Here is a 59,543-nt window from a genome sequence, read left to right as displayed (position 1 = left end):
TAAATTCGAGAAAAATTTACATTAACCGATACTTTTTTTTTTTTTTTAAATGCGTAGAGTTTTTAAGTCCTACACCCATGACCCACCCAGTCAACTACTGGAAGTCCTAATTCATTAGGATTTCTTTTTTTTTTTTTTTTCTTTCATTCTTTTTTTCACCTCCACCCATCTTGCTTAGTTGTAGCCCATTAGTCTTTCATTATAAGTTTTTTTTTTTTTTTTTCATTCTTTTTTCACCTCCACACGTTTTGCTTTGAAGTCTTGTCACTTGCTTCTTGATTGACTACTTAGTTTCTACCATTTTTTTTTTTTCTTTTTTCTTTTTCTTTTACGAATATTTAGGGAGTGTTTGATAAAGTAGTTTGAGTAATGTTATTTGTAATTTTTTGAAATGCGTATGAGTGAAAAAGTGTGTAATGTTGTTTAAAACGTAAAAATATGAGTTTGAAATAGTAAAATAAAGCCGTTAGTTTTTACTTTTAAGTGAGTGTACCAAAACTAAAAAGAGAGACAAACACACGTTGAGAAATAAATGAAGAACACGAAGGGGATGTAGAAACAGAGGCCAGCGAAACAAAGGAAAAGAAGAAGAAATGCATAGCAGAGAAAAATACTATGAGGAGGTGGATCTTGAAATTTGGGGGTTTTCTAAGTTTTTTTGTTTCACCCGGTATCTATTTTCCGGCCGAAACCTGGTATTTATTCCGGTATGTCCGAAACGGCTCCGGTACAACCGGTATTTAAACCGAAATGAAACAAGAGCATTTCTGTACCGGCCTAAGCACTGGTACAGCAAATTTCGACGATACCGACTAGTACAATACGAAATTAACTTCCTTGGATTAAACAGATCGAATGTCCCTATCCCATTTTTTTTTCCTTTTTGAGAAGAAGAGAAGGTCCAATCCCATCTCCTATACAACAAAATACATACATATTATATATATATATATATAACTGTAATATTTGTTTCCTTTTTTTAAAATAAATAAAGTAAAAATAATTATAATTACTAGCCTTATATGAGGGTTTTTTTTAGTAAGCAAAAAAAAAAAAAAAAAAAACTCTGTGTTTTTTTATATATATATATATATATAATTTTTATTTTGTGAATCTAATTTATAAGTGGATAAAGTAATTTGAAAATTAATAGGAGAGTGCTTTTTTTAGCAACAAAAAAAAAAAAAAAAAACTCTATGTTTTTATTTTATATATATAATTTTTATTTTGTGAATCTAATTTATAAATGGATAAAGTAATTTGAAAATTAACAAGAGAGTAGTCCTATTTTTTAGGTAATATTTTAGTGGAAGTTAGAGTTGCATTTTTACCAGATTATCCTTTAGTTTTATCTCTACTTAAATATAGATATATAGGAGCATTTTTGAATTAAAAAATGAGGAATCCAAATAGGGGAAACCTATTAAATAATAGTATAGATAATACTAACACCCTTTCTGCACATGCTCAAAACAAAGTTTTAAAAATTGTAAAATATTACTAGCTACATCACATGCGCTTTGCACATGCGATGAGGCTTTTTTTTTTTAGTGGTCCTATTTTGAAAAAAAAAAACTATATTTAATTATTTATATATATAATTTTTATTTTAAAATCTAATTTATAAGTGAATAAATCAATTTGAAAATTAATAGGAGAGTGGTCATAATTTTTTAGTCAATGTTTTAGTGAGAGTTAGAGCTGTATTTTTACCGGATTATTCTTTAATTTTGTCTCTGCTTAAACATAAGATTGTAAAGGCAATTTTGAATTGAAAAATGAAGAATCCAAAAAAATAAACCTCCTTAATAATAGTATAGATACATCATACATGAAGGAAAATGAGTAAACTGAACTCGTGAATATAGTCATCATATCTCTAGAGATCTTAGCACTACTAGGTTTTGAAAATAAATGTAAAGACTCACGAGTGTACGTGCGCAACTCTCACGGACTTTAATTAAGACTTGTCAATACAATAGTCCATCGACCAAGTCTCAGTGTTGGAACCCTCAAAAAAAGGAGGGCATCAAGGAGAAAAGAAAGGTTTCTAGTATTTCTATTCTGTGGGTGGTTGGCTATGAGAGAGGCCGCATTTTCTCACCACTTTTATTTTTTGGTAAATAATTTTCTCACCACCTTTTTTGTCTAGAAAAAATGTGTTAAATAGCTCAATACTGTAAACCCTAAAACTAGGGTTTTTTCTATGACATTAGGTCCAAGCATGTGGCCGGCCCACTGCCAATACCAGGAACAAAACTAGTATGGTTGAACCCTTGAAACATATTGATTTAAATTCGGTTGTGCTTTTTATTGTTTTTGGCGGTATCGTGGTTTAATCTGAATAAAGTTTGTCTAAAACTTGATGACAGTTAATGATTACAACTCTACTTAATATATTTTTATAGAATGTAAATTTTGACAAATTTAACATTAAATTACATTTTCTTTTTATATCATTTATACTTGTAAAAATTTTAATAGATCAAAGATCAATAGATATTTCATTTATCAAAAGTTTAAATTTCTAATTTTTATAATTTAAATTTAAGCGTGCATGAAAAATAAGTTTATGAATTGATCACATCTGATTAATAAGAAATTTGACATGTGTATTAATGGTATAAAGAACATACAATCTGACAGTTAAATTTTTAAAATATGTAATTATATTAATTTTTATTATAAGAGTTGTAATTTTAAACTATAACCAAGTTTGTAGCTGCCAAACTCATTCCTTGTCATTTTAAGCAGGTAAAATTCCTTGTCTTTTTTTTTTTTTAATAAATAAATTTCTCAAACTAGGGAGGGTATTTTGATAAATTACTACCCTATTAAGTCTCGTGGAGTACTTTGGTCTCTCTCTTTTTAGGCTGTTTGTCCTCTTTCAGCCCGTGGTATTGTTGACACTTTCTTTCAGCAGTACAACCACGCAAAACAAGTCACCAAATCAAATTGTAAACTGGCACATGTGCATCTATTTCTCACTACTGGTACTAACTTAAATACTATCACTTATTCCGCAAGACCTGAACGTCAGGCTATCGCTGGCATACACAAACAGTATATTGTAATAAAATGATAGGTGGCAACAAAGGACAAGACACGTGTCGAATTATGGAGGGCTGCAAAATAGAATGATCTACATCTAAGGGATGAGGTGGCAATACTTCGTTTAAAGCACAAGGGGGAGACATGCTGGTTACTGTATTTATAAGCTTTTAAAAAGAGAAGTCAACATCTAATGATTACACATTGGACAAGTGTCCTAAAAGATCAAGAACATGATACTCAATATTAGCGAAAATTATATGTTGTATCTGGCATATATGCCAAGTCTCTCACACATAGGCAGGCCTCATAGTATGTGAGACCCATTATTGTGTGAGTGACCCGGCATATATGTTAGGTACACCATATACCAATTCCAATATTAGAGCATTCACATTTGTAATTTCCAAACTATTGTATTTTACCTAGGGGTGTCCAACAACAATCGATACCCGATCCACCCGGCCAACCCGTCTGACCCGACCCGAGAACCAGCCGACCTGACACACGTGACAGTCGGCTACGGGTCTTCGCCTCCAGAATCCAAAAACCGCAGGTCAGTTGGCAGGTTTTCTCCCCAAAACCCGAAGAAACTTGATCGAATCGGTCAAAAGAGCAATTTCCAACAAATTTTTTTAGATCTGGCGAGATCTCAGCTAGATCCATGGAATCTCCACTAGATTTGGTAAGATCTCACTAGATTTGGCAAGATCTCGCCGAATTTGGTGAGATTTCGCCAAATTCGGCGATAACCCAACGAAAATCTGGTGAAAATATCACCATTTTTTGCCCATTTCGACATTAACTGGCCAGATTTTGGTCGATTTTGAGATCTCCAACTCCGACTGAACCGACTACCATATGTTGAACGTTAGATCCGCCCGATCCAATCAGCCCCCCGGTCAACAGCGGGTTGAAATTCTGGCCATCTGATCTGGTCGGGTCAGTTCCGAGTTGGGCACAAACCCAACTCAGACCGACCCATGGACATGCCTAATTTTACCATCTCAAAAAATTACTTTATCAACTATACCATACCATTTTATAACACCAACATCTCAACTTTTATTTTCCTATTCAACTCATTAAAATAATATATACTACCCAATAAAATAATATAATCCAATCTCTCTCTCTCTCTCATCACTCTTTTTATCTTTTCCTCACAGGCTCTCTCTTTCTACCACCCATCACCACCACCTCTGCCACAATAAACCCACCACCACCACAACCACACAAAAAAAAAAAAAAAAAAAAAAAAAAAAAAAAAAATCACCACCACCTCTGCCACAATAAACCCACCACCACCACAACCACAAAAAAAAAAAATAAAAATAAAAAAAAACCCATTACTACCACATCTGCCATAAAAAACCCACCACTACCACCGTAAAAAAAACCCATCACCACCACATGTGCCACAAGAAACCCACCACCACCTCCACCCACAAAACCACCACGAAAAAACCAACCAAACACCACAGCCACAACCACAAGAAACTGACCACCATGCCACCACCAAACCTAGAAACCAAACAACAACAAACCTAGACACAGGCCATAACAACCACAAAAAAACTCAATCGGAACCCACCCAAACCCACCTCGCCGATCTCCACCTTGCCATGCCACAACGCTGATCTCCACCTCGCCATGCCACCATGCCTATCAGCAAACCCATTACGATGATCAGACCCACGACACCAACTAAAGAGAGAAAGATAACACAACAGCAAGCAAATAGAGAAGAGGGAGAAGAGGGAGAAATGAAAAGCACAGATAAAGGGAAGTGCCTCTACGCCAATCTCCACCTCGCCATGCCACCACGCCGATCAGCAAACCCACTATGCCGATCAAACCCACGATAGCAACCAAAGAGAGAAATCGACCACGACGGCAAGCAAATTGCATAGATAGAGAAGAGGGAGAAAAAGGACTGTCTATGAGTGTGAAAGACAGAGGAGAGAGAGTGAGTAATAAAAAAATGAAATTTAAGTTTACAATGGGTGAACAGTGACTTGTATAAGTAGAATTGCACTGTAGTATTATTGTAAAACTTTTTAGAATTGGAAGACCGGATAATAGGGTTGTTTTATGCTTTTAAGCTAAAATTTCCCTACATATGCCATTTACCATGCTCAATGTAAATGCTCTAATGCTAGTGACACATAAAGTCCTATAACTTTTGCCATAACTCGTATGACGAGCTATGAACAGTGGAAGTCAAATGGTGGTGGGTCCTCTACCCCTCACAATTCGTCACTTGGCGAGTTGCGACAAAAGTCGTGAAACTTTATGTGTCCTTAGCACTACTCTACTCCATATTGCACATATAATCATCCATAATTAGCAAAACATCTAAAAAAGAAAAAAAAAAGTTAATTAACGCTCTAAGTGGTTTATAAAATATTTTTATAATCTTTTATGGCAAAAAAAAGTAACTATTTTTTTTTTCCATTAAAGTAGTATATGTCAAAACAAATTATTTTAAGAGCATCTATTAACTAAAACCCTAAAATATATACAAGGGCATTCTAAGCAAGGACACCTTCTTAGACTGATAACTCTTTTGTTTTGCTTAGTAATTTCTAGTTTAAGTGGTGTAATCCTTTTAAGGCATTAATGCAAGTAAGCAACAAATTAAATTTAAACTTTGGCCTTTACCCCCTATACTTTACAAGCATTTATTTTTATGAAGTGATTATCGCACTACAAAAAAATCGTTATGTCCCAATGTTTTTACAAAACGCTGTAATAGATAAGCTTGTACTAGTTCTTTTTGAAAACACTGGTATAGGAATTCCTATTACAGCGATTCTGCCACGGCGCTTTACAAAGCACTGCAATAGGAGGCCTATAGTAGTGTTTTTCAAAAACATTGGTATAGGAAGCCCAAAAGCACTGGGATAGGGTTACTGATTTTCCTTATGGGGAAAGACCTATCCCGGCGCTTTTATAAGTGCTGGAATAAGGTCCACTTATTCCAGCGCTTCAAAAAGTGCTAGGACAGGCCTTTCTCCATAAAGGAATGGAAGGACCTGTCCCAACGCTTTCAAAAGCAATGGGATAGGCCTCTCTCCATAAGGGAATGGAGGGACCTCTCCCAGCACTTTCAAAAGTGTTGGAACAGGCCTTTCTCCACAAGGGAATGGAGGGACTTGTCAACCTATTCCAGCACTTCCAAAAGCGCTAGTATAGGTCTCATAAAGTGTTGGGATAGGTCACTTATAGTATACTTTTGGTTATTTAATTATTTGAGACTTAATGGAAAAACCCACTAATACCCACTAAAACCAAAATACCCATGAAACCCATAAAATGAACAAAATACCCCAAAAACCTAAAAAATACAAAAATACCCCCAAAGCCCAAAAAATGAGCAAAATACCCCAGAAACCTAAAAAAAATCACCAAAATACCCTAGAAACCTAAAAAAATCACCAAAATACTCTCGAAACTTAAAAATGACTAAAATACTCCCAAAAGCTAAAAATTACAAACATACTCTAAAACCCCAAAACATGACTAAAATACCCCCAAAGTCCAAAAAATGACCAAAATACCCTCGAAACCTAAAAATTACCAGAATACCCCTGACATCCAGAAAATGACTAAAACACCCTTGAAACATAAAAAATGACCAAAATAACCCCAAAGTCTAAAAATTGATCAGAATAACCCCAAAGCCTAAAAATTGATCAAAATAACCTTGAAACCTTGGACAATTCTTTTTTTTTTTTTTTGAGTTTTGGGGGTATTTTGGTCTTTTTTGGGTTTCATGGGCATTTTCGTCATTTTTATGTTTCGGGGGTATTTTGGTCATTTTCTGGTTTTCAGGAGTATTTTGGTCATTTTTTGGTTTTTGGGGTATTTTGGTAATTTTTAGGTTTCAGGGGTATTTTGGCAATTTTTTTGGGTTCCAGGGTATTTTGGTCATTTTGTAGGTTTCGTGATTATTTTGGTAATTTTTTCAGTTTTAGGGCTATCTTGGTCATTTTTTAGGTTTCAATGGTATTTTGGTCTTTTTTTGGGTTTCGGGGGTATTTTGGTCATTTTGTAGGTTTCGTAATTATTTTGGTAATTTTGAAGTTTTTGGGTATTTTGGCCATTTTTTAAGATTTTAGAGTACTTTGGTCATTTACACTTTAGGGGAATTTTGGTAATTTTGATAATTGGGTAATTGGGTGGATTGGAATTTACCCATAATAATTGGGTCGGGTTGGGTTTGGGTTATAAGCAATTAGTTAAATGAGTTTTATATACCTAACTCAATTAAAATATTAAATTATATTTTAATATTGTTGGTCCTCGAGTCATTTTACTAATTTTTAGTGAGGGATTATATTTTATTAATTTGAAGTATTAAATTAAAATATATTAAATTAGTTTGAAATATTAAATTAAATTAAATTTTGTTAAATTGAATTATTAAAAAATATTTTTATTAATTAATATAATTTATTTATCCTGATTTGATTGTTGGAGGATCCTTGAGCTGGTTGAAACTCTATATATATATATATATATATAATTAAAAATTAAAACTAAAGAAAAAAGCTCATCCTGATTTGATCGTAAAAGGATCCTTAAGCTGGCACTGCACTGGTGTCAACGAGTCCTTTTGATCTTTCTTTGTTTTGCAGCACCCCACCGAGTTGAGTTCGTTCAGATTTTCTCAACCTTGCAACAACTAATCTTTCGAATTGCATTACTAAAAAACATTCATATTTTGTCCAAAGCAATATATGAAATGGCCACTAATACATTCTTTATAACTTTGGCTCAAAGGCTCTATTTTTTATCAATAAATCTATTTCAACTAATTATTATAATAGTTTTTAACTCTCTCTCTCTCTCCATAGTCACTACTATGTGATTTTTTTTTTTCTATAAATAATTCAATAGTTGAAGGAGATGCAATTTGAACATTATCTTTAAAAAATCAAAAAATGTTAATTAAGCCATAAGACTCTTGGCCTAGCTTTTTATGTGCTCATTATTAACTATAGGTTTTTCTTAATCAGAAATGAAAGATAAGATTTAAGCATATCTATTGGAAAAGCAAACACATTCTATAAATATAAGAATCACTGTTTTAATAGAGATTAAATTCTATAAGGATGGGGTGTAAAACCTATGTTTTACACCATCCAATAAGTGATTGCCACATCAGCATTTTACTTAAAATTTATTAAAATTCAATACATCTTACCACACCTAATAACATCTCGATAGATTCCTAATTTGGTTGGATTTATATATGGGTATTAGAATTGATTGAGTGTAATTGTGTTTATTCTAAAATATGTGATATGATGATGTGGTATGTTGGGATTGGAGGGGTAAAACATGGGTTTTACACCACGTCCTTATAGAATTTAATCTCGTTTTAATAACCCCAAAAAAATTAATAAAAGGGTCTCTTTGCTCTCTTTATGAATATAAAACTTAATTTGATCTTGGCCACCAACAACAACTAAAAAAATTTGCTTTTTTTTTTTTTTTGGGGGGGGATNATTTTTATTAATTAATATAATTTATTTCATTAATTTGTACTATTAAATTATATTTTATTAATTTGAATTATTATATTCAATCTTATTAATCAAGAAAATATTAAATATTACTATTTATAAAATATTTATGTATTAAAGATTAAATATTACTATTTATGAAATATTTATTATAAAATATGTTCATAAACCTAATTATATGTTCATAAACCGATCGGTGGTGGGTAAAGTAGTTCACATAACCAAAGCATATAATATCTCAGGTTAGATAATAAATTCTTATTCGTTTGAGCAAGAAAGAACTGTAACTTTTAGAGACTAAATCAAAAAAACAAATTGAGATCTATAAAGATTAATTGCAGCATTTTGCATCAAACTGACGTATGAATTAAAAAAAAAAAAAAGTACAAATACAAATCCCCCACCAACCCCCCCCCCCCCCCAAAATGTGTTAAAATTAAAATAACCATATTCTATTATGTATTTTTTTTATATGATATATTTTATTATGTATTAAAGTCATTTAATATACTTTTTGGTCCAAAACAAACGTAAATAAATAAATAAAAAGATATATTGTGATGGTGCATGAAATCAGTCCCATCTTTTTTAGCACGATATATAATAAATTTTATTTATTTAAAATTACATTGTACAATAAGAAAGTGGAAGACCTTTATTATAATTACCATACAAAGAAACAACATATCCTCATGAACAAATTAATTAATAAAGTTTTTGATAGTTAAATATGAGATCATCCTGATTTGATTGTTGGAGGATCCTTGAGCTGGTTGAAACTCTATATATATATATATATATATATTAAAAATTAAAACTCAAAGAAAAAAGCTCATCCTGATTTGATCGTAAAAGGATCCTTAAGCTGGCACTGCACTGGTGTCAACGAGTCCTTTTGATCTTTCTTTGTTTTGCAGCACCCCACCGAGTTGAGTTCGTTCAGATTTTCTCAACCTTGCAACAACTAATCTTTCGAATTGCATTACTAAAAAACATTCATATTTTGTCCAAAGCAATATATGAAATGGCCACTAATACATTCTTTATAACTTTGGCTCAAAGGCTCTATTTTTTATCAATAAATCTATTTCAACTAATTATTATAATAGTTTTTAACTCTCTCTCTCTCTCCATAGTCACTACTATGTGATTTTTTTTTTTCTATAAATAATTCAATAGTTGAAGGAGATGCAATTTGAACATTATCTTTAAAAAATCAAAAAATGTTAATTAAGCCATAAGACTCTTGGCCTAGCTTTTTATGTGCTCATTATTAACTATAGGTTTTTCTTAATCAGAAATGAAAGATAAGATTTAAGCATATCTATTGGAAAAGCAAACACATTCTATAAATATAAAGAAAAATTTAGAATTTCTTGCGTGTACTTCTTGGCATTTATCTACTAAATAATTAAAGCTCGTGAATGAAGCATGCATTATAGGCACCTGGCAGTGATTAAGAACAGAAGGCAATATAATAAAAGGGATCTGGTTGAGTGTATTGGGCACAGAGAGGAAAACGATGAAGCTCGTTAATAGCTGAATGGCAAAAGAAACAAACAAAAGGGTTTGTATTTCAGGGAAACAACGTGGCTCGTATTTTCTGCTGAAATTTGGGCCGAGACTTGTTGGGTTTGTTGGCAGTGATTGGTGGCGGAGCTGCGGAGGTGTCTCTTTTTCTGTGCCCCGCATTGCATGCCACCAGCTTCCGGTTCAGTTACACCAAAAAGTAATAATGATACAGTCACTTCCTCTACTGGCTACTAGTAATAATGGATATTAAACAACCATTGTCTTTATATACGTATTGACCTAAACCGCCAGCGGGAATCCCATGCATGTTCCACTAGCTTTTATCCATATCTCAACCATTAATTTTCTTTCATATTATCTGCAAAAAAAAATTTTAGAGAGAGAGAGAGAAAGAGACAGAGATTATCTGCAAATTTGTTCACCATATTTTCTAGACTTCTCTCTGTTTTTTACTTATTATTTTTTAAAGGGCTTGTTCAAAGAAAGAAATTATTTAGTGTACCCCAGATTGCGTTAACAATGTCTAATGTTTCACATATCCATTCAAAAATTGATAAAGTTTGACTAAAGACTTGATATAAGCTCATAGTTATAATTACTTTCAATTAAAAAAATTAATATTGCTACATATTTTAAAAATCTAACGGTTGAATTGCATATTCTTAACACATATGTCAATTTTTGTGTTAATCAGATATTATTTATTATTTGATGCATAAACTTATTTTTTATGCATAATTTTATACTACAAAACTTGAAATTTAAACATTTAATTAATTATATAAATATTAATCTTTGATTTTCTGTAAATGTAGCAAATATATGGAGGATATAAATAGAAAATTTAATTTTATGGTAGTTTTGTCAAAATTCACATCCAATAAAAAATATATTGAGTGGAGTTGTAGTCATTTACTACTTTAAGGGTCTATTTGGTTGGAGAGTTGGAAAAGTGGGAGGATAAAAAATGATGGGAGGATGGAAAAGTGTGAGGATAGAAAAGATTATAATTGCTCTCTTTTTTGTTTGGTTGGAAGAGGAAAAGTGGAGAGATGAAAAAAGTAAGTTTATATAAATTTACTCATACATCCTTATTAAAAAATGATGTCCAATTAAAACAAAAAAAAATGGCAAGCAAAAAAAAAAAAAAAAAAAAAAATGAGGCAACGTGCCACCCCTTGCCCAAAAAAAAAAAAAAAAAGATAGGGACTAGACATGGGCATTTTTGTCTATTAAGCAGCTCTATTTTCTTCCTTTAGTTCTCTCCATTTTGAAGAAAAAAATTTTTGGTGGGCTCGGAGAGAAAACACCTAGGCCCCACCATTTATTTTCCTTCTATCCCACCCAAACAAACACGCTAAAAAAAAAAAATTTCTTCCCATTTTCTCTTCAAGGTTTTTCATCCACCATATTTCACTTCTAAACAAAAACGTCCTAAAAAATGACATGTTTTAATTTGATGACTCATATAATCAGTTTAAGGAAAATTATTGTATACTCCTGAAGTACCATAAGTGCGTACTCCCTCCTCTCACATTAATGGTGAATCCCACTAATTAAATTCATAATAGAACCCGCTATTCATGTGAGAGGAAGAGGTACACATTTATAGTACTTTAGGAGTATCTAATAATTTTCCTCAGTTTAAACTGTTGAAAAGAAAAAGATCAAAATACTATATATATATATATATATATGGGAAGCTATGCCGTTTTGGCGAGTCCACCAAATCTATCAATAAGATTGATTGCTAAGGTTTTAAGTGTTCATCAAGAACTGTTTTTCCCATATCTTTTTTATCATAATGAATTATAGTGAAACTTATTTAATTGAAGCCGCGAATTCTTTTTTTCAGTGAGTTCATTGTAGATCAAATCTTCAAGGAGGTTTCTTGGAGAGTGCTCGTAGTATATATATAGATGGGAAGCTATGCCGTTTTGGCAAGTCCCCAAATCTATCAACAAAGATCGATTGTCGACGTTTTAAGTGTTCGCCAAGAACTCTTTTTCCCATATCTTTTTCATCATAATGAATCATGAGTGAAACTTATTTAATTGAAACCACGAATCCTTTCTTTCAGTGAGTTCATTGTAGATCAAATCTTCAAGGAGATTTCTTGGAGAGTGCTCGTAGTATGTATATATATATATATATATGGGAAGCTATGCCGTTTTAATAAGTCCACCAAATCTATCAACAAATATCGATTGCCAAGGTTTTAAGTGTTCGCCAAGAACTCTTTTGCCCATATCTTTTTCATATAATGAATTATGAGTGAAACTTATTTAATTGAAACCACGATTACTTTTTTTTTTCTATGAATTCATTGTAATCAAATCTTTAAGGAGGTTTCCTGAAGAGTGTTACTTGTAGTTCCATTTATTGACACACGATCATTCGTGAAGGGATCTAGATGTAGAAGAAATTTAGAGTTATGAAGCTATCATGGTCGCTTAGTGACTTATCTACTGGGACTATAGAATTTAGGTACAAATGTTTTGTTCTAGTTGTTAAGTAATTTTATAGTAGATTGTCTCAGTTGGATTGGAATAGGTTAACCTCATGTGGTCTTTCCTTTGGAGAGTTCCCCATCGATTTCTACTTCGTCAGGTATATGTCTCATGCTTTTATTGCTTTAATCATTTTGCTATATGATTTGGTGACCTACCGAATTGAGTTTGTAGTATTAATATTTTGGATTACTTTATTAAGTTAAATTGGTAATTTACTGATAATATCTTGCATATTTAACGAAGAGGCTAAACAAGACTTGACAATCTTCTTTCTTTTTCTTTTTTTCCCTTGCCGAAGGAATATTTTCCTTTGACTGAATAGTTTAAGCCACTTTTAAAGATTTATCACACTTGTGGAAGAGAGGTGGTGTTTACCAAAAAAAAGAAAAGAAAAGAAGAGAGTGGTAAGTGAATTAACAGTTTATTATTAGTATTATGCCTATGCAGTACACAGCTTACTAAGAATCATATATAAATTGAAAAATTATTTCAATAGTATAATTAAAATTGATTAATAAAATAGATAGTAAAGTAAAACAACAAAAAAATACTATAAACTACTTGATAAAACCAACTTTATTTACGTATAACACAAACTAGAATAGATTATAAATTAATTTAAATAAATAATAAAACCTCTTTTACATTTCTTAACCTTTTTTATATTTGAGTTTTAATTAGAGTAATACTTTAATGTACTTACAGTAATTAGAGTATACTTTTATAAATTATAGTACTTATATTGAGCTAGCTAGTGTAATTATGACATATACAACCCAACTATTATTATTAAAACAAACAAAAAATTGTGATATATTATTGTGGTAAATCAAGTCATGTTTGTGCTCAACCTGCACCCAATTTGATCTTATTGGATGGAGGAAAACTCAACCCACCATCAANAGCATAGTTGTTCCCATCAAAATGAGGTGGAACAAACAAAGAGTGTCCATGCTCCATGACAACTGGGGTCAAGGATCAGCTCAGAGATAGAAATCTCAAGCAAAAAGAGCTACCACGCTCTGATACCACTTGTTGGAAATTTAGACCCCTTAAACACACAGATTGCGTAGCCTAGATTAATTAGCCAAGTTGTTACTTAGTCAAATTATGCAATTCTAGGTTAAAGCAATCAAATAATCATATCAAGATATAAAGCAGCGGAATAAAAAATAACACAAGATATGATCACCTAGGAAACCACTCGGTAAAAACCTGGGGAGGATTTGACCCACCGATCCTCAAGGCATAACAGAATTCACTATGAAAGAATTGAAGTTCTTACAGAAGGACTACAAGCTCCCCGCTCGACTTCCTAATGCTACCCACCAGTAAAACTTCCTGACACGACCACGCGCAGGCTCCGAATCCACGGACTCTTCTTTCTTGAATTCTTCAATCAGCTACAAGCTCCCCGCTTGCTTTTCTTTTTAAGTTCCAATGGTTGCAACTATAATGATCTTCAAGATGTTGAAATCATCTCTACCTTGAAAACCCTAAGTTTTGTGTAAAGGAAGTCTCCTCAAAGATCTCACACGAGATTCACACAAAACAGCAATGTATGAGCAACAAAGCAATATGGACAACCCACAAAAACGTGGCTAGGGTTTAGTTTATATACCTAGGGTAAAAACACAAAACCCTAAACGTTTAATGAAGTAGGGCTGAGTTGGAAAATCTGCAGAAAATTCAACCTGTGCGATTTTCGATCGATCGAGTCTATTCTTCGATCGATCGAGCCAGGCCGAAAGTCCCAAGTACTTCTGCAGCCACTCGATTCCAACTATACAATATTAAACCAACTTTGAGCAATTCTAAACAAGACTAAATACACTGTTTTGATCATGGTTTGCCAACATTACAAATTAGAGTTCTAAATACAAAAACTCCTAAGACCTTAGAACCTAACATATATATATATATGGGAAGCTATGCCGTTTTGGCGAGTCCACCAAATCTATCAATGAAGATTGATTGCTAAGGTTTTAAGTGTTCATCAAGAACTGTTTTTCCCATATCTTTTTCATCATAATGAATTATAAGTGAAACTTATTTAATTGAAGCCGCGAATTCTTTTTTTCAGTGAGTTCATTGTAGATCAAATCTTCAAGGAGGTTTCTTGGAGAGTGCTCGTAGTATATATATAGATGGGAAGCTATGCTGTTTTGGCAAGTCCACCAAATCTATCAACAAAGATCGATTGTCGACGTTTTAAGTGTTCGCCAAGAACTCTTTTTCCCATATCTTTTTCATCATAATGAATCATGAGTGAAACTTATTTAATTGAAACCACGAATCCTTTCTTTCAGTGAGTTCATTGTAGATCAAATCTTCAAGGAGATTTCTTGGAGAGTGCTCGTAGTATGTATATATATATATATATATATATGGGAAGCTATGCCGTTTTAGTAAGTCCACCAAATCTATCAACAAATATCGATTGCCAAGGTTTTAAGTGTTCGCCAAGAACTCTTTTGCCCATATCTTTTTCATCATAATGAATTATGAGTGAAACTTATTTAATTGAAACCACGATTACTTTTTTTTTTTCTATGAATTCATTGTAAATCAAATCTTTAAGGAGGTTTCCTGAAGAGTGATTAACTTGTAGTTCCGATTTATTGACACACGATCATTCGTGAAGGGATCTAGATGTAGAAGAAGTTTAGAGTTATGAAGCTATCATGGTCGCCTTAGTGACTTATCTACTGGGACTATAGAATTTAGGTACAAATGTTTTGTTCTAGTTGTTAAGCTAATTTTATAGTAGATTGTCTCAGTTGGAGTTGGAGTAGGTTAACCTCATGGTGGTCTTTCCTTTGGAGAGTTCCCCATCGATTTTCTACTTCGTCAGGTATATGTCTCATGCTTTTATGGCTTTAATCATTTTGCTATATGATTTGGTGACCTACCGAATTGAGTTTGTAGTATTAATATTTTGGATTACTTTATTAAGTTAAATTGGTAATTTACTGATAATATCTTGCATATTTAACGAAGAGGCTAAACAAGACTTGACAATCTTCTTTCTTTTTCTTTTTTTCCCCTTGCCGAAGGAATATTTTCCTTTGACTGAATAGTTTAAGCCACTTTTAAAGATTTATCACGACTTGTGGAAGAGAGGTGGTGTTTACCAAAAGAAAAGAAAAGAAGAGAGGTGGTAAGTGAATTAACAGTTTTATTATTATTAGTATTATGCCTATGCAGTACACAGCTTAACTAAGAATCATATATAAATTGAAAAATTATTTCAATAGTATAATTAAAATTGATTAATAAAATAGATAGTAAAGTAAAACAACAAAAAAATACTATAAACTACTTGATAAAACCAACTTTATTTACGTATAACACAAACTAGAATAGATTATAAATTAATTTCAAATAAATAATAAAACCTCTTTTACATTTCTTAAACCTTTTTTATATTTGAGTTTTAATTAGAGTAATACTTTAATGTACTTACAGTAATTAGAGTAATACTTTTTATAAGTTATAGTACTTATATTGAGCTAGCTAGTGTAATTATGACATATACAACCCAACTATTATTATTAAAACAAACAAAAAATTGTGATATATTATTGTGGTTAAATCAAGTCATGTTTGTGCTCAACCTGCACCCAATTTGATCTTATTGGATGAAGGAAAACTCAACCCACCATCAATCAAAGAGGCGCAATGGACTACTCAACACTAGAGAGGCGAAAAACGACGAAGATCCAATTAGATAACGGTAGGGAGGAGTGTAAAGTGAGGAAGATCTAGTGAGATCTCACCAAATCAGGTGAAGATCTCGTCAGATCTGGCAGAAATCTCGTTAGATTTGGTGATGGATATCCGCTAGATTTATCCTTTATTGTTGTTCAGATTATGTATGTTAGATTCTAGTGAGAGAACTCACCACTCGACCTTTCGTTGCCAGGTTTTGAAGGCAACACCAGTTATTGACCGCCGCAGTCATCAGATTGAACGCAGATCGAGTTAGCTCCAGTAAGGTGGAGTAGGTCTTTGAACACCCTTAAGTTTTGAAATTAAAAAAAAAAAAACAAAACAAAAAAAAAACAAAAACAAAAAAAAAAACAAAATACACTTTATTAAGAAAGTTTTCACACCATTTAATTAAAATATAAAAGCCATCAATTTCTTTTCTTTTTTCTTTTTTTTCCATAAAAGTTTCTAAAAATATTTTTTAATATCAATGCCCTTAAGACATTCGTTAACATTTTTCAAATATATATATATATATATATATTAAATTCAATAATATGTGTGAATTTAATTGAACCAAATATACTGTTTTTGCTTGTCCATCTCCTCCGCAATCATTTTAGAGGCCACTCCCCATGAGATAAGCTACATATACTCTTATTGATCCATACAGAGTCATAAAAGGCCAAAAATCTTCTAAGACTGAGCCAAGAAGCCCTTGAAAACTTTATAGCCGATAGATTCTGTCAAGCGGCTTTTGAATTTTGATTCTAATATGATGCCATTAAAATGTCAAATAATTAGTTTACATATGCAATTCCCATCATCAACAATTATTACTGCTGCACAGAATATATAGAATTGTTATTTTTGCATAGACAAGGAAAGAAGAAACAGAACCACGAAATTTCAATTATTATCAAATGCTATTCTGTACATATAGAACTAACAAAAACTATGGCCAGATGTACCTTCCATCTCTACAACAATTAAATTGCCCCTGAACAACTCATTTATCACCCTAAATTTTCACATTCAAAAAAGTGATGACTTATCACTCATCAACTACTAAGTAACTCGCATGAGATCCCCCTTGCCACAATTGCCAGAGATCTCTCCTTGCCACAAACTACTTGTGCACCCTACATCGAAAAATGAAGCAGACTTACCAATTACATAAACACAAGGCCTTTTTTTTTTTTGTGAAGCTTTGAAATGCCATGAAATTATAAACTTCGAATCGTATCCACTCGGTCAATGACATCCAAAGCTTTGAGCCGGTCAATATCAAAGTCAAAGACAGGAACAGAAAATGGCCTCCTAATGGGAAATGGGTCCTTTTTAGTTTCACTTGTTGGTGAATGGCTGCTACTTTTACTCAGCCTGTGGTGCTTTCTTAACCTGCTCTTTGCAGTGTCAAATTCCTGACTCTTACTTATTCCAGGTGTCAACTTCCGCTTGCTAACATCCCGAAGCATCTCTTGGTCTTCAACTGTCAATGTGGGGGATGGAGAGCTGGGTATGTGTGTAGATAACTGCATTGACGTCTGGTTTGGGGAGCAGATTGGAGATTTGACCGGAGACCTGATTCCACCATTGCCAGCCCTAGCTTGACTGACCAGATGATGAAGCCACACTACCAGTTCGAGAATGTAAGCTTCAGTTTTCTCCTTATCTGCATGGTGGAGTGTTTCAATCCTGAGTAAGTCAGTCTGACCAGCAGGTTTTCGGTTCACCTCAGACCTAAAAACATTTAATCTGGAAGGTTAAGCAAATCATTAAGGGGACAAAAGATAAATGAAGACAAAGCACTCGTGCTAAGAACTCACCCTGTATTTGCCCATTCTCCAACCCACCCAAAGCCGTGATGAGCTCTAAATGGATCAACATGCAAAAATAAACCTTTATGGATTAGTAGTTACATTGAATGAAGACCATTAGGAAGAAAAAAAAAAGGTAGAAATCCGTGAATGAAGAAATTATCAAAAAATGACAAAATGGGCAAAAATAGCCTCTTGTCACCCATTTTTAATTCACACAATTCCCACCCACAGTGGCCACATCACAATTTGGAAGGGTATCTCAGTAATTCTACTTAAGAAGAAACAGGATAACTGCTATAGTGCCCTTCATGCATTAGTGATATGCATTCCCCACTGCAAGAAAGTGAATTGAGCAAATCATAAAATGGGGTAACAGATGCACTCATAGCCCAAAAGTGTTGATCTATTAAGGGCTGTTAGGTTTACTTTGTTGTGTTTGCGGCAATTGGAACAAGCCACTGTAGAGTTTTCTCCATTTCAGCTTTAATTTGTGGGATGGTAAGCTGCAACGACACCATTTGACAAAGGTTATGAATAAGTACATATAAAAGTAAAACTAATAAACCAGTAGTCCAATTTTTCTTTTCCCTTTTTTGGGCCAGAATCAGGAGCTTAGTTTGAAAAGATTTTTTAACTGGGAGCCAAATTAAGAATATAACAAAAAAGAAAAGAAGTAATCCAATTAGATAATTATCATTTGCGATAAAGATATATATACATACCTCTTCCTTGACCTGAAATGACTGCAATTTTGAGCGCAAGGCAGTCTTTATGGTAGGTGGTAGTCCTTGATATAAAGCATCCCTCGTATTTGGAGGTACAGAACTTGACCGAGAGACCTGATTATAGTCGGATGTTAAAAAAGAAAAACCCAAATTGAAAATAAAACTAACAAAACTTAATATATGGCACCAGCTCTCACTTGATTAGCCAACAAACACAACCTCCAGATTGAAAAAGAGAGATTCTTGTGCTATTAAAATCAGTTTTCTGCTTATAACAAGGACAATTACCCTAAAGTAATCTAGTACAGTTACCTTTAGACATGTTAAAACAAACCAAAAATAAATGAAATAATAATATAACATAATCTTTATTTTTATTGGCCCAATCAGATCTCAATTGTATAGCATCTCTGAAACATATGTCTAGTATAAAAATTCCCTCCAAACAAGGGCTACTTTTCCATCCTTACATGCTTCTCATCAGTGATACATACTTTAACTAACCAGGAGTACCTATGAGTTAATACTAGTTCCATGGAATTCACAACCAAAAATTTAACCATCACAGCTGAAGTAAAACTTCCCCAAGGAAAGCCGTAATCATTGGAAATGATTACATGCTAGTAACATACAAATATATAAAACTAAGCACTACAAGAAATATATATGGACAATATGATCAAACGTTTCCAACTGCTTCATTGTTACATGAGCTTGTTTGTGATGTTTCAGTCACATGTCCAGGTGTTACATTCATCTCAAGCCCAGAAAGCAAGCTTGTGAAAAGGTCTTAAATCATAAAAGCATGTTTCAAAATAACTAAAGAATTGCACTTTTCAGAACCTTGTATTAATGGATTATAGAGTCAGCATTATTTTCTTTTTCAAACTTATTAGATTTCATTGACCATTGCAACTTTAGAGTTTAATTAGTGTGCACCTTGATAAAGTACTGATTTTTTTTTCCAAAAGCTCAAGATGTTAATGGTGAATTTAATAATTTAATCTAACACTCCACATTCACATGTGAGCCTAAACTGCCCTGATTAAGTGAGGCCCAACATGTGGGAATTTTTCAAATGGGAGGTAAGGTGGAGACAAGGTTTGAAATCAAGACCTCCTGCTCTGATACTACTATAAATTACTAATTATTCCAAAAGCTTAAGTTGTTATGAAAATGATGAATTTAATCATTTAATCTAACACACCTACAGTATATTTTTGTGTACTTGGGTAGAACTTATTATTTATCAAAACCATACACAAATTATTTAATCCATATGCTGTATATCCATATCATGTATGGTGACAGTAACAGTGAACAGATTAACCGTAGTTTCAACAAAAGAGCAGATAATCCAATACCAATTGCTTATACCTTTCTACCCCTAAGCCATTTATTTAAAGACCATTATAATGTTAAGCAAAAGAGACTAACCAGCTATTAATTTGTGTAATTTTAGGAAAAATGTTAACAAAATGCATAGTTTAGGTGGAAGATGCTTTGGGAAACAAGTATACCCCCAAACAACAGGGTTGTTTTTCCTGATGACCACAATAGCATCAGTAAATGGTTTGGCTTATAAAAAATTTAAATATTTGTACCTTGTACCAAAAGGCTTTATATGTGTGTGTGTGGGGTTGAAATAACTAGGTATTTAGGTTTATGCTCCAGACTTGGATTATCAAAATCTAAAGATAGAGATCAAAATCTAAAGATAGAGAGACCTAAAGAAAAGAAAAACTAGAATAGGAAAAGAAAAAAAAAATTGGTATAGAACAATAGAGATGTTGAGAGGTGACACAAGAGGATGAGCACTCCTATATGTTGACAAGAACAGAGTTTAACATACCCCGAGGCCCTCCTATATAGATGCTTCCTCTGAATAGATTTACAATACAAGAACATTTTAGTCTATACATTTTAGGTGTGTCAACAAAACATCATCTTACAAGCTAGTAGTGGATATGCATTTTTTTCCCTCTACTCCACACCACCCTTTTGCAGAGTAACATTAAAATATGTTCTGGAGGAACAACATAGGTGCTCATAATTACAGTGAACATAACAAAACCACTGTAGTAAAGCTAAAGAAATGTCAAGACTGGATGAATAATAAACTCACAATGGTATCAATTTGGGTAATAATATTTGCATAATGCAATGCAAGACCAGCAGACCCCAATTTTTTATGGTTGTTCTGAGAACCTTTCACTGGCTTGTCATCATCTGCAAGGTCAAAGTGGGAAAAACAGAACAAGTTCATTGAATTAATAAAACCCAAACTTCGATTTCAAGCGCTGTTTAAAGCAAGACAGGCCATGTCAAGAAATAAATAATTTAAAATATAGCATCTTTATAGATGGAATGTTAGTTAATAACCTCTTCAAAAGGAACAACAAAAAATAAATAAATAAAGGACATTATCATTCTATCAGATAGATCTGCAACCCAATTTAGCAACAATTTTGGACTATCTTACAAGGCTCAGAAATGATCAATTTTTGTTCTTTAAAAGGTTACAATAAGGACAACAACAATCCAGCAAAGATTCAATATTTTGAGTGACACTTTTTCTACACACTATTTTTGGTGATACTTTGTTTGCTTACTTTTTGTGAAACACAAACTGCATTACTGCAACCACCCAAAGAAGTATCTGTTCTTTCCCAATGAATATACTTCCTTCCTATTCATTAAAATAAACCTGATTTTGTGTTCATTGATCCCAGTTGAACACAAATACAGTTTTTGGAGGTTTGCATATTAAAACAGGATCTTTGTTTGCTTACTTTTTGTGAAACACAAACTGCATTACTGCAACCACCCAAAGAAGTATCTGTTCTTTCCCAATGAATATACTTCCTTCCTATTCATTAAAATAAACCTGATTTTGTGTTCATTGATCCCAGTTGAACACAAATACAGTTTTTGGAGGTTTGCATATTAAAACAGGAACAAAAAATGCGAGACTTTTCATCAACCGTTCCCAGGAGGAGGCAAGAGAGAAGAGCAAGAAATTCCTTTAGATGGCTATAATCAGAAATTTCATCAATGTTTGGAATGCATACCAGCACTACCAAAGGCTTCGTGAATCTCCAAATGCAAGAAGTGGACAATGTCAACGAGTTTCTCCATCACCTGCAAATGATAACAGATTGGTCTTTTAGAAAGGAACAATAACAAATAGTTCATTAGAAACAACTTCAAAAGTAAGCGACAAACGGTATCATTATGAGGCTATCACTAAAGAAGAATGGAAAAAGAACAGTCCACTGCTACTGTGTATACAGCTTCTGAATGCATAATGGCGATAGCATCATAAAACAAATAAACCAGCGAAGTTGAATCATTAATATGTAGAAACACAAAGTTGCCAAACATTCTCTCCATATGCACCTAGAAAGAGCTACATAAAGCAGTACTGAATTGCTACCTCTTCCAAAATCTTGGACCAGAGCGATTTTTTCTTCAAACTTTTTACATGCTTCCTTTGACTCTTTAACTCTGCTCTTAAAATTGCAAGGCTGTCTCCTACTTGTCAAAAATAAATAAGTTATGAAAATGATATTTAGTATGTTAACAAAGAAACAAGATTTAAAACAAAAGGTATCCCCCTTAATTTATCAGGATTTAATACAGCACATTATGAATTTAGAACTAGGGGACTTTGTATATTTTAGCTCAAGAAGAGCCATAGACTAAACCCAAGCCAGACCAAGTTCTGAGATATAAGGTAAAATGTTGCCATTGGACTAGCCACAGAAATACATCATGCCTAGGCCTGGCAGGCTCGCACTACAAAGATACAAACATATTACAAATTAAGAATTAGAGAATGCAACTTGCACATTATGTACATTTTTTTCAATATCAATGAAACATTATTAAATTTTTTTTGGGGTTCAAAAATTACACTTACACACGCATCCCATGTTTAGATATACAACTATCACAAAACCAGTAATGGTGAAAAATTCTTACGCTGGATATAGCCAAACCTGAGAACGGCCATGACCCATATTAAAGAATCAACAGAACTAGACATTCAGGTTCCTACAGTCAACTTGAAAAAATTTCTACTGTTTTATGCTTTTTAATAAGCATTATATATTTTTTACTATGTAAAAAAAAAAAAAAAAAAAAAACATTTCTAAATTACAAAACTTGAACAAACAAGAAATTCAAGTTGTGCAACCTCTTTGAGCAGCATTTGAGTTATCCTCTTCTTGATGTTTACGCCGATAATCCTGTTCAAATCTGTCCAAGGCATGCAACTCATGGTATAATTCCTGCAACCAAGAAAGAGGTTTGTTTCCTCTTCAGTAAATTTCCAAGGTATAACGTTAAGGCAGCATCAAGCGTTCATAATCAATAATTTTTTAGTCATCAGCATCACACTTTGTCCCCCCCCTTCCACGTGAATTGGTATTGGTATTAGTATTGTACTTTCATCCAATCCATAATTTTATCTTTGATCAATAGAATGTAAAGGTGATTTGGAAATACTCACAGCTGTATACTGAACCAAATTCATTAATTGCTGCATCACATTTTCTGCTTCTTCCTTTAATTGCCGCTGGGGGCTAAGTTCTGAACCCAACCTAAAATATCATAAAGATAGCACACAGCAAAACATGATGACCTCATTTGAAATATTTAAAGAACACGTATAAGGTAATAGAGACAAGTTCAACTAGTATTACTTATCAAAATAGCGATCCAAGTTGTGCCATTGAGGATCTTTGCAACGATTTCCAAAACGCACCACTTCTCCAGAGAAAACCTTCAATTCTTCTCTGCCAGAATTGCACAACAATATGATTACTTTTTTCTATTCATCTAATAATTATAAAAATGATTGAGCAGAAAATCAAAGTTAATGACAAAAACATTAGAAAAAATTATCACTGTCTCTGCCTACGCACCTCTTGTCAGCTGCAGCAATTCTCAGGAGTTCAATCATATCTCGCGAAATTAAATTTTGCACCCCTTCTGATGGAAGTACCACCTCCTTTAAATGTTTAATGTTCTCCTTTGAAAGGGATTGCATTAGATTGGCACCCTTAACAACCGTGTTTGCAACTTCAAAGGCCAAAATTGAAATTTTATTCCCTTTTGTTGTAACCCCTGAGGTAAAACCACTATTGAGGTTCAAATTGGTCATGCTACTACCAAGCGTGTCCAAAACTTCAACTGCCTTCCCAAGCCCAGCAGTACCAGCTCTCCCCAAAAGTGAGCTCACCTCCGAAACCTATAAATAATCATATCTCGCGAAATTAAATTTTGCACCCCTTCTGATGGAAGTACCACCTCCTTTAAATGTTTAATGTTCTCCTTTGAAAGGGATTGCATTAGATTGGCACCCTTAACAACCGTGTTTGCAACTTCAAAGGCCAAAATTGAAATTTTATTCCCTTTTGTTGTAACCCCTGAGGTAAAACCACTATTGAGGTTCAAATTGGTCATGCTACTACCAAGCGTGTCCAAAACTTCAACTGCCTTCCCAAGCCCAGCAGTACCAGCTCTCCCCAAAAGTGAGCTCACCTCCGAAACCTATAAAACAAGAACATTTTATGCCTACAGCAATGATATCTACTATATTATCACAATATTTTTTTTATGAGAATGGTTTTTCCTATTAAACGAAGAGCCAAATTATAGAATAAATTGCAGAAACCATCATCTAACATTTCAGCAACCATGGAAAATAATAGAAACCTATCTTGTCAACTTACTCATAAGATATAAACAGGCACCTATAATGCAGAACATGTTTGAAAAATAGGAAATAAAAGGAAGAGTATAAAATATTACAAAAAAGAAGAAAAATAACAAGAAAAAACCTAGGCTTCATGATGCAAGGAGCACCAAATCAAAATTATTTCAGATTTTTTTTTTTGAATTTGGTCTTTAATGTTGAGGGTTTTATGGGATTTAATTGTAGCCTGATTAGATATTTCCATATTGATGTAACCCAAAAACCCTATTTAACTAGTGTTCTCATAATTGTGAAAGAGTACAATTTGAATAAGAAATCTATAATTTGAGAATATTTTCTCTTTGTTTGGTGGTGATGCCAAACGCCCTCTGGTAGTGATGCCTAAGGCTTTCAGGCAGATTCTAGGTGGTGAAGTCTAGGGTTTGTTTTGTTTATCTTCTTTGTCCCTTTTATCTCTATTGTCTACCTACTTGTGTCTCGCATCATTATTGTTAAAATGAACTGCTGAAATTCATACATGCATACATGTATAAAGTTCGTAGTAGGTTATTATACTGTTACCCACTTTTCTTTTTTTAACAAGTTTTGGCCACAAGGGGACGAAGATGGAGAGATTCAAACTAGTGGCCTTCAATTTATGAGGCATGTCCCCACCCAATCGTGCTACTGTTGGGATTCTAAACCACTTTTCTTTCCTCACATCCTTCTTCTCTACCAAACAACCAAAAGCTATCCATTCATTTCATCTTTCCAACCAAACATCCATGATGGAACATGAATCTTCTTTCGGCTTATTTTTCTATCCTCCCACTTTTTATATTTCTCTAACAAATGAAGCCTCAATGTCATAACCCCAACATTTAGCTATTTATAAAAATAAAAATAATAACCCGAAACATTTAGCTATGTATTAGGCAAATTCAATTGAACTTGAGCTTATTCAAAAATTAATGAACCAACCATGAACATGCTAAGCTAGGTGCTAAGGTCATGCTTAATTTAAAATAAACTAATCCTAAAAATATAATCCTTGGCTCAACTAGTTGACAATATTAATGCATTGGCAGATATTTTGGGCTGCAAGGTGGGGAAGTCTGCCAATGCCTTATGTTGGAATGCCTCTTGGAGCCCCTTATAAGTCGACAACTATTTGGAACCCTATCTTGGAGAAGCTTGAAAGAAGGTTGACAGGGTGGAAGAAATTATAAAGTTTTTACTTTGAAAATTTCCTATAGTATCTGGAGTGTTGAATTCTTTCTTTCTTTTTGTTATTATGGGGGGAGTTCGTAGCTTCTTCATTGAGTCCAAATCCTTTAAATTAGTTTTAGAGGAAGGGGGCCGTTACTTCTTGCTAAGGATCTTTGAGAGGGGCAGATTCTTTATGAGATCAGTTTTCATGGGTAAGAATGCAGCAATATGGCTGATGAATAACATTGAAGACTTTGTTGTTGGAGAGAGTTCCAAGCAGTTTTTCATTTTTAGAGATGGGGACACTGCTTTTACTCTCCAAAGGAGCATCAACTCTTTTGGTCAGTTCTTGCTACTGACTGAACTCAAAGTGGGTGGATGTAGGAGGTCAGTTATTATCCCTGAAGGCAAAGAGAAGTTTGGTTGGAGGGCCTTTGGCCTTGAACTAAGAAAGCTGTTGAATCCCTCCCATTATACGATGGCTGGTTTTGGTCTTCCAAGTTTTTTTCCTCAGGTGCAGAAGTACAACTTGGAAGCCCAAAACTCTAGAACTTTTGCTGAAGTTGTGCAAGGCTTCCATGGAAGAATAGAGGATAGAAAGCACCTTAAGCAGCTGGATGAAAAGAAGGGGGTGAATCTGAAACTTCAAGGTGCCAAAGTGGGGGTTTTTCCGGTGGGTAAGGCTGATAAGATGGAGGTGGTGAGAGGGGACAGGAGGAAGCAGAGCATTAATGTGGAGGCAGAGGTTGGTGAGCAAAATCTGGCAGACAGGAGGTTACGTTTCCCAAGTTCCAGTTTAAATTCAAAAGATTATGAAAAGATGAAGAAGAGTGATGCTAGGAGATATGGCTGGTCAGGAAGAGGTCTTATCGTGGAGGTTGATGTGATAGGGAGGAGGCGGGTTTCCTGGGACAGAAACAAAGTGGGAGAAATGAATTTCAGAGGGGAATCACGTGCAGTGGCTTCGGACTGCAATATAAGAGGTACTAAGGCCCTTAAATGGGTTGCAAGGGAAACCAAACAGGCTGAACAAGTCTTGGGCCTTGCCACAAGCCCATTGCTGACCGACCCAGGTGTGGGTTATTATAATTGCTCTGGCCCAAGTCATTTTGAAGAGGGTGAGAGCTCTCGGTCTGGAGAAGAGAGACCAACCCAGAGCCCGATGAAGGAGGCGAGCCCCATGGCTTGTTCCCAGTGCTCCGATCTTGAGCCGGTGGTGCTAGGCCGGGGTTCTCAGCCTCCGACGGTGGCCGGCGGCCCATCTTTTGCCGGAAGCAGCTCCGATGAGCCCTTTTTTTCACCGGGTAAGTCTGAGCTGACGATTTCGCGGTCACCGGTGGATCTTCTCTCTTCTTTTCTCTTCCTCTCTGGCTTCTTTTTGGGCTTTTCGAGGGCTGGGTTTGTGGACACACCCATGAAGGCTGTGGGTGATGCCCCTGGGGAGGGAGTTTTGGTGGTGGAAGAGTTGGAAAACTCAGAAATGGGTTCGGGTGTGTTTCACACGAAGGCAGTGGGTGAGGTCAATGGGGAGGGAGTTTTGGTGGTGGAAGAGTTGAACAATTCAGATTTGGGTTTGGGTGTGATACCCACGAAGGCAGTGGGTGATGCCCTTGGGGAGAGAACTTTGGTGGTGGAAGAGTTGAATAATTTAGATATGAGTTTGGGAGGAGAGGATAGCTTATCAATCCCTCTGAGGTCTATCACTCCCTTTGGGCTGCCTTTGGCAGCTTAGTTGGACTATGATTATGAGGCATTGGAGTGTGTGGATACGTTAGATATTTCTAGTTGGGTGAAGAACAGACTTCCTGGTTTCAGTAAGCTGGTGGGGCTTCCTCTGAGTCGACATGAGAAGTTATGTATTACTTTGTTACAAAAGATTGAGAAGGAGACGGAGGATGTCAAAGTGTTGAACAGGAAAGTTGCAATTCCTAGAAAAGCTCTCATTAAAAAGAATAGAGGGAAGAGAGAGCTGAGGAACTTGCAATCTTCAGTTAACTATGATGGCAAGTAGAGTGTAGGTTGCTAAGCTATTTCATCAGTTGGGATTTTCATGTCTTTATGAATTTAAAAATTCTTTCTTGGAATGTTAGGGGTTTGAATGATTGTCGGAAACGGTCAGTTGTGAAAAATTTATTGCGTGAGTGAAAGTGTGATGTAATTTGCCTTCAAGAGACTAAGCTTTCTGGCTTGGACAGACAAATGGTTGGCAGCCTGTGGAGCTGTCCCTTTGTGGATTGGGTGGCTTTAGATGCTGTCCAGAAGGCGGGTGGGGTTTTGTTGATGTGGGATAGGAGGGTCTTGGAGAGGTTGGACTTTCTACTGGGTTCCTTTTCTGTGTCTGTTCTGTGGAAAGGGGTGGGGGATGGCTTTACCTGGGCATGTTCTGGGGTTTATGGCCCAATTGATAATAATGCGAGGGGACTTATGTGGGACGAGTTGGTTGGTATTCAGCAATATTGGAACGTTCCTTGGTGTTGCATTGGGGATTTTAATATTGTTCGTTTCCCAAGTGAACGGTCGGGTAACTCCCGTCTTACTCCGGCTATGGAACTTTTTTCGGAGTTCATTGAGGATCTTAATTTGATTGATTTGCCTTTGGAGGGAGGGAGTTTTACCTGGTCTAGCGGCTCCGATCAGCCTTCAATGTCTAGGATAGACAGAGTGTTGGTGTCTCACGATTGCGAAGAGCAATACCCGGATGTGATCCAGCGGATTTTACCTCGTCCTGTTTCAGATCATTTTCCAATTCTGGTGGAGGTAGAGGGAATGGCGAGGGGGAAAAGTCCGTTTAGGTTTGAGAATATGTGGTTAAAGACGGACGGGTTCATTGATAGAGTGCACTCTTGGTGGAATCGGCATTCTTTCTCTGGTACTCCTAGCTTTGTGTTTGCCAAAAAATTGAAGGCCTTGAAAGAAGATATCATTCAGTGGAACCGGTCGGAGTTTAGTCATGTCGGACGCAAAAAGTCTCAATTATTAGAGGCTTTGAAATTGCTTGATGCCAAGGAAGAGGAGTTTGGCCTCTCTGATGCAGAGACATGCGAGAGAATTATGGTGAATCCGAAGTAGAGAGTCTTCTCTCTTTGGAAGAAATCTCATGGAGACAAAAATCAAGAATGTTATGGATTAAAGAAGGAGATAATAATACTAAATTCTTCCATAAGATGGCTAATTCCCGTAGAAGGTTTAACCATCTAAGAATTTTGGAGGTGGATGGGGTGGTTTATGAGGAGTCGTCTGAGGTGGCTGCTCAAGTGGTTCAATTTTATAAAAATTTGTATCAGGAGACAGAAGAGTGGAGGCCTTTTGCGGAAGGTTTGAAGTTTTATCAGATAGATGGGTCGAAGAGGTGCTGGCTTGAAAGGAGGTTTGAGAAGGAGGAGATTCTTCTAGCTGTTAATGAGTTGGCTGGGGATAAAGCCCCAGGTCTAGATGGTTTTTCTATGGCCTTCTTTCACCATTGCCGGAGAGTGGTGGAAAGAGATGTTCTAGCAGTTTTTGAGGAGTTCTATCTCCACAGTAAATTTGAGAAATCTCTGAACGCTACTTTCATAGCCTTAATTCCTAAGAAAAATGATGCTTCCAATATCCAAGATTTCAGGCCTATTAGCTTGGTGGGGAGCTTGTACAAGATCTTGTCTAAGGTTTTGGCAAATCGCTTGAAGACGGTTTTAGACCAACTGATCTCTGAGTCCCAGAATAGTTTTGTGGGAGGTAGACAAATTCTTGACTCAGTTCTCATTGCTAATGAGTGTGTTGATAGCCAAGTTAAGAGTAAGACTCCGGGGGTTATTTGTAAGCTTGATATCAAGAAAGCTTATGATCACGTGAATTGGGAGGCTTTACTAGATCTCTTGAAGAGATGGGCTTTGGGGAGAAGTGGTGTAGATGGATCCGGTCTTGTATTTCAACTGTTCATTTCTCTATTTTGGTTAATGGGACTCCAGCTGACTTCTTTAGGAGCACGAGGGGTTTGAGACAAGGGGACCCGCTATCTCCTATGTTGTTTCTGGTTATTATGGAGGTTTTAAGCAGAATGCTGAAAAGAGTTGAAGGTGCTGGTTTGATCAGGGGTTTAAGGCAGATGGTAGACGGGGTGCAGGGGAATGTGTCTCTCATCTTCTGTTTGCGGATGACACTATTCTTTTTTGTGATGCGGAAGAGGAGCAGATCCTTCACATTCAGATGCTTCTCCTCTGTTTTCAGGCTGTGACAAGTTTGAAGGTTAATGTCCTGAAAAGCAAGATGGTTCCAATAAGAGAGGTTAATAATGTGCATGCCTTGGCAGAGATTCTGGGTTGTAGGATTGGGACTTTGCCTATGACCTATCTAGGTATGCCGTTAGGGGCTCCTCATAAGTCTCCCTCTATTTAGAATCCTATTTTGGAGAAAATTAAGCGGAAGCTGGCTGGGTGGAAGAAGCTGTATTTGTCGAAAGGTGGAAGACTGACGTTACTTAAGAGTACGCTATCTAACCTTCCTACTTATTATTTGTCTCTTTTTACCATTCCATCGCATGTGGCGAATAAGATTGAGAAGATGCAAAGGGACTTCTTGTGGGGGGATTTGAAAGCTCACTTGGTGGGGTGGGATAAGGTGTGTGCTCCTAAGGCGAACGGTGGTCTGGGTGTAAGGAAAATAACCACTTTCAACAAAGCCTTACTAGGAAAATGGTTATGGCGGTTTGGGGTTGAGGAGACTCGTCTTTGGAGGAGGGTTGTAGTTTCGAAGTTTGGGGAAGAGTTGGGGGGTTGGTCTTCTAAGCTGGATAGGGGTGCCTATGGGTGCGGTTTATGGAGAAGTATTCGAAAAGGTTGAGACGTGTTTAGTAAATGCATTCAGTTTGAGGTAGGGGTGGGGGATAGAGTGAAGTTTTGGACAGATAGGTGGTGTGGGGACTTACCACTCAATCGATCTTTCCCATTAGTGTATGGGATTGCTTCTAATAGAGAGGCATCGGTGGCCTTGTCTCTCGAAAGGTTGGGGATGGAGGCTCAGAGAAGCTGGAATGTTCGCTTGTTAAGGGATCCAAATGATTGGGAGATGGGTGAGGTGGATGATTTCCTCTGTACCTTGGGTTTTAATTTGCCTCGTTCTGAGCTTGGAGACTGTATGAGGTGGATGTTGACAAAGAAGGGGGATTTTGACATCCGCTCTTTCTACAACAAGCTTCGTTGTCCTTTGCCTATTATCTTTCCTTGGAAAGGTATTTGGAAGGTTAAGGCTCCTCCGTGCATCTCTTTCTTTGTTTTGACTGCAACTTGGGAGAAGATTCTTACAGGAGACATTCTGAGGCGTAGAGGAGTGGTTTTTGTTGACCGGTGCATTATGTGTCGTAGTAATGGGGAGACGGTGAATCATCTGCTTCTTCATTGTGAAAAAGCTTATCTGCTGTGGAGCTTGGTTTTTAGAACTTTTGGGATCTCTTGGGTTCTGCCAAGATCGGTTGCAGATACGCTTTTTGGTTGGTGGAATTGGTTTGGAAAGCATTCTTCTAGCATTTGGAATTTAGCTCCTTTGTGCCTTATGTGGTGTATCTGGAGGGAGCAGAATTGGCAAACCTTTGAGGATACGGACAAATCCGATAATCAGTTGCTCGCTTTCTTTAGTGGTTCTCTTTTTTATTGGACTAGGGCTTGGGGAATCACCTCTAGTGACTCTCTCCCTTTGTTCCTTAATTCTCTGCTCTGTACTTAGTTCTTATGTTGGCTTATGTTTGTTTTGTTGTTTTTTCTTATTGTTTGTTTCCTTCTCTGTACTCCTTGCTCTACCTTTTGTTTTTCATGAGGTAGCTCTTTGAATATACATCTTTTTACTTATCAAAAAAAAAAATAAAGTTTTATTACCTATAAATATATATATATATATATAAACTAAATTGCACCCTATTTCTTTTACTTTTCTTTTTTAAGTCATTTGCATTAATGAAAAAGAATACACAAGGGACAAAGGGAAAACACTGAGTATACTAGTGATATACCCAACATTCCCTTGAGAATTAAAACATAATGAATATAAGAAATCTGACAAACTAGACAGTCTATTATCGTCCAATTTTTTCGTTGTCCTTTGCCTATTATCTTTCCTTGGAAAGGTATTTGGAAGGTTAAGGCTCCTCCGTGCATCTCTTTCTTTGTTTTGACTGCAACTTGGGAGAAGATTCTTACAGGAGACATTCTGAGGCGTAGAGGAGTGGTTTTTGTTGACCGGTGCATTATGTGTCGTAGTAATGGGGAGACGGTGAATCATCTGCTTCTTCATTGTGAAAAAGCTTATCTGCTGTGGAGCTTGGTTTTTAGAACTTTTGGGATCTCTTGGGTTCTGCCAAGATCGGTTGCAGATACGCTTTTTGGTTGGTGGAATTGGTTTGGAAAGCATTCTTCTAGCATTTGGAATTTAGCTCCTTTGTGCCTTATGTGGTGTATCTGGAGGGAGCAGAATTGGCAAACCTTTGAGGATACGGACAAATCCGATAATCAGTTGCTCGCTTTCTTTAGTGGTTCTCTTTTTTATTGGACTAGGGCTTGGGGAATCACCTCTAGTGACTCTCTCCCTTTGTTCCTTAATTCTCTGCTCTGTACTTAGTTCTTATGTTGGCTTATGTTTGTTTTGTTGTTTTTTCTTATTGTTTGTTTCCTTCTCTGTACTCCTTGCTCTACCTTTTGTTTTTCATGAGGTAGCTCTTTGAATATACATCTTTTTACTTATCAAAAAAAAAAATAAAGTTTTATTACCTATAAATATATATATATATATATAAACTAAATTGCACCCTATTTCTTTTACTTTTCTTTTTTAAGTCATTTGCATTAATGAAAAAGAATACACAAGGGACAAAGGGAAAACACTGAGTATACTAGTGATATACCCAACATTCCCTTGAGAATTAAAACATAATGAATATAAGAAATCTGACAAACTAGACAGTCTATTATCGTCCAATTTAGTGTGATTTCATCCTCTCTATAGAAAGCTCTTGCCCCTCAAAAGTCATTTCCTCTCCCTCCAAGCTTTCTGCATCAAGCATAATGCAACCATATTTCATGCTCTATTCGAGAAAGAACTTCATCTCTGCCTCCATCATTGTTATTCTTAATTGCACACTAATTCTTAGTAGATTAAATCCTTTATTTTATAACTCTTAAATGGTTGTTTGATTGGTCTCGGGTGAGAGGCTTACTAATAGTAACTCCATTCCTTAATTTTTAGAATCATTATCTTTCTATACATAACCTGTGTAATTTTTTAGATTTCTTTGTGTTTATTTTCATGTACATGAAGTAATCTTGTTCAATAAAATACTTATTTACTTATATATAAAAAATCTTAATGGATTAAAGCAATGGAAATTATATTTAAAACTTAAAGCTTAAATGCTTGATATCTTGGTGCCTTTCTCTTTATTCTAATCTCCTTTTGCTTCTTTATTATTCTCTCATTTGAATGTTCTTCAACCATGTCAAGCTACCACTAAAACTTGAGCTCTTTTGGACCTTAAAAGTCATATCTCACTAAGGCTCATCGGCATAACCTTGGTCAACCATACAGACCAAAAACTTTTTTTTTTTTTTTTTTGATAAGTAATAAGTATATTGATATAAAAAAGGAACATCCTAGTACATAGGGAGTGAACAAGGGAAAGGAAACATACAAATCCAACGGCCAAGCCACATTGAGAGCTGGAGCCCTTTGAAATTCAGAAAAATTAAAAAGCCTGTAAAATTACTATTACTATTCCCCCCGCCCACAACCCCCCCCCCCCCAATTCTTTTCCATCCTTACATGCTTCTCATCAGTGATACATACTTTAACTAACCAGGAGTACCTATGAGTTAATACTAGTTCCATGGAATTCACAACCAAAAATTTAACCATCACAGCTGAAGTAAAACTTCCCCAAGGAAAGCCGTAATCATTGGAAATGATTACATGCTAGTAACATACAAATATATAAAACTAAGCACTACAAGAAATATATATGGACAATATGATCAAACGTTTCCAACTGCTTCATTGTTACATGAGCTTGTTTGTGATGTTTCAGTCACATGTCCAGGTGTTACATTCATCTCATGCCCAGAAAGCAAGCTTGTGAAAAGGTCTTAAATCATAAAAGCATGTTTCAAAATAACTAAAGAATTGCACTTTTCAGAACCTTGTATTAATGGATTATAGAGTCAGCATTATTTTCTTTTTCAAACTTATTAGATTTCATTAACCATTGCAACTTTAGAGTTTAATTAGTGTGCACCTTGATAAATTACTGATTTTTTTTTTTTTTCCAAAAGCTCAAGATGTTAATGGTGAATTTACTAATTTAATCTAACACTCCACATTCACATGCGAGCCTAAACTGCCCTGATTAAGTGAGGCCAAACATATGGGAATTTTTCAAATGGAAGGTAAGGTGGAGACAAGGTTTGAAATCAAGACCTCCTGCTCTGATACTACTATAAATTACTAATTAACCCAAAAGCTTAAGTTGTTATGAAAATGATGAATTTAATCATTTAATCTAACACACCTACAGTATATTTTTGTGTACTTGGGTAAAACTTATTATTTATCAAAACCATACACAAATTATTTAATCCATATGCTGTATATCCATATCATGTATGGTGACAGTAACAGTGAACAGATTAATCGTAGTTTCAACAAAAGAGCAGATAATCCAATACCAATTGCTTATACCTTTCTACCCCTAAGCCATTTATTTAAAGACCATTAAAATGTTAAGCAAAAGAGACTAACCAGCTATTAATTTGTGTAATTTTAGGAAAAATGTTAACAAAATGCATAGTTTAGGTTGAAGATGCTTTGGGAAACAAGTATACCCCCAAACAACAGGGTTGTTTTTCCTGATGACCGCAATAGCATCAGTAAATGGTTTGGCTTATAAAAAAATTTAAATATTTGTACCTTGTACCAAAAGGCTTGTGTACCTTGTACCAAAAGGCTTTATATATGTGTGTGCGTGTGTGCGGTTGAAATAACTAGGTATTTAGGTTTATGCTCCAGACTTGGATTATCAAAATCTAAAGATAGAGAGACCTAAAGAAAAGAAAAACTAGAATAGGAAAGGAAAAAAAAATTGGTATAGAACAATAGAGATGTTGAGAGGTGACACAGGAGGATGAGCACTCCTATATGTTGACAAGAACAGAGTTTAACATACCCTGAAGCCCTCCTATATAGATGCTTCCTCTGAATAGATTTACAATACAAGAACATTTTAGTCTATACATTTTAGGTGTGTCAACAAAACATCATCTTACAAGCTAGTAGTGGATATGCATTTTTTTCCCTCTAATCCACACCACCCTTTTGCAGAGTAACATTAAAATATGTTCTGGAGGAACAACCTAGTTACAGTGAACATAACAAAACCACTGTAGTAAAGCTAAAGAAATGTCAAGACTGGATGAATAATAAACTCACAATGGTATCAATTTGGGTAATAATATTTGCATAATGCAATGCAAGACCAGCAGACCCCAATTTTTTATGGTTGTTCTGAGAACCTTTCACTGGCTTGTCATCATCTGCAAGGTCAAAGTGGGAAAAACAGAACAAGTTCATTGAATTAATAAAACCCAAACTTCGATTTCAAGCGCTGTTTAAAGCGAGACAGGCCATGTCAAGAAATAAATAATTTAAAATATAGCATCTTTATAGATGGAATGTTAGTTAATAACCTCTTCAAAAGGAACAACAAAAAATAAATAAATAAAGGACATTATCATTCTATCAGATAGATCTGCAACCCAATTTGGCAACAATTTTGGACCATCTTACAAGGCTCAGAAATGATCAATTTTTTTTCTTTAAAAGGTTACAATAAGGACAACGACAATCCAGCAAAGATTCAATATTTTGAGTGACACGACACTTTTTCTACACACTATTTTTGGTGATACTTTGTTTGCTTACTTTTTGTGAAACACAAACTGCATTACTGCAACCACCCAAAGAAGTATCTGTTCTTTCCCAATGAATATACTTCCTTCCTATTCATTAAAATAAACCTGATTTTGTGTTCATTGATCCCAGTTGAACACAAATACAGTTTTTGGAGGTTTGCATATTAAAACAGGAACAAAAAATGCGAGACTTTTCATCAACCGTTCCCAGGAGGAGGCAAGAGAGAAGAGCAAGAAATTCCTTTAGATGGCTATAATCAGAAATTTCATCAATGTTTGGAATGCATACCAGCACTACCAAAGGCTTCGTGAATCTCCAAATGCAAGAAGTGGACAATGTCAACGAGTTTCTCCATCACCTGCAAATGATAACAGATTGGTCTTTTAGAAAGGAACAATAACAAATAGTTCATTAGAAACAACTTCAAAAGTAAGCGACAAACGGTATCATTATGAGGCTATCACTAAAGAAGAATGGAAAAAGAACAGTCCACTGCTACTGTGTATACAGCTTCTGAATGCATAATGGCGATAGCATCATAAAACAAATAAACCAGCGAAGTTGAATCATTAATATGTAGAAACACAAAGTTGCCAAACATTCTCTCCATATGCACCTAGAAAGAGCTACATAAAGCAGTACTGAATTGCTACCTCTTCCAAAATCTTGGACCAGAGCGATTTTTTCTTCAAACTTTTTACATGCTTCCTTTGACTCTTTAACTCTGCTCTTAAAATTGCAAGGCTGTCTCCTACTTGTCAAAAATAAATAAGTTATGAAAATGATATTTAGTATGTTAACAAAGAAACAAGATTTAAAACAAAAGGTATCCCCCTTAATTTATCAGGATTTAATACAGCACATTATGAATTTAGAACTAGGGGACTTTGTATATTTTAGCTCAAGAAGAGCCATAGACTAAACCCAAGCCAGACCAAGTTCTGAGATATAAGGTAAAATGTTGCCATTGGACTAGCCACAGAAATACATCATGCCTAGGCCTGGCAGGCTCGCACTACAAAGATACAAACATATTACAAATTAAGAATTAGAGAATGCAACTTGCACATTATGTACATTTTTTTCAATATCAATGAAACATTATTAAATTTTTTTTGGGGTTCAAAAATTACACTTACACACGCATCCCATGTTTAGATATACAACTATCACAAAACCAGTAATGGTGAAAAATTCTTACGCTGGATATAGCCAAACCTGAGAACGGCCATGACCCATATTAAAGAATCAACAGAACTAGACATTCAGGTTCCTACAGTCAACTTGAAAAAATTTCTACTGTTTTATGCTTTTTAATAAGCATTATATATTTTTTACTATGTAAAAAAAAAAAAAAAAAAAAAACATTTCTAAATTACAAAACTTGAACAAACAAGAAATTCAAGTTGTGCAACCTCTTTGAGCAGCATTTGAGTTATCCTCTTCTTGATGTTTACGCCGATAATCCTGTTCAAATCTGTCCAAGGCATGCAACTCATGGTATAATTCCTGCAACCAAGAAAGAGGTTTGTTTCCTCTTCAGTAAATTTCCAAGGTATAACGTTAAGGCAGCATCAAGCGTTCATAATCAATAATTTTTTAGTCATCAGCATCACACTTTGTCCCCCCCCTTCCACGTGAATTGGTATTGGTATTAGTATTGTACTTTCATCCAATCCATAATTTTATCTTTGATCAATAGAATGTAAAGGTGATTTGGAAATACTCACAGCTGTATACTGAACCAAATTCATTAATTGCTGCATCACATTTTCTGCTTCTTCCTTTAATTGCCGCTGGGGGCTAAGTTCTGAACCCAACCTAAAATATCATAAAGATAGCACACAGCAAAACATGATGACCTCATTTGAAATATTTAAAGAACACGTACAAGGTAATAGAGACAAGTTCAACTAGTATTACTTATCAAAATAGCGATCCAAGTTGTGCCATTGAGGATCTTTGCAACGATTTCCAAAACGCACCACTTCTCCAGAGAAAACCTTCAATTCTTCTCTGCCAGAATTGCACAACAATATGATTACTTTTTTCTATTCATCTAATAATTATAAAAATGATTGAGCAGAAAATCAAAGTTAATGACAAAAACATTAGAAAAAATTATCACTGTCTCTGCCTACGCACCTCTTGTCAGCTGCAGCAATTCTCAGGAGTTCAATCATATCTCGCGAAATTAAATTTTGCACCCCTTCTGATGGAAGTACCACCTCCTTTAAATGTTTAATGTTCTCCTTTGAAAGGGATTGCATTAGATTGGCACCCTTAACAACCGTGTTTGCAACTTCAAAGGCCAAAATTGAAATTTTATTCCCTTTTGTTGTAACCCCTGAGGTAAAACCACTATTGAGGTTCAAATTGGTCATGCTACTACCAAGCGTGTCCAAAACTTCAACTGCCTTCCCAAGCCCAGCAGTACCAGCTCTCCCCAAAAGTGAGCTCACCTCCGAAACCTATAAAACAAGAACATTTTATGCCTACAGCAATAATATCTACTATATTATCACAATATTTTTTTTATGAGAATGGTTTTTCCTATTAAACGAAGAGCCAAATTATAGAATAAATTGCAGAAACCATCATCTAACATTTCAGCAACCATGGAAAATAATAGAAACCTATCTTGTCAACTTACTCATAAGATGTAAACAGGCACCTATAATGCAGAACATGCTTGAAAAATAGGAAATAAAAGGAAGAGTATAAAATATTACAAAAAAGAAGAAAAATAACAAGAAAAAACCTAGGCTTCATGATGCAAGGAGCACCAAATCAAAATTATTTCAGATTTTATTTTTTGAATTTGAAATTATTTTTCTTTTTGAATTTGGTCTTTAATGTTGAGGGTTTTATGGGATTTAATTGTAGCCTGATTAGATATTTCCATATTGATGTAACCCAAAAACCCTATTTAACTAGTGTTCTCGTAATTGTGAAAGAGTACAATTTGAATAAGAAATCTATAATTTGAGAATATTTTCTCTTTGTTTGGTGGTGATGCCAAACACCCTCTGGTAGTGATGCCTAAGGCTTTCAGGCAGATTCTAGGTGGTTAAGTCTAGGGTTTGTTTTGTTTATCTTCTTTGTCCCTTTTATCTCTATTGTCTACCTACTTGTGTCTCGCATCATTATTGTTAAAATGAAATGTTGAAATTCATACATGCATACATGTATAAAGTTCGTAGTAGGTTATTATACTGTTAACCACTTTTCTTTTTTTAACAAGTTTTGGCCACAAGGGGACGAAGATGGAGAGATTCAAACTAGTGACCTTCAATTTATGAGGCATGTCCCCACCCAATCGTGCTACTGTTGGGATTCTAAACCACTTTTCTTTCCTCACATCCTTCTTCTCTACCAAACAACCAAAAGCTATCCATTCATTTTATCTTTCCAACCAAACATCCATGATGGAACATGAATTTTCTTTCGGCTTACTTTTCTATCCTCCCACTTTTTATATTTCTCTAACAAATGAAGCCTCAATGTCATAACCCCAACATTTAGCTATTTATAAAAACAAAAATAAAAATAAAAATAATAACCCGAAACATTTAGCTATGTATTAGGCAAATTCAATTGAACTTGAGCTTATTCAAAAATTAATGAACCAACCATGAACATGCTAAGCTAGGTGCTAAGGTCATGCTTAATTTAAGATAAACTAATCCTAAAAATATAATCCTTGGCTCAACTAGTTGATAATATTAATGCATTGGCGGATATTTTGGGCTGCAAGGTGGGGAAGTCTGACAATGCCTTATGTTGGCATGCCTCTTGGAGCCCCTTATAAGTCGACAACTATTTGGAACCCTATCTTGGAGAAGCTTGAAATAAGGTTGACAGGGTGGAAGAAATTATAAAGTTTTATTACCTATATATATATATATATATATAAACTAAATTGCACCCTATTTCTTTTTCTTTTCTTTTTTAAGTCATTTGCATTAATGAAAAAGAATACACAAGGGACAAAGGGAAAACACTGAGTATACTAGTGATATACCCAACATTCCCTTGAGAATTAAAACATAATGAATATAAGAAATCTGACAAACTAGACAGTCTATTATCGTCCAATTTCGTGTGATTTCTACCTCTCTATAGAAAGCTCTTGCCCCTCAAAAGTCATTTCCTCTCCCTCCAAGCTTTCTGCATCAAGCATAATGCAACCATATTTCATGCTCTATTCGAGAAAGAACTTTGTCTCTGCCTCCATCATTGTTATTCTTAATTGCACACTAATTCTTAGTAGATTAAATCCTTTATTTTATAACTCTTAAATGGTTGTTTGATTGGTCTCGGGTGAGAGGATTAAATCCTTTATTTTAGAATCATTATCTTTCTATACATAACCTGTGTAATTTTTCAGATTTCTTTGTGTTTATTTTCATGTACATGAAGTAATCTTGTTCAATAAAATACTTATTTACTTATATATAAAAAATCTTAATGGATTAAAGCAATGGAAATTATATTTAAAACTTAAAGCTTAAATGCTTGATATCTTGGTGCCTTTCTCTTTATTCTAATCTCCTTTTGCTTCTTTATTATTCTCTCATTTGAATGTTCTTCAACCATGTCAAACTACCACCAAAACTTGAGCTCTTTTGGACCCTAAAAGTCATATCTTACTAAGGCTCATCAGCATAACCTTGGTCATGCTTCTATCTCTATCGATAATCAACCATACAGACCAAAAACTTTTTTTTTTTTTTTGATAAGTAATAAGTATATTGATATAAAAAAGGAACATCCTAGTACACAGGGAGTGAACAAGGGAAAGGAAACATACAAATCCAATGGCCAAGCCACATGGAGAGCTGGAGCCCTTTGAAATTCAGAAAAATTAAAAAGCCTGTAAAATTACTATTACTATTCCCCCCACCCACCCCCCCCCCCCCAAAAAATTTACACACACGCACACCATCAAATAAAGGAAGCAAAGTTTAGGAGAAATTTGAATTTATTGTAATAAAAAAAAATTCACATCCATCTGTAACTAAATTATAAATATTATGCTATTATCAAAGGACTAAAATACAAATTAGATAGACATTACATTGCAGATAGCAAAATCAAATTAGAGTTTTAATGTAAACTTTTTTGTTTGGCAGTTCCTTCACTCATGCCGAAAAAATAGTGTGATATACTTTTTTCATAATAATTTTCTCTTCTTGTGTTTGGCTGCTTAGAGACTTACATTCACTACCTAATATTAGCTATAGGGCATTAAGGTCTCTAAAGATACCTAAAATTAGTTATAAATTATTAGGCATTATGGTCTCTAAGATTTAAGGAGAGATATTTTTGTAAAACACGAGAATTATATAAAATTCTTATATAATTTCTTTTAAATAAGTAATTAAAAAGTATTGATATAAACAAAGAGTCACCCAAGTAACAAGGAGTATACAACTAGCGGCCATGCAATTTTTTTTTTTTTTTTTTTTTGATAAGTAAGAAGAGAATATTATTAATAAATAAAAAAAAGCAAGAAAAATACAAGGAGTTCACGGTAGTGAACGAAGGAAAAAGAGTAGGGACCATGCAATTAATCACACAAATACATATCTATCAAATCAAGAACATACCTTAAGGACTAACTATGCAAAACTGACATCCAACCCAAAAAAGATTGATCACTAATGCAAAGTAGAACCCAATAGTAACCCACTATGAATCCTTTTTTGTTATCTAGTTTCCAGCACAATTTATCCTCCCCAATTCCTTTTACTGGGGCACCATTACTCATGAATGCTTTTACTAAAGGAATCTTATATAAATTTTAAATGATTAGCTTATCATTTGATTGTTATATTACCCATTCTTAACTGTTTTAAAATTTTACTTTATTATTTTTTTCTATAAATGTGAAATTTACTTCAATCAAGCTACCCTTGAACTTGCACTTTGTGCCTAGGATCCAAGAGACCTCTGCACTTTAGTGCACCTCAAACTTTCACCAACACCAGTGTTTCTTTAAAAATATCCAATGATTTTAATTAAATTGATCATATAAAAGTATTAAAACAACCATTAGATATTTTGATCAAAATATTAAAATATTTTTTTCTTGATACTTGTATTGAAATGTTATAAATTTTTTACAAATTAAAATTCTAAATAAGTATGAAAAATAAATGAAATGACCATCCCTTTTTCCAGAAAGAGCAATCTTGAAACATAATTCCTCAATTTTAATGAAGTTATGAAATTGACTTTAAAAGTTTACACTGAATTAGGATAATATTATTTCACAAGGTAACACCATACGGCTCCTTCAAGAAAAACATTTGTCTCCACCACTCTACAAATCCATTTTCCCTAGCAAAGGATACATTGTCACCATGGTCTCCTTGCCCCCAAGTGTGCAACATTTTTATTTTTTGATGATGTGGAACCTCACCAAGGCAGAGGGCCCTTTGGACCCACCCTTGAGGAGTAAGCCACAGATACACGACCTCACATGCCAAAACCTTGTATTAGATAATCCAGGGGAACTCCTAGTGAGGATCAAACCCTATATGTCTGGGCCTACAGCTCATCCCAAGCCTCCAACTACTAGGCTGCACCCTGACGGGTACCCCCAAGCGTGCAACATTGATTAAAGACCACAACCATTTTCCGTTTCAAAAAATAGATAAAATCATTGTGCCAAAAGCATGGTAAGTGAAACTGATTCCTATAAAATGTCCATTAAGCAATGACCAATTAGGTTTCCAAAAAAAAAAAATTTTCTTCCATTTTCCTAAACAATCTTTGATATGGAAACTATATTTTACTCTACCAAACAGGCCCTAATTGGTTGCTTGTAAGTAATTGATGGAAACAATCAAGCAATTTAACCGGGAAATGCTACATGCCTATCAGTCCTCTCCTATAATTTCTCTTACAGTGGAGAACATGAAGGTACTGAACTCTATCTAATATGGACCTGTATTGGCCAAAGAATAAGCCTTTCTAGAACTTCAAAGCTTGCCATACATTTGCTACAAGCAATGAAGAGTATAAGAATAAACAAAAATATCAAAATATTCAAAAATTGTGGTCTAATTTCGATGTGGGGCCTTCTTGCACCTTTCATTGGCTACATTAGTTATTATTGAGTCTTAATATTAAGTTTCTTTAGGTTAGAAAGTTGTTGGTTCAATTTTATTAAAGTTTTGCTAATTAGGGGTAGTTTGGTAATTTTCAGATTTTTCGGAATGGGCTATCCTAGAGACCCATGTCTTAATTCTCTATTTTTAGAACTTTATTTGATTAAGTTCTTAGTTACTTTTCTTTGTTATTAGGAGTCCTTATCTTTCTTGGAAAAGGTTATTCAGGAGTCCTAGTCATTTGAGGAAAGGGTTTGGCAATAGGTCCAAAAAAAAAAAGGCTTTATCCTTGTCAATAACATTCAAATAAAGAGAGATCAAATTTATTAAAATTCCAGTAGCTTATTTCAAGTTTTGAGTGTGTGATTGCCTTCTCCTTTTTAGTTGTAATTGCCTAGAGTTTTATCTGTCTTTGTTTCTCGTTATATTCATTGTTTTGACACCAAACAACCCTCTACTCATTCAGGATCCAACCTTTGTACCCTTAAACTTCAAAGCATATTCAAGAATTCTTCAAGATCTCAAGAACCCTAATTTAGTACTGAATTTATAAAGATCCTACATCAAAATTGGTATCAGAGCTTTTTCTATGCGTCAACACTTCTTGTTGCTACATACTAAAGTTCAAATTCATTAAAATATTAAGAAATGATTAGCATTTAAGCTCTTCCTGTATATTTTTCTAGAAATTTAATTACTACAGAATATCAATGAACAAAATTACTGAAAATGCTTAAAATGCCCTTCTTAGCTTCTAGAATCTATTCTTAGTTTAAGTCTCTCCTAATTAACTAGAATCAAAGAATCTGTATATCTGTTCTCCCCAAAATGGGAATGAACTTACAATCAATAATCTGATGATTGAATCAAATCCTTGATTATAACTTTTTCTCATACCGGGACAGATTATAAAACTTCAACCATGCCACTTTCTTACATGCTTAGTTTTTGTCACATTTGTGATATTATAACATGTTTCTAAATTGTTTATTCAACCATAAGCAACAACATAGGGTAAGGCCATGATTAGAAAAGGATATTAGGAAAGGGCTCTGGAGCTTCCAAATATTCTTCTAAAGAAAGGACTTCACCATGACATTAAAGGAAACACTTTAATCCCCCCCCCCCCCCAAATGGCAAAATAGTCAAAATTCAGAAACCCAAGACAAGGCCTTAATTTTCAATGAGGCTTTGGTTTCCAAATCTGCTTCCAATGAATGGAGACATATGTCCCAACTAATTTAACATTGCATTTTAAAATTCTATTCCAAGTCAACCATGAAAAGAATAGATAGATTGCTTTAAGGAATTCATGAACTGACATCATTGCTACATTTTGCCATCCTTATTTTGAAAGCTTCAATTTATATTAATGGATTCCCTCCAAGGAAGAGCCTATGGCCACAAATTTTTTTTTTTTCAATTAGTAAGTTACCCACCCAACAAATGGGTCTTGAACCCACAACCTCACCCTCCATCCCATTATTATGAGAGAAGGAAGTGCCGACTGAGCTTTAGCCCATTGGCAAGTCTATGGCCACAAATGCTACCGAAAACAAGCATACCTAGAAGAAATAGGAACCTGCCTCTAGTAGCCCCATCATTCCATCCATTTTTCAATCAAAAGATGAATTCTTAGTTCCAAAACAACAGTAGAGCAAAAACAAGCAAACAACAAGGTAGAACCTACCTTTGCAACAGCTGCCTGCTTAGACTTGGTTGATCTAGATTTGTTCGATAACACCCTAGACATGCGGGGAATCCCATCAGTCATTTCTTCCTGACTCAGTCCACAAGAAACTACATTTGTCTCCGAATTCGAATATGGATCTCTCAACTGCTTATCCCTTTCACCAATGGGGGACGGGGTCGAATGAGTATTTATTTTAACGGGCAATGAAGGAGACTGAAAAACCATTCTAGACTCATCATTGGCATGACCATTAGCATGTGGAAAGCTTCGACCGGGAGCATTATCTACAGTCACATCGACAGTGAATCTTCCCGTCCTCGAGCAAATCCCACCCATTGTACCAATCACTGCAAACTATAATAGCTCACTTTTTATTCACAGAATCCATACAACAGCCAAGGTATTGGACTATTTACACGAATTAAGTCCAACCCTTGTATTCAGCAACTCAAAATTGAAGTAATCAGAAGCTTGTTCAATTGTCCACAACCAGGAATTCAATTACAACAGTTCGAAACTACAAAAATTAACTTCTTGTTCCGCCCATACAACCACAGTACCAATTCTGATCACCACTGAGCCCATTAACTCATAGATCACCAAACTGTGAATCAAGAAAACATCCAACCCCAAGAATCAGAAACTACCAATCAAACAGAAAGTGGGAATCAAAATTTGAAAAAATTTCACAATACCCATCTCAATACAGAATCATTAGAACTTTTTTTTTTTTTTTAAAGAAGCAAAAATTGATTAAGGGGCGATCAAAACAAAGAAACCCAGAAACCAAAAACACATTTTTCAAACAAAGATTAAAACTTTAGATCAATCAATCACTGCTAAGCATACCACATACATACATACATACATACATATAAAAAGATAAAAATTACAGAGAGAAAGAGAGGCTCACCAGTTAAAGAGAGAGAGAAGGGGATGAGTTTGACTTGGATCTGCTGATGATGGTGATGGTTATGGACACAAAGAAAGATGAGGATGCAGAGGAAGAGGGAGAAGAACCCAAAAACAGTGAACAAAAACAACCTTGCAATAGTCTCTCTGTCTCACTCTCTCTCTCTCTCCTCTGTCTCTAATTAATTAAGGTCTTTTTTTTAGTCTTTGTTTTTTTGGCTCTTTGTTTATGGCAGCACAGCAGCACCTTCACCTGTGCTTTTACTACCCAATTTCCCCTCTCTAAAAACACTACCAAAAATATATTTAAAAACACTTCCTAATTTTCTTTTGAACAAAAAAAAAAAAAAAAAAAAAAAGAATACTTCAAAAAAAGGACACATGAATAGCTTTCTGTGGTCAAAACCCCAAATATCACACAAAGCCAGCCAGCAGAAGCAAAGTCTTCTTACTTCTTAGTCACCCCTTTTACCATTCAATTTGGTTGTATCACCACTCTCACCACTTCCGCGTGCTTACACTCCGCTCTCCCCCACTCGACTCATGGGACTTCTTTTTCTTCTTTCTAGGTTTTTCTTTTTTTTTTTTTTTTTTGGAATAGTCTGCTAGGGTTTTTAAAAATGAGTATCTTCACAATATTTCACAGCAATTTACTTACAAGTTTTATGTGGTAAGTTTTGATAGATTTAATTTAGATTCTAAACCCAAAATTGAAATTAGTTTTTTACCTACAAATAACAGCTTGCACCTTAAATTTGTTGTGAATTACTATTAAAATATTGTAGACGTAGATTTTTCTTTTAAAAATAATTAAAACCCCTTTTTTACTAAGCTTTTTCAAATAATTTATTTTCAAAATTTATCAAAATAAATCTATACCAAGGGGCATTCAAAATTAAAAGCTCATGAATTTATTCTAACATAGATAAGTAGTTTTTTTTTTTTTTTAATAAATACGATAGGATTTAAACTTATGGCATTTGGTTCCTTATAATTACTCTTTACACTTTAACAATTGAGTTAATTGGAACTTACAACATAGATAATAGATAATAAATTAATAATAGTAGGGAAAAAAAAAAGTTTCTAAAGGGCTAAACTTAGTAGTGTTGCCTTTTTTCTTTTCTTTTCTTTTTTTTTTTTTTTTTTGAAAAATATAAGGTAAGAGAAGATGTAAACTTAATCTTTCTTAGGGCTTCAATTTTGGATTTATCCCTTACAAAATCATAAGAGAATAATAATCCTTTGTTTTGAATGCTAGACATTTCCATTAGAATTATCAAGAAGTGTCAATTGAGATACAACGCTCTTAGTCTCATCATTAATTCTTGGTAGTAAGGAATAATGAGATTTTTTGAACTAAGCCATTTCTTTTTTGTTTTCCCTTTATTTTCTCTTTTTTCTTAAATATGGTTTTGAACCTCATTTTCTTGATGGATTTTCACAATTTACAAAATCCTTTTTTGGGGGGAGGGGGTAAATTACTAACTACTAAAGTCATGCTTTGTAGGTTTTTTTTTTTTTTTTTATATGAAATACTTCAGTTTAATTAATATGATGCAAAAGTCATTACATCTTGAGCCAATGCAGACTTAATAGGTGTAGGATTATCCTCAATCCAAATTACAAATGTTTCTAAACTTCTAGCATATTGTGCCAAGATGTGAACCGGTTTATTCCCTTGATGACTTTGACGACTTCGACCATGTGAGAGTTTTACTGATTTGAAGTCTTGGAGCCGCAGAAGACAAAAGGAGATGGCATTCACTATAGTTGTAGAGGGCATGTCTCCAGTGAGGGCATCATGGAGTACCTCCGAGTCGCGTTCAAAGACCATGTCCTATAGTCCGATGTCCAAGGCAAAGTCAATAGCTTCCTCCATTGCCTTTGCTTCTGCCTCTAACGAACCAAGTGGCACCCACAGTTTCTTACTCAGTGCTGCAACTGCTTGTCCTACATGGTCCCTAACAACGACCTCGACACCAGAGGCCTAAAGAGAGCGAAAAACAAGGCCATCGACGTTCACCTTATACCAGAGGCTCTGTGGCGAGTCCTAGTTGGTATTTGTGGCGATAGTTGGTACCATAATCTTGTGGTTTGTGAGCTGATATTCCTCTATCAATTTGACTGCCGTCTGAAATATGAGTGTGCTGGGTTGCCAGGTTCCACCTGTTCGAGCTGCATTCCGATTCTTCCATAAACTCCATGTGATAGTGATACTAAGTCCCAATAACTCATCCCCAACATGTTGGTAGAAAACAAGATGCTAGAGAAAGTCAAGGAAACTATCAAACCGTAGGCCATGGCTGTGGATAGGCAAGCCCGAGATAAGCCAAACTACCTGACCTTTCTCACAAGCCCATAATGCATGTCCGCTTGTTTCGACCGCTATGCCACAAGCATCACAGGTGGGATCATAGGATTTTTCTGCGTTGTAGGTAGGACTTCGTTGGGAGTAAATTTTTGCACACTCTCCATGCAAATGATTGGATTTTGTTAGGAGCATTCAAGCACCACAGAGTTTTCCAAAACATGCTACTAGTCTGGTTATTTGATGGACCACTAGAAGACCTATTTGGAGTGTGTGAAAGGGAGAGGGCAACTTTATAGGCTGAGTTCACTATGAAGTGACCATTCGGCGTGTATGCCCAAATAATGCAATTCGGTGGATGGTGAAGGCTTAGTGGGATGCTTAGGATTGCCTGGGCACTATGTGGTAGGAAGATTTCTTTAATGAGGCCAATCCTCCAATTTCTAGTATCATAATCAATGAGAGTGCTTACATGCGTGTCCACTGGCAGGGCATGTTGGTGGAAGGTGATGCAAAAAGTAGAACAAGTGGGCAGCTACTTATCAGTCCAAATTCTAATGGAGCTCCCATTGCCGACCTGCCATTGGTAGCCTTGCTTGACTATCCCTTGAGCAGCAATGATGCTTCTCCATGCATATGATGGTTTTGACCCCATTTCAGCTTTAAGGAAATCAGTTTCAGGAAAATACCGAGCTTTGAAGACTCTGTGGACTGGTGACGAAGTGTTTGTTTGTAGGCGCCAACCTTGCTTGGCTAGAAGAGCAAGGTTGAAAGCCTTTAGGTCCTGGAATCCCAAGTCGCCCTCAATTTTGTGGGTACACAAATTTTATCCCAACTGGTCCATGCTACCTTGTTCCTTCCATTGTTTTGTCCCCACCAAAAACTTCTAACAATACTTGTTAGTTCATCACATAAGGCATGTGGGAGTTGGAACACACTCATCATATATGTTGGGATTGCTTGAGCCACCGCCTTCATGAGAATCTCCTTCCTTGTATGAGACAATAATTTTTCTTTCCAGCCAGAAAGCTTATTGTTTAACTTTTCCTTCAAAGCTTGAAAAGGGTTGCACCTTGATTTTCCTACCAAAGACGGCAGCCCCAATTAGGTTTCATGTTGCCAAATGACTTTAGCCCCAAAACAATTTTTGATGGCATCTTAGATATCTTGGGACGTGTTTCGGCTAAAAAATAGAGAGGTCTTCTCATGATTTAGATGCTAGCCAGATGAGGCTTCATAGATTTCCTGTACTTCCTCAAGTATGGAAACATTCTTCAATGGTGGCTTTGTAGAAGATCAGGCTATCATCTGCACACAAAAGAAAAAAAAAAAAAAAGGATGAGATATTTTTGGGCCCCTTGGACATGCGGCTACACCACTCAAAAGTCCCAACTCCACTGATTTCCTGATTAAAGCTGATAAACCTTCTACATAAAAAAGAAACAAAAAAGGGGAGCGGGGGTCCCTTTGACACAAACCCCTAGAAGGAATAATGTGTCCTCGGGTTGCTCATTGATATTTATAGAATATGTGATAGTGCTAACACGTCTCATCATAAGTTTCACCCATGATTCATGGAAACCTATTTTATACATTAGTTTTTACAAGCATCCCCACTCAACTCTATCAAAAGTTTACTCATATCAAGTTTCAAGGTCATTTTCCCAACTTTACCACTACGCTTTTGTTTGATATGGTGCACGGTTTCAAAGGCAACTAGGATATTATCAATGATGAGGTGGTCAGATATGAAGGCGCTTTGGTTTTCACTAATAATTTTTGGGAGAAAGCATTTTAGGTGATTTGCTAAGACTTTTGAGGCCAAACGAGATATGACATTGTTAAGACTGATGGGTTGGTATTGGGTGATCTTTTTGGGCTTTTTATTTTTGGTATAAGCACAACATGAGTCTCATTAAAATTTGGGGGAGGGGGGGGGGTTATGCCATGATTGAGGAAGTCCAAGACAGTTTTTGTAACACAATCACCAACTAAATACCAAAAATGCTGATAAAAGAAAGGGGCATACCGTCAAGGCCAGGAGATTTCTTGGGGTACATTTGTTTCAATGCTCTATAAACTTCATTAGCTCTGAATTCTTGTGTAAGAAAGTCATTCATGTTAATGGACACCACAGGCTCTATGGCATCTATTAGAGTGGTTGAATCTATCTGCCCTTGTGAGTGGAAAATGTCTATGAAATAGTTGACAATAATACTTTCTATCTATTGCTCATCATCCTGCCAAACCCCATCTAAGTCACATATATCGAGGATCACATTACACTGCTTTTGATTGGTAGCTTTGGTATGGAAGAAGCTCGTGTTACGATCTCCATCAGTGAGCCAAAAGTTACGCGAGCGTTGTTTCCATATAGTACTCTCGACGTCTAGCCAAACATTCAGTGCTTTACAAACATCCCTGATCTTATTGGCTGTTTCCATGCTACTGGGTTGTTTCTCCAACATTTGTAGTTTGCTTTGCAATTGCTTTATTGTTCGTCCCACATGGCTATACTCCATCCTATTCCAAGTCTATAGCCTTGTACGGCATCTCTCAAGGCAATTCGTGATAGGGAAGCCTTCAGTTTTATAAAGGCCCTCTTGCCATGATTCTTGAACCACTTTAAAACAGCAGGGGTCCCTCAGCCACATCTCTTTGAATCGGAAAAACTTTTTGATTGGTCGTCAATGATGGCAGTTACTTTTAAGGCAAAGAGAGAGCATAGAGTGGTTCAACATTGACATGGATATGTGGTGGACAACAGCACCGTGAAAGAACAACTGCTATGCATTGTTGGCAAGTGCTCTGTCAAGTCTTATCTTTAAGCGACCTTCAATGCGATCAGTTTTAGACCAAGTGAACGATGAACCAACAAAGCCCAAGTCATGAAAACCACAAAGGTTGATAGCTCAGCAGAATCAATCTAATTGTCTACTTGGTCGAAGTCTACCCTCAAATTTTTCAGATTAGATGATAATCTCGTTATAATCCCCGATGTAGAGCCACAACAGTTGGTTTACTCGGCCAAAAGATTCTAAGATAGACCACATCTCCTCCCGTTTACTAGTGTCTGGTTGCTTATAAAAAGCCGGTCAGACGCCACTTTGCACCAATTGTGTTACATGTGATATGAGTGTCAATATGCCAACGTGAAAAGCCTTGGACTGCCACCTTAGTTTCTGGTTTCCATAGTAAGGCTAGACCACCACTTTGACCCATGACTAGGCCTTGAGTGTAACCAAGTTCTTACTTCTTGTATTTCATTTCTTCCTATGACAGTTTGGGCTCCATCAAGAAAACCAACTAAGGAGCTTCTTAATTCAGTGCTCACTGGAGAGCATGAACTATACGAGGGTTCCCAAGCCCTCTACAGTTCCAGCTGATGATACTCATTAGACCTGGCAGAGCTGCGTAGCAGCCACCATTGATCCTAGTTGTTCTGCAAAAATTTTACCTAACATACGAGTTTTAGTCTCAAACTTTTGCTTATTATCGCCATCAATGTCCCAACCTATGTCTTCAGGCTTGCATTTGGAGCCTAGTTGGGTTGTGTCCGTTTCCATGGAGTTTGTGTGGGGTTGGGCTAGGATAATTCTTTTCCACTTCTTTTGGTTTTAGGCTGTAGCAGGTTGTGTGGCATCAGTAGGCCCATTGTGAGGGCCATCCAACACATATGTGCCCTCTAAGGATGTGACCATCATGGCATTAGGTGTGATAGTACATGGTTCCATATTTTCCGCTGTTTCATTAAAGGTGCCAGCTGTTATCGCTGTATTACTCTCAGTTGGCTCATCATTAGCATTCAAGTCGTGATCAATCTCCGTGAGATGTAAACAGAAAAGATTGTGGCTTTTCAAAATTTTCGTGTTTGTTGGGATATTTTGGTTGGCATCCGTTACCGAGATTTCAGCATTTTCCTTATCTCCTATAGCGGTTGCAGCAATGGCTAGAGTGGCTAATGGCTCACTGGTAGTGGTGGTGGTGGTGGTTGTCTCAGAGAGTGCCGCGATAGTAGTGGGGATAAAGTTGTTGAAAGGTTGTGGTGGCTGGATTGGGTGTTTTTGAAGTCATTCATTACTAGGTCTCAGCCACGCATCGTATTTTTGCTCATCCTTACATAAAGTACCCTTACTACATATCCACATTTTGCAGTCTTTCTCATCATGGTAGTATACCACACCAGTAACAAAAGATTGACATGTGCTCATGCTAGAAGGATACCCATGAAGGAGATGAATCAACAATGTGCACCATTCTTCCTCGACAGAGAGGTTGGCTAATATCGACATTGATCCTTACTTGGAGACATCACCCTTGACAGTCTCTCACTGGGCCTGTGTCAACTTGTACAACAACTCTGAGAGTACTCCCTATAGCCTCAGCATTTACCTTACTCATGTACTGGATTGGCAAATCGTGAACCTGTACCCAAAAGCTTTCTCTGTCAAATTTGGCATTCTTTACTGCCTCATTCGTCCCTGGTTTGTAGAGGTCAAGCAGCTACTTATCAAAAGACTACGGTCCTCGCATCAGTATGTTATCTAGGTCATATTCATCATAAAAAAGAATCATAGCTATGTTAGAGCCAAGGTCACGGATATCAAAACTTTTTTCAGTTTTCCATATGCTCTTTAGGATTCAAAAGATTGCTTCCATGTTGATGCGTCACTTGGTGAAGAACTTGGCACAAGTACCTTACCGTCGCTAGTAAGATTAGAGGTTAAAGGGACTATATGACTTTCTTTCGGTTTCAGTGATAAGCTGTCCCATTTACGAGTGATATCATCCATGGTGTGGAGTGGGGAGAAGACAAAGGTATAAGTATGATGTGGGATGAGGGTAGACATGGCAAAATGGGTCAGAATTTTCTGACCTGACCCATTTGAGCTGTAACCCGTTTAACCCGCTTAAAAATGACCCGTTTTGACCCGTGACCCGTTTTGACCAGCGACCTGATTGACCCGACCCAAACCTCCCGTTTTGCCACGTCTACCAACGTTGAGTAGATTGAGATTGAGGTGTAATTCTCATAAAATATTTACTTATTCTTCTTCACTAAATATGTTATGTAATCTATTATAGTTTGTCATTCTTTACTTGCCACCTTTATTTTTTCTTCCTACTTTAAACAGATCGAAAATTATACCAAGATTAGCTTCTAAAAAGCTGGAACAAGAGTTGCACCAAATTTGGGTATCAAGTGTTTAATGGTAATTGGTAAGTGGTAACAATATTTCTAGTGAGAATCTAATCACAGTTAAGGAACTTAGAAACAATTGACAAATTGCATCTATTTCCCAAAAAAAACTTGTTTGAAAAATACAGGTCAACTCGACTCATCCTACGACCCAACTCGACCCATGACCCGTTTGACCTACAACCCGATTGACCTATTTTGACCAGTGATCCGTTTTGACCTATGACCCAATTGACCCGACCGAACCCAATCCGACCGTTTTGCCATGTCTAGATGAGGGTAGAGGAGTAGAAAGTAGAGAAGACAAGATTGGTATAGTAAAAGAAAAAGTGAGAGGTCCCACCTAAAGGGGAAATAGCCTATCAAGAGATAGGAAGTAGTTTCACCACTCTAAGTTTTCCAAAGAAAACCTAGAGGAGAAAAAATTGCTTTGTAGTTTGTTTATAATGATTTGCTCATTTTGTTGTGAAATCCTATTATTGGCATCTCCCTACCCAAGATTTAAAGACTTGAACACCAATATAAATACATAACATCAAACTACTCCCAATCTCAAATAGCTCTGAGACTTAAGATTTGAGCCAGTGTTGTTTTGAGAAATTAAATAGCTCCATCTTTTGGAATGTCACTAAGATTTTATTTTCCATGGATTAAGTATTGCAATGGAGATTATAACCCTAGTTTCCCTCCACTGAAGAAGTAAACAATGCTACTAAGTTACAAAACTATTTATGGTATATTATTGACATTTGAATCTAATTTCAAGCATTATATTTTCTTTCTAATAAGGATTTAATATTGTAAATTATAAAGTAGATTTTTTTTTCCTTTTTTTTGGGTCAAATATTGGATTAGAAAATTAAACTTCTTCACGTTGGTCGTGGCAGATTGATCTAATCAAGTTATGGTTGATATTTTTGAATCCCTTTTTGTCAAATTTGAAATATTGGATTATTTGGTCAAGAATTGTAACTACTTTTTGACATTTGGCCACACAAATCAAATTATTAGTCAACAATCTATGCAATGCGGATGAAAGTTTAACATAATATGATTTTTTTTTTCTCTCTTTTATTTTTTGTCTAATATGAAATTTAATAATTATTATTGTGTATATATATGGAACTATGGAACCATATATTCTAAAATTTATTATGATTGTGTTTATATTATGATATTTTTGAAGTATTTTTGTCAAATTTAAAAAATATGGAATTATTTGGTCAAAAATTTTAACTACTTTTTAACATTTGGTGACATAAATTAAATTTACTAGTTGGTAAATGCATGAGAAAGTTTAACATAATGTGATTTTTTACTCTATTTTATTTTTAACTACTTCAAACAAACGATGTTGTTCTATTAAATGGACCAATGGAGTATAAATGCACTTCAAGAAATGATAGCGTATCAAGGCATCTCCAACAGCTTCTCCCATATTTTTGTACTGTTTGGACAGTGAATAGTGACATTTAATTTTTACCTACCTATTTTTTTAAATACATCTTCCAACATAATTCTCTATCATTTCTTTATCTCATTTAAATATTAGTTTTTCTTTCATTATTTATTTATTATTTATTCTTTTTTATCAACTATATTTTTCAATGAGAAGTGTTACATCCATAACATTTTTTACATTACTTTCACAATAAAATTTATGTGGAAAGTTGTTACTAGTTCTAATTTAAAATCACCACTGAAATTTTTTTTTTACTCACTAATATTAACTAATAATAATCTGTTACTTAAAATTTATTGTGAAAATATTGTGCTAGTATTTCTCAATAAGGATTTTTTATTTTTTATATTATTTTTCCTTTCTTTCATTTCATTTTCATCCATATGTTTCATTTCTTTTTTTTTTTTTTCTTGTTTTTCTCCTCCACACATGTGTCTAGTGTCCTATCTCTATCCCCCCGCCCCTTCTTTTATTTTCTTTTTCTCCCTCATTCAAGAACATTCCAGCAAATCCAGCTCTCATTCTCTCTTTCTTTCTCCAGCTCTCTCTTTTTCTTTTTTTCTTTTTTTTTTTTTTTATAATTGATTCCAGAACATTCACTAGCTATCTCTGCGATAAGTAAAGAAAGAAAAGAGGTATAAAGAGAAAGAACAAGAGAGATGGGTCACTGTGCCGTCACTCATCTTCGTCCCCAACGTAGTCCAGATGGGTCAGATGGCTTCTGTTTTCTGTCTTCTTTTTTTTTTTTTTTTCTTTTTCTTTTTTGCTTTAATTTATTGTAATGATTTGATTAATTTTAAAATTGTGTTTTTGAGTTTGTATTCTGATAATCTGATTATGCTTGAGTTTAGAGATGTTTGAGAGAAAGATTGTTATGTTTGTAGCCGTTGTGTTTGTAGCTGTGAGAGGAGAGAGAAAGAATTGTTTTTTTATTGAGATGTATGAATTTTTTAAGTAGAAAAATTCATTTGGAGTTGCTACAGTGTTCTCTAGATCAAGAGAACGATTGTAGCAACTTTAAAAAAAAAAAAATTGGAAAAGTTTTGCATATAGAGAATCAGTTGGAGCTAGTTTTTTGGGCTTACTCTCCAAAATACAGATTTAGCTAAGCTATTAGAGATGCTCTAAGACTAAGGGATTTACATAATGTCCCCTTCATTTTATGGATTTCTTGGTGATATGATTCTTTTATATCATAATTATAATAATATACTATTATCTCTTTTACAAGTCAAAATTCATAAAGAAAAAATTTCTTACTTTATCAAAGTCTTTTAAGGTTTAAAATCTTTAAAAGGAAAATGAAGGCAGGAAAAAAAAGAAGCCAAGGAGAAGGGGAAAAAAACGCTAATTTTACCTTCCAAAATTGAGATATATAAGTAATAATAATTTTAAAAAAAATCTTAAATTCTAAATGTAATAATTTATTTTCCTGTGCATAAGTATTAAGTAATAGAATTTGGGGATAATTTAAATAATAATATAAATTTGCATCAGCTGTACTTCATGTCTATATAACTATTAAAAATTATTCCATGTAAAAATTAAGTTTTAACCTTAAAAATGAAATCTAAAAACGGCCTATTCATGAATGAAAAAAAAAAAAAAAAAAAATCGACTCTCCAGACCCTTGCGTATTCTTCAGCTTGTTGGCCAGCCATGTGCCGCAGTTGTGGTCTCTAGGTGGTCTAGAGGATCCTTGCTATTCTCTTATATCTGCATACAGAACTTATGTGGTAGGGGAAAGGAATCGGGGGCGGTAAAGGGAGAGTCGGTCCGGTTGACTAGGTTGTCCAAATCACTAGACACTCGTCCTTGAGGGCGTTCATCATGACCTCCATCTGTTCTTCATTGCCTATACTTCGCGACCATAGGGGGTGGAGCTGTATCCATGAGGAATGAGAGGCTCATATGTTGTCGCTCTTGTCTGCTTGGGGCGTTGCTGCCCTCAGGCCCCTTTCGTTCTCTTTGTGCAGCTGGTACCTTGGTCTTCTCTCTGATTGTTCGGTGCTGCATTCTTCTGGCGCAGCTGCTCTTCGGTCGTGGTTTTGTTTGGTGAGACGCTTCACAGCTGCGGTGAGTACACGGACCTGTCTTCAAGGGCGTCGTGGGTGGTTCCTCTGGATGTCGTTGGTGGTTGCCATCGAGCGAGTAACACCATGCAACTCTTTCGTCTCAGGGATAAAGCAACGACTAATTACTCGTGGTTCCCACAGACGGCGCCAACTGATGAGGTCGTTGATTATGCGTACCTTGATTTGTGAGGGTATTGGGGCTTTTATAGTAGTCAAAAGTTACCTCTTTTACTTGGAGTGAAGTCTTTCTTTGTAGAAATCCTCTTGAGGAGTCAAAAGTGATGACAAGTCTTTTCTTATAAAGAAGATTCTTTTTAAGGCATCAGCTAATAGAGTCCTATTAGGTAGGATTTCATTTGTGTGTGTGCGCAAGTATTCTGTCTAGGGGTTATTTTTGGAGAATATGAGATAAAAAATTGGTCCCTCCAGGACCCTACACCCGTCTGTACTAAGTTCTCCAGGTGCGGATCCGTCCATACGTATAGAGGCCCTTCCACATAAGGGTCCATCCATGTGAGGATCGTCCATATGAGGGTTCGTCCATATGAAATCCTTCTCTTCATCCATTAACATTTTAGTTGATTGATGAAGTCTCTACTCTCACTTATTAAACAAGATATTTGAGTTTGAATACGACTTATACAAAAGATACCCAAATAAAAAATAAAACCTCTTTGATTTCTTGACTTAATGCCCAAGGCCAAGGGTAATTACCAAGGAGGGGCTCATAAAAATTAATTACGGAGGGAATGCCTATAAATTCAAATTCCATCTTATCTAAATAAATAAATGCTAAAAGTATTACAAATTTTACTACATAAAAGTTACAAAGTGATATGACAATTAATGTAATTGATAAATTTCAACAATCTAATAAATAAATATTTGAATTATTTCTTTTTCTTTCATTGTGATTAGTAACACATCATTTTGTAAACCCCATGTAGTAAAATTTGTAATATTCCCAATATCACTCATTAAAAAATAATAATCAAAATAATCTACCTAATTGGTCAACTTATAAGCTATGAGAAATAGGATCCACTTAGAATGATGAACGCAAAGCTCACAGTTTTGCATGAAATAAAATTCTAAATTTCTAATAGCAATTTTTTTGTGTGTGGATATGATAGAATATAACTTATGGTGACTTTTTTATCGTCAAGCCAATATATCAATTGATTTTTTTTTTTTTTTTTGGGTATAGACATAATTCGAATCTCATATCTTCTATTGATAACAAACAACTAATTCATAACAAAGTTGATGGACTAAGAACAACTTAATAATAATATTGTACCGATCAAGCAAATACAAACCATAAATGATTTTGATCCAGTGGTTCATGCCGACTGTAAGTTCTAAATTATGGTCCTCCTGATAGAAGGCAATATAATTAGCCAGTGTCCTTTGATTATAAAAGCCTCATTTTATTCACAAAGAATGGATAACTACGTTGCTTGCAATTGTACTGTATATATGATTTTTTTTTTTTTTTTTTGGGAATAAATACCTTCAAATCTTTTTCGTGAAGATTTATAAGATTATATACGTTTATTATTTTAAAAAGTTACAATTACATGACTTATTTAAAAAGTCACAGTAGACGTGATTAATTTCTATGACTGTAGTGGATTTGAGGATGTTTTCTTTTAAACTCTTTCTCATCGTTACTATTTTCACTTTTTATTTTTTTATTTTTTTTTTATTTTTTAATGAAGGTTCCTCAACTTTGTCAACCAGAATGTTTTCAACAAGACTAAACACGACTTTCACGTTTTTGTCTTAATAACGAGGAATAGTCAAAAGCAATTTTTTATTTAAATACATAATGAAGGGAAATAATACTATTCAATTCATACTAATCCTCCGAAGCCTTTTCCCCAAAAATATTTCTAAAAAAGAAAAAAAAAAAAATCCTCGGAAGCCTGTCCGTGAATGTTATTATCATCAACGAACTATAAAAGATAATGTTATATATATATATATATATATTTTCTTTTTTCTTTTTTCTTTTTTCTTTTTTGATAAAAACAATGCTGTTATAGATTAACTACTAATAAGTTTTTTATAAAAAAGCTCGGCCTTATCAAAAGTCTGCAAGTTCTCTACCATAGGCGGTGGGTTAACAAAATTAACAATAAGAAGATAAGGCGGCTCTAAACTTAATCAATGCATCAGTACATTGGTTAGTCAATGCATCAACACATTTGAGGTGGGGAAGGAGCCATCTCCCTCTATCTATATATATATATATATATATAAAATAAAAGAGTTAATATTAGTAAGTGAATTAATGTTAAAGAAATAATATTTTTCAAATTGTTGATATGGTCAATTGTTATTGCAATAACATTATTTTTATTTGAATCCAGATTGATCAAAAAAAATTTATGCATAATCAGTCATAATAATTAATATCAATAATTGTAAAACCACTTTTATTATACATGAACCATCAATCCCCCAATTCATATAAAAAATTATAAACTTGTAAATTTAAGAGCATCTATTGGACACCATTGTCTTCCTTCTTCTATTGTTTTTTGGGGGTTAAAAAAGAGAAATATATGGGAAAACAAAAAGGGTACAGCTAGAGAGACATTCCTATCTCACTTTTTTTCACAAAGGACCATGAAAGGTTGAAGGACTGGATAAGTGGAAAATTAACCCAAGCAAGACAAGAGGTAGCCCAAGACTCTAATTTATGAGTTAGAGAGTTGCTTGTTTTAGTTAAAATTAAAACAAAAAATAATAAAAAATAAGAAACTACAAAAGCTTATAAAATCAATTTAACTAAAACAACTGATTAAGCTTATATTACAAGCAACACAAGAGGCAACCCAAGACTCTAATTTATGAGTTAGAGAGTTGCTTGTCTTAGTTAAAATTAAAACAAAAAATAATAAAAAACCAGAAACTACATATGCTTATAAAATCAATTTATGAGTTAGAGAGTTGCTTCTTTTAGTTAAAATTAAAGGATATATAACTTGAACCTTATAAACCCCACCCCCCCCCCCCCCCCCCCCCCCCCCCCCCCCCCCC

At 35.0% G+C, this 59,543-nt stretch overlaps 1 protein-coding gene across 2 annotated transcripts; it reads right to left on the bottom strand.

The window, feature by feature from the left end:
• Positions 1-17,229: 17,229 nt before the first annotated feature.
• On the bottom strand, positions 17,230-45,727 carry LOC112000826 (protein PSK SIMULATOR 1). 2 transcript variants are annotated; one of them, XM_065770887.1, is made up of 13 exons: positions 45,449-45,722; positions 44,533-45,139; positions 23,819-24,144; positions 23,597-23,689; positions 23,404-23,494; positions 23,089-23,182; positions 22,327-22,424; positions 21,962-22,031; positions 21,016-21,119; positions 18,888-19,004; positions 18,592-18,668; positions 18,172-18,216; positions 17,230-18,085 (listed from the first exon to the last, which is right to left on the bottom strand). In XM_065770887.1, exons 2-13 carry the CDS (start codon positions 44,869-44,871, stop codon positions 17,569-17,571), a joined length of 1,971 nt encoding a protein of 656 aa, XP_065626959.1. In that variant the 5' UTR covers positions 44,872-45,139; positions 45,449-45,722; the 3' UTR covers positions 17,230-17,568. The 2 variants fall into 2 exon arrangements, with proteins under 2 accessions (XP_065626959.1, XP_065626962.1); XM_065770890.1 differs by lacking the exons at positions 17,230-18,085; positions 18,172-18,216 and adding an exon at positions 18,255-18,498 and having other exon boundaries at positions 45,449-45,727.
• Between the last annotated feature and the right edge of the window lie 13,816 nt (positions 45,728-59,543).

Source organism: Quercus suber, unplaced genomic scaffold (assembly GCF_002906115.3).
Source record: "Quercus suber isolate HL8 unplaced genomic scaffold, Cork oak 2.0 scaffold_4, whole genome shotgun sequence".
Taxonomy (NCBI): domain Eukaryota; kingdom Viridiplantae; phylum Streptophyta; class Magnoliopsida; order Fagales; family Fagaceae; genus Quercus; species Quercus suber.
Note: the sequence above shows the minus strand (reverse complement) of the source record. Positions and strands in the feature narration are given on the sequence as shown.

Coding starts and splice junctions, on each gene's coding strand:
- LOC112000826 (XM_065770887.1), bottom strand. CDS start 44,871: ATGGGTGGGATTTGCTCGAGGACGGGAAGATTCACTGTCGATGTGACT. Junction 22,032..22,326: donor GGTCCAAGATTTTGGAAGAG/GTAGCAATTCAG, acceptor TATCATTTGCAG/GTGATGGAGAAACTCGTTGA. Junction 18,669..18,887: donor CATTTCAGGTCAAGGAAGAG/GTATGTATATAT, acceptor GTGTCGTTGCAG/CTTACCATCCCACAAATTAA.